General features: G+C 35.6%; 4 protein-coding genes across 4 annotated transcripts; 3 read left to right on the forward strand and 1 right to left on the reverse strand.

Moving 5' to 3' along the window:
* Positions 1 to 12,174: 12,174 nt before the first annotated feature.
* LOC148280849 (uncharacterized) lies at positions 12,175 to 13,868 on the reverse strand. Its single transcript, XM_088227689.1, has 2 exons — positions 13,595 to 13,868; positions 12,175 to 12,952 (listed from the first exon to the last, which is right to left on the reverse strand). Exons 1-2 carry the CDS (start codon positions 13,615 to 13,617, stop codon positions 12,247 to 12,249), a joined length of 729 nt encoding a protein of 242 aa, XP_088083815.1. The 5' UTR covers positions 13,618 to 13,868; the 3' UTR covers positions 12,175 to 12,246.
* Positions 13,869 to 22,471: 8,603 nt separating this feature from the next.
* LOC148280850 (zinc finger protein ubi-d4 B-like) lies at positions 22,472 to 31,253 on the forward strand. The gene is made up of 7 exons (XM_088227690.1): positions 22,472 to 22,592; positions 22,700 to 22,809; positions 22,914 to 23,170; positions 23,260 to 23,797; positions 27,357 to 27,581; positions 28,843 to 28,955; positions 29,040 to 31,253. The coding sequence occupies exons 1-7, from the start codon at positions 22,537 to 22,539 to the stop codon at positions 29,169 to 29,171; spliced, it is 1,431 nt and encodes a 476-aa protein (XP_088083816.1). The 5' UTR covers positions 22,472 to 22,536; the 3' UTR covers positions 29,172 to 31,253.
* An 18,515-nt stretch (positions 31,254 to 49,768) lies between these two features.
* Positions 49,769 to 63,317, forward strand: LOC148280851 (vesicular inhibitory amino acid transporter-like). The gene is made up of 4 exons (XM_088227688.1): positions 49,769 to 49,959; positions 51,034 to 51,175; positions 51,258 to 51,387; positions 61,602 to 63,317. The coding sequence occupies exons 1-4, from the start codon at positions 49,833 to 49,835 to the stop codon at positions 62,784 to 62,786; spliced, it is 1,584 nt and encodes a 527-aa protein (XP_088083814.1). The 5' UTR covers positions 49,769 to 49,832; the 3' UTR covers positions 62,787 to 63,317.
* Positions 63,318 to 68,633: 5,316 nt separating this feature from the next.
* On the forward strand, positions 68,634 to 70,905 carry LOC148280852 (uncharacterized; the record flags this gene model as incomplete). Its single annotated transcript, XM_088227691.1, has 5 exons — positions 68,634 to 68,692; positions 68,942 to 69,037; positions 69,129 to 69,182; positions 69,272 to 69,661; positions 69,750 to 70,905. Coding segments are annotated over exons 3-5 (1,570 nt in total), but the record flags the coding sequence as incomplete, so codon positions are not given.
* Positions 70,906 to 72,089: the final 1,184 nt, after the last annotated feature.

The following is a 72,089-nucleotide window of genomic DNA, read 5'->3' on the forward strand; positions in this document are numbered from 1 at the left end:
CGTGAAATGAAATTTCGCCTTTAACATAGATGCTGTAAAAAGTTGTAAATTTTATTTTTTTTTTAGATATTTTATCGAGAAATCTTGACAAAATAAGTATGAAATTACAAAATGATCGGTATGTACAAAATTAATAATAACGTTTCTACCTCTTTAATAGTGTGAAAACTCGTGTTTAGAGGGTATATAATTCTGTACGAGTGATGTCACTGAACTCTTCCTAAACGGCTTAACCGATTTAGGTGCAGTTTTCAGCGAAATGTAGATATTAAAATTTTCAATCTAATCCATTAAAAAAAAGTTGGGAGCACAAATATTTTTTTCATGAACTACCAGGGTTGCATTTGACGAGAATGCATGCACAAAAAAATTAAAGGTGTTGTTTTTTTGTGTTTAAAAAAGTTTGTTTTTGAATGTTTACAAACAACATTCGCTTTTTATGGATCCTAATCAGATTCTTTCTTTACATTTCTTATAATTTCTTCCCATTTATTTCTTTTTACTGAATTTTTAGAAATACTTAAAAAATATTAAATGACATTCGATACATTAAAAAAAATTGCATGTATAAATAAAGTGCACCCCTGTTAGTGAGATGAGCTGAGTTTGACATTTGCAAAAAGAATTCTATATTTGAAAATCAATTATTTGATGTTTTGGCATTCAACCATAAACAAGTACCTAGGTGCCCTCTTAAATTCAATATTTCAATATTAATAATTTTTAGTTTTGGAATTTAATCATAAACAAGTACCTAGGTTTAAGTTTGTAAGTGAAAATTCTTGATGGAAGTTCATTGTAATTTATTATATAAATAAAACACGAGTGATACTTTAATCCACAAATTTGGAATATCCAGTCTCGAAGATGTCGCGAAAGCGATGAAACCGGTCACTGGATATTCCAAATTTGTGGATTAAAGTATCACTCGTGTTTTATTTACATAATAAAGTACCTAGGTACCTACTTATCAATGAAAAGTATTTTTCCAAGATAATAGCAGGCAAGCCAACGTTCGGGCAGGACAACGTCTGTCGGGTCCGCTAGTATATTATATAGTATGTATACATATATGTATTTTATTTTATTTACATGTAATTTTTTACTAACAGATTCGCTAAAATTAGTTATTATATTCTAAAAGATATACAATGTTCCACTTCATGGAGTTCAGGATAGGGTGGGTTTTGTGTGTTTTTTAAATTTAGAATTAAATGTTTTAATATTTGTTATTGATTTTAGGATTTCTGGAAGATTATTAATGTTTTTTTTCCCAACATGTGACTAGTGATTTAAAGCTGCAGTTGTATTGCGTTTGTGTAAAGTTAAATTATTGTTAAATCTAGAGTTTTGAGAATTTTCTAAATTAGTGGGTTTTTTTTTTCTTTGATGGTTTGTACAATAGATGCTTTTTTTAAGATGTCATCAATTGAGTGTATATCTAGTAAGGTAAGTTTTAGGTTTTTTGGGCAATCAAAAGTGGACGTAAATTTTTCTTTTTAATTTTTTAATTATTTTTTTTATTATTTATTCGGATAACGAACAGCTATTTTTATCTTATATACAAAGCAAAATAAATTACAAATAAGCCAATTACAGGTTTTCACAAATAGCATCACAGTAAGTTGAAAAAGATTCTCGAACATAAAATCGTCTTGTAAGCCTAGCCTATGATTTAAACATTCCAATAAAACCTCTTATTAGCTATTTGGTCTGAACCCATCTTCATTATCCACTTCTCGATGGTAGTTTTACATATCGACAGTGGAAATGTGGCAGTTTTACAGCCGATATTATGATTTATCATTTTATTAATAAAAAAATCTCATTTATACCTTTTATTTCGGCGTAATTCCTACATAATTTAAAAAGAAATTTAAAACATGAGATTTTATTCTTATTATTATATTAATTTTCAGCGATGCGCTTAAATCTATTTTAACAAAAGTTAGTTGTTGGCGCACTTTAACTTTTCCCAACCAAATCTAGTCCATTTTTGAACCCATCGAGACTGCACATTGAGATCAGCTCTTGTGGCAGCTTATTATTTCAACACGTCAACACATCGCTTGGGAACGTTTTCCTTTCCACCCTTTTTTCTATCTGGCATATTGCTTTTCTGCGTTCTTCTTTCTTCACAAAAGTAACAAACCAGTTGACCAAAATACAATACACAACCGGGCTCGGCAATTCCCAGTCTGAACGCATACTGCCATATCACAGTAATCATTCAGTACCTTAGAACTTTCTATCGAGTTCCCTTTAATTAATTTTGGTAATTTTTCCGGTGATACAAGTCCCGGTGCTTTTAGTGCCTAGTCTGCCGCAGCGGGACATCCTTTGGACCGATTGGGGGATTTTGGATATTTCCCAGTGTCCCGATATCCTCGGCGAAGGGGGACTGCTGGTTTGGTATCCGCACTCTGATGGAGGACTCGCATAGGTCTCGCACTCTCCTCGGTCCCAATTTAAAACTCACCCTGTATTCCTACACTGCCATTTGTGGAAACTAGAATAAGGCGAATGCACCGACCGTGCGTAATTGATTACAGCAGCGAGAGGTACAATGAAACCTTTTATAGTTTCTTTATTTTGTTGTTTTCACAGTTTGATTGTAGAGAAACTTTCTCTAATTTAGTTTAGTTTTAGCAATAAATTGATAGTGAATATGCAAAACTGAAGTGAATAAATTTGAATAATTCATTTTATCATATTAACCGGTTTGCCAAAATTTATGTCATTATAGTTTTACTGTCACCCGTTACATGAAAGATTGAATGGAGGATTTAATAACAAAAGACGTCGTAGCGCCAAAATAACTCTTAAAAATTACAAATTACTAGGTGATCCTTATAGTCTGTCTGTGGTTCAATTCATTAAAATAATTGTTTGTTTAAAACAAAATGTGATTCCATTTAGTTTACAAGACGGTTGATTAATCTTCATTTCTATCGAGCATTCTACCAAAGGCGACACGGCAGTATAAACAGATATCACGAGATAGGAGAGCAGCTGGTGTTTTCCATTCCAAACTATTTTTAGGTCTCATTTTTTAAAAATATTTTTTTTCTATAAAACAAACAATGATTTATAATAAAAATAATGTGACCTCACGCTTAACAATATAATTTATTTTAACTCGACAGTTGGTATGACATATTTTAGGTTTATTATAGAAATTTTTAAACCGTTTGAAAACCCCGAGGCTCTTTTTATAGCAACCTCGAGTTTACATCATTAGTTTTGTGCTTGCAGTATATAACATACATAGATAGAATTAAAAATATTCACGCAAATTTTTGAAACTCCTCGATAGTGAAACTTCGACACGGGCAAGTTAGTCTTTTCAAATAAGGAAATAGACAAACAGGTTTTACATCGTTCCTTAAATAACAACACTGTGTAAGTCATTCTTGCAATTTTTGCAGGACCGCGATCAAAACTGCTTTCTTTATTCAACTGGAGTTATACTTACTCAATAGGCGACAGTTTACGCATAAACGTTTAATTTATATGTGTTACAAGTTATAAGGCGTAATCTAGTTGAGCTTTTCCGACAAAGTGAGATATACATACACAATAACATCACCGCTGTCACTGAAGAGATGATACGACTGAGCGATATTCTTGTAAATTATTTCGCCTACTGTAAAAAAACAGGCAGCGGCTGGTGTTCGGCGGCGCCCCCCTGGAGGGCAGCAGCCCCGCGGCCCGCCGCTTGCTGAGTGCGCTCGGCCCCCGCCTGGAGCTGCTGCTGGACGGGCCCTCCCATGCCCTGCTTGCCACCCTGCGCCCTCTACTCCCGGGTAAACACCGTTCACAGATGCGTACTAATATTTTTGCACTGTCCTTTCCTTTCGAACGGAAGTAGTATTGCCTGTAAACTTTGTACATACTGTGATATAATTGTCAATTGTTGTATTACTAACAATCCTTTCACCGTGAACAGATTTAATGAAAGTGACTACTTTGAAATGAGCGTTAATTGAGTGGTTACAGAATTAATCTTTCGGTGACTTGCACGAAGGACGTCGCGACGGTAGGATTAGGCGATCTTTCCAAATAATGACAAGTTGATGTTGTTTAATTTATATTAAATGCCACATTAAAAAGGTCGATAGTCGAGGAACTTTTGATAAATTTGTAAAGAAACCGCCTGAAAGTGCTTAAACGGGCCTCAGTAATTTAGTTTTGTTTTGTTTTATTTTTTTCGAATACAGACAGATGTACAATGTGCGGGTTAAATGAATATAAATAAAAACTATTAAAAATGTATACATAGTAGGGCCTGCCATCCAATAATACGTATTCACTAAATTATCCTACAACAAAGCGACGACGGTTTAAACTATATAAAGAATAATATGAACAAAACAAGGAGATAGTGGGAAGGAATAGAAGGAAATGGATAAGAAGTGGTGAAGGATGATTGGAGGAAAGTAGGAGTGTACCTATTAAATGGAGTGTTTAATATGTCAAGACCATTAAAGTTCTTGTTGAATGCTTCACACATACTAAGGATGGTAGAATGTTTCCTATGGTTAGTTTTAATATTACCAATATAGAAAATATCAGACAGTCTAGTTTCTAGTTGGTATGGAGGGGTAGCGGTAAGCAAATAGATGAATCGGTTCTGGGGAATCAAATTTATTATTTACAATTTTGTAAATCAGGATCTGATCGAAAAATCTCTTCTGTGTGTTAATAAAATCAAGGTTATGAAATTTTAAAGAAGCTATATAATTTGGAAAATGCAAAAGAAATTTGTATTTGACTTGTTTCAGGATTTTTTTTTGAACACTCTCGATTCTATTAATATTCAATTTATAAACAGGGGACCAGATATGTATATGGATGTATTAATGTATTATTCGTAAATATTTTTTTTCAACATCCCTCCACTTTTGAACATTTGAATTTTGTACAAATTTTCAGGAATCATCAGTTAAGTGCGAAAGTCAAGGGCCTACTGTATACGCATCCTAAAGGTCATGTTAGAAAGTTTGATTACAGGATGACTATTGACATCAATTTAGTTATATCCTGTCAAGTTATTATATGCGATTTTTAAAATGTCCAAAACGCCGTTTCCCTTTTTAAATTTGTCTTTGAATATTTGACCCATTTGACAATTTGTATTTAATAAAGTCTTCCTTAGGTAAAATGTTTGTTTTAATTCAGAAAGTTTGGAGTTCTCCCCCGAGGATGCGGGGGAAGGGGAAAGGCTCCTCAGTGTGGCGGCCTTGCTGCGAGATGCGGGCGGCGAGGATGTCATCTTGCCCACGCCCCCCTCCGCGCCGCGCCGTAAGGTGTCGGTGGCCGCGCTGTTCCTGGGCGGGCCCCCGCGCCTCCCGCGCACCTCCGCCGCCCCCCCGCTGCTTCTGGAACGCTCGGGTCCGGATCTTCCGCGCCAATTCGTCAAGCAATCTGTTACAACTGAGATTTTTATTGACAATTCTGCGAGTGTAAATGGTTTGCGTAGTGCCATTTCCTGGAAATTAAATAACTCGAGACTCACGGAAGGAGATGGAAAACTTAATGATATTCCGCCTCTCATCGATAATCCGATTTCTAGTGTAATAAAATTTCCAAATAATAAAACTAAAAATGGTAATATCCAACATTCCAGCCGGGGGGATCCTAAATATCAACCGTCTCCGAAAAGATCTGCCCTCGGTTGTTCTGCTAATAAGAATAATAACCTCGGCAAAAAGAAACCGAAACTCACGGTTGTCCAGGAATTCGCGAGTCATACGAGGTGTACTAAGAACTCTATTTTGGAAAAATCCAATTGTGAAAATATCCGTGCGGGGAGGAAAAATATTACCATCCGTAAAGGAATAAAAACAATTACAATTGCAAAAGCTATACGCTCTCGAGAGATTGAGAAAACGAATGATCCCGAACCTTGTTATATTGCCGAAACAGTTGATTTTAATACGAAGATCCAATCTCACGAGAAAGATAAAGATAAGGAACCTGTCGCTAACTGTGACTCGGCACAGGCGTCTTGTGACCTTGTGACTTCCCCTTCTGTAATTCGTGAAAAGACTGAAGATGAGTTTTTCAAAGAAAACTGTATCGCTGGTTGTCAACAGGAGATAGATCCTGATGTGATTAGAAGATTAAATCGTTCCACTTCCGAATCTGATTTATCCGTAATGGGAGACATTATTCTCTCCTCTCTGAGAGCCGATATTGTTGGCTCTAGCCCCGTTAGGAATATCTCCATCGGAGACAGAAACCGAACTCCCTCACCGTTAGTTACAGTAACGGCGAATAGTCCGAAGGTTGTAAAACCCTCAAAAAAATTCACTCATAATAAAAAACTAGCTAAATACGAAAAACAGAAAATATATCAGAAAAAGATAAAAAACTTTTCGTATGAAAACTCGGTTAAAGAGTTTAATACGAAAAAATATATATTCGGAGAAAAAGACACTATCAAATCACTAAAAAAATGTAATAAGGTGACAAATAGTACGGGGTCATTGGAAGGTGCCGGCTCTCGGCGCAGAAAGTTATTCCCTACGAAGGAGAGCAACCCCGACTTGTCCGTCTACCTGGAGCCCCCCTCGGGAGATGAGACTCCCCTCCCTCGTCCTCCGGTGTCCTACTCCTACCGCCCTCGCATGCTTCGGGCGTCGCAAGACTCGGAGCTGTTGTTCGAGCCCAAACCCGAGAACATCGAGTCTAAAAAGGTCAGAAGATCTGCTCCCTCAGAAAAGCTAGACCCGACGGTCGTGCGAGCTCTCTCGGACGAGAGAATGAGAGGCGCGCCGCAGCCGGTGGACGATCGCACCGTCTCCCGTCCCGTGCCGGATGTCGGAGGGTGTTCAGATAATGAATACAACATGCCGCTTAGTTTATTGGTTAAAACTAATATGGTACCTCCACGTTCCTCCGTTTGCACTGAATCCAAATTGAAGACTAAAATATCGAATGCCCAAAATAGTATTTCTCTATTTAGTATGGTTAAAACGAATACGGAAAAAAGCAAAATGTCTAGAGTATTCAAAACTAAAAATAAACCTCTAATGGTAAAAAAGAACAATAAAAGTAAAGATTATGTTATGGAGAAGTTTTTAAAGAAAGATTCAGCCCCAGAGTTGGAACATTGTTTGACTGTGGAAAAGGAACGTAGCCGACCTCGTCTCGAGGAGTCGTTCTCCAGCGTAGTATGGAAACTTGCGCAGAACTGTCCTTCCCTAGATACTAGCAACACCTCCCCGGGGAAAGAAGCTCCTCTCTCCGGTCAGATCCCCGCCGTTTCTTTCCCGGAGGAAGACACTCGTCTCCGGCTAGATCTGGAAAGTGTACTTTCCCAGAGAGATATTTTTGTTACAAAAAAAACCCTTTCAGAGGCAATTCCTAGCCCTTCGAGGTTAAATAGCCCAGAAGAAGGAGTTATACATCTGTGTGATGGTGTTAAGACAGATAGATCTCCCAATGTTGACACGTTATTGCGCACAGTTCCCTTGATGGATTGCCAGGTGGTGTTGGAGAAATGCGACATAAATGTGTCGGCTGAGACTGCCAGATATGACAGTTCATCCGATTTAACCTCTTCATCAGCTTCTTCCGTTAATATGGCGGTCCGAGAAAAAAAACGTTCCATTCCGTATGACGCAGTATCCAACGACAATTTTTCCTTACTCTTTGATTACAAAAAATACATGAGGAGTATTTCCCCGCTGATAATAGACAACGTAGAGCCCGCCGGGCCTGTGGAGGGAGAGGTCTCTTCCGCAGCGGAAGATCGTCGATCGACAGTGTCCACCGAGAGCAGCGGCGAGGGAGACGGCAGTAGGGAGCCGCCGCGCAGGAGGAGCGAGGCGCGCGGCGGAAGGCGCAAGAGGAGCTCCGAGTGCGGTACGGTATCGTCGGACCGCGTCGGTAGTGCGGATCGCTCCGTCGCGTCCTGTCTGGTAAGTAGTCGCATCGTGTGTGCAGATTTGGAGGCGGAGCTGGACGACGCGGTGACGTATTCCCGGAAAGTCACCGAGTTTCTTCTGTCCATGCAACTGAGGCAGTGGAACCGACATCGGTTCTCCGATTAGGAATTAAAATATTTCTCTATATATTCACCACTTCCTTTGTATGCTTGTATTGTTCTCATTGCGAATTTATTATAAACCCTATGAATAGAATAACAGACTCTATGTAATACAAATCTTTTGGCAATTTTCTAAATCGGTGTCTTTTATTTCTTCTTTTCTTTAAAAAAAATAATTAATTTGACTTATTTACCTTTACCATTTTTCAAACATATATATTATGCAATTACATTTAATTAAACTATAAACTTATCTTATATAACTTATGGGTTGTAAATTATAGAGGATGTAGAGGATGTATCGTCATTTAACTAACAAGAATGGGTAAGTCATTTTGGTTATTTTTACAACACGGTGAAACGGTTTTTGGTTTATTTTACCAATTGCCTGCACTATATTGACCGTGTGCGATACGATACTACCTCTCGTGCGAGCTCTTTATTACCTATCACCGCCACCGATGGGATGTCGCAAAGATCTTCACCCTGGCTTCTGCAGAGCATTATTGAGCGCCCTGAAAGCTGACCGTCCGCATAAAGGGAGTGATAGGAATGACATCTATAGGAGAATATGTACGGCACGGAGTTTTAAATTTATTCTGTCGCTAATTAAATCTGACGTTGTACCACAACAATTCATTATTTGCATTTGTCGAATATACGAGTAACTCAACTAGAAAGACAATATTATAATGTTTGGATAAGTCTACCTAATGAGACTCTCCTGCGGCCGTGGTGCACTAAACTACAATATCAAAAACTTCCGGATAATATAATCTCGTTGGGAAACAATTGCCATCGACAGATTGGCCTAACTAAAATATTACCGAGATTAATCATCGAGTAGTAAAAGAAGTAGTCATTAGTTACTAGAATTTACAGTAAATTTGAAATTATTTACAGATTTATGCATTTCAACCTCAGTAGCCCTGAAAAGGGCTTTCCAATGGGTCATGTTGGTGAAAAGAGGCGAGCGCAGTCAGGGCAGGAGTGGGGGTAAGGGCGACCACTCGCCCGGCCTCCCTCACGGCCGGCCACGTAAATAGCGTTGTCCGCCCGCGCGTGGATTTAATCGACAGTATGGCGCGCTACATCTAAAAAATGCATAGAAATAAATACAAAATTAAATATCCAATATTTTACATTATACAAATAAATTCTTTTTTTAAGCTATATTTTGCCCTCGGTATTATTCAAGGCCGAATCCGAAAGTGAAACAACTCGTCTTTATTGGGGATTCGGCACTTGACTTTCTTACATATACTGAGGCATGCATTTTGCTAACAGCGCTGAAAAGGCTGATTGTTCTATAACTTTCGCACTCCACCCTCGAACCTTTTCCCTTGTATCCCGGAGCCTATTCTTCCTCTAAACATCGGTTTTCGTTTCGTTTCTTGCGTTTTTCTATTCTTATCTCTTTCGTACCATCATCTGCATTGAACTATTATTATTATTACTATTATTCGTCTGTAATTTATCACAATAAAATTATTTTTTGCACTCATTTTCAAGAAACTTCTCCGTACAATTGCACCTAATGAAATGCTATGATTTTAACCGCTGATAAGAAAACATTATTTGTATCCGATTTCCCCAGGCACCGAACCTCTTCATCAGTAGGTACCGTGAAGCCGATGTGTTTACATTAATTTGATGCATTTAGTTTTAGGAATAAAATTATTCTCTTTATGGAATTGATTATTATGTCTCGTATTATCAGCGCTATGGTTCTATTTCTGAAACTGCTCTGCGTTTGAGGTCTCGAGTTCTCTTCCGCTCCTTTTCAGTCAGTCATGGTTGGCCTTATTATCGGTTGAAACTACTGATGTTCAAAGAAGTTTGTTTTTACTAAAATATTTTTTATTATTTTTATCATACATTTTCAAGAAACTACGCCTACATTTAAGGCTCTAATTTTTACTGCATGCGAGAAAACATTTTTTATATCCAATTTCCCTTAGGTCCTAACTTCCTCGTTTTACACATTAATGAAATGATAACTAACTGGGTACTTATTTAGCTTAAATGTAATTTATAATTATCTTTCAAGTTTGTCAGTGAAAATTCCTACTTAGTGGAAGTTTGTTGTAATTAATTATAGAAATAAAATGCTTTTATGTGTTGTTTTAGAAATTCTGCCCATATGGCCTGCGTGACATGTGTTTTTACAGTCAGTACAATGAGGAAGTTCAGTGCTATGGTAAAATAAGGTTATCTTGTAGGATAACCTTATTTTATGTATGTATGCATGCATTTAACGCATGTATGCGGTAAAAATTAGAGCATTTAATTGTATGATGAAGTCTCTCAAAAATGGATGAAAAAATTACTTTGAACTAGGTCACGAGTTCTTTAGAACCAACCGATCAATCGCAGTTTCGCTATCTGTTGCAAATGATTTTCGGTAGCCATTTTTTTCAGCGTTTACATAAACAAATAAAAAACCCACCGAATTTCCACATTAAGAGGAAAATTAGAAGAAAGATGATAAAAGATGAATCACAGAATAATTTGGATATAATCTCATTAAAATAACATTAAATTTATAAACTCCTAAAACACACTTTGTAAAACCTGACAAAAATAATTATACCAACTAAACTTAAAATTCGTAAATAGGGTTTAGAATATTCTAACCGTCTGTGCGCATGCGCTCTGTAGCTGCAGGATGGGTTGTAATCCATCTCTTGTTAAAAAATAATTAGAAAAACTATGTATCGTCCGTACAAGACATGCTGTAATCTAGCTCCTATCTGTTATCAAACTAAATTATAGTTGGAAACGCGGAACTAGAATCCCCATCGTCTATACTCTATACGCTATGTAGCTGAAAGACGTGTTAGGATATTCACTGTACAGTGCCCATGAGGTGATTTTCACAAAAATGGTGCCATATTCCACAATAATAATAATAGTATTATGTCATTTTGAATTCGTTATTCTTACTGATTTTGTATAAATGGATTAAGTTGCTAGTTTGGAAGATGTTGCAAAAGCGATGAAGTAGGTCATTGGTTATTCCAGAATTGCGGATTTAAGTTTCACTCGTCTTTTATTTCTATACTCAATTATGAAAAGTACTTATTAAAGTTTAAATATTAGAAATTAACACAAATACTTCTCTATATAATATCTACTCGTTGGAATTTTAAAAACATTCATATTTTCTATCCTATAATGGCGTTTTGGGCTATGCCCGTGTTAAGCCATAATAATTAACTTTTCTTTTTTTTTTCCTTTCCATTTGTTTATTTTATAATATATTGTATAATTGCACATGTTATAAATAAAAAAACCTACTTTAAAAAAAAGTTAACCCGCTAAGGGGATTTGAAATATTTATTATTTAAAAAAATAATTGTAAAAGTAAATAAAAAATAAATAAACCTTGCATGAAATATATTTCTGTGTTAATTTTTTCCATTAAAATGCCTTATAGTATTAACGTTATTTTGTACAATGAAATAAATTATCTGTTTTCTACAGGTTTGTGATATCATAATATCTAAAAAACAATATTAAAAAATCTATAAAGAAAATCATGCTGACAAACCAGCCAAAGGTTTAGAACTACTAATTGTTTCATTCACTGCTCGTACGAATTTGTCTCAAGCAAACAAAAGAACAAGATGAACTAGAGACGTGAAAGACATAAAAGACATGAAGACACAAATGATACGGAGACGCAAAAGATGCGGAGATGTGATGACCTAAATGAACCGAATATGTAAAAGATAAATTCGTTCGATTGAACTACATAAAAGATTCGGTCACTTTGGTGATGCAGATTAAATGATACGTATCCTCTTGGTGACAAGGTCTTACCCACGTCTAATATCAATGAGTAAATTGTCCTAATCTATTCTATATCAAATCTAAATCGATTCTGTAAATGTCTGAAAATATTGGATAGTAAATTTATTTACTTGGTGTTTTATAATAATTTTCTTAGGGAATTTTGATGAAATCACATATTAAAAAATGTGGAACTCTACTTATTATTTATCACCTGATGGTCGTTAATTAATGTGCTTAGATACCTGAGGTGTTTTGTCGGTTAACTTTCATTTATTGTAACGATGTTCGTAGAGTAAGAACACTATCGAAATAAAACGATCTTTTAAATAAATTAACGAGTTTTTATTGCAAAATGTTTAGTTATGTACAGTACGGGTGTAGGTGGTGGAACACTACTCCGGGTCCTGCGTCAAGTACAGCTGGTGCGGCTGCGGCACCTGGATGAGCTGCTGAGGCGGAGCAGTCTGCAGAATGATGGGCTGCGCGCCCCCGCCCGCCACCTGCAGGCGCAGCAGCCCCAGCTGCGCGGCTCCCGCCGGCTCGGTGCCCTGCAGCGCCGCCTGGTGCTGCTGCGCCAGCTGGAAGTAGTAGTGGACCTGCTCCTGCTGCTGCGCGCCCGGCGAGCGCCCGGCGTCGGCCGGCGGCGCGGCGGCCGCACCCCTGCCGGCCGCGCCGCCGCCCGCGCCGCCGCCCCCGCTCGCCTTCACCTCCTGGCGCGGCACGATGTCGATCAGGAAGTCGAACTGGTCCGACTTGATGATGGCCATGGCGATGTCGTTACGCTGCAGCGTGCGGCGCTTATTGTCCTCCGTGTGCGCCCACGCGCGCAGAGTCAGCTCGTGGATGAAGATCTCAGCGGCCTTGGCGAACAGAAGCGGCGCCTCGGCCGAGATCATCTTCACCTCCTCGTCCAGCTTCATGATCTTCTTGACGCGCGCCAACGGCAAGGCCTGGTTCTTGTATTCGTCGTGGCCGGCCTTGCGCACGTCCTCCATGACCTTATCCCAAAAGTGAGCCAGGACGGCGTGCGAGTCTGTCCCTTCGGCTCCCGCCTCCTCTCCGCCCACTTCACCTTCCTCGCCTAGGTTGTTGCCCTCCCTGCAAACATTGTGTCTAAATGAGATATTTAAAAAAAAAATGAATACTGACAGATGTCAGTACCGACTGTGTGATTATGAAAACTCTGTACTTGGGACCGACGGATATTCCCTACGATTGCTTCTAGACTGTTGCATTGTGAGAAGCTCTCGCGTTTCCGATACTCCCTCAACATCTTCTCTCTGGCAGAGTTCTTTTGGATTAGGACAAATTGCTCTAGTTGTCAATTCCACTAAAGCTAAAAGTTTGTATGGCCACAGGATGGTCTGCAGTGACAAGTACTGTACGGATACTGAATGGTCTGCATGAGTACTGTACTTCGCTAAGACACCGTGATGAATGTTTTTATATTACATCTTGTTCATTTGTTTTTTTGCTTTCTCATATATGTCACAACTATGTACCATTTTTGCTGATAAAAGCATTTCAATAAGTCTTACTTATTCTAACTACAGACACACTACTACATTACAGACGAAATTGACAATTGGCTCATAATAATATAAATAGGTACATAGAAATCCATAAATCCGGTATTTTTTATTTTAAAGTTTGAGACATTGGCTAATTATCAATTACATTTATATTTATTTGACACTGTTCAGAAATTACTGCATTAAAAATACTGTCATCGATACTTACGCTGATACAAAGCACACAGACATTTTGTTTACTGCTTATTATGACGTTTGTGTCAGTCAAAATATATTTAGCGGCGATATGTTATTGTTGCAATATATATAAAAGAGCTTTTAGTTTTTATTAGGTTTTGACTTATTTCAAATTGATGCCGAAGATGAATGTTAACAAAGAGCCAATCAGCGAAATTATATGGAATCGCCAATCACCAATTATAAGAAACGTGATTCGTCCGACCACGGCCACTCACGAAAAGTTGATACCAAAATGTTGCAAGACTTTAAAATAAAATTTTATTTTATATTTTACGTATTTAAAAAAAAACATAAACTATATAGTTACAGTTAGTTTACTTATTGTAAAGCCTTGTTTACACGAGGACAATACTATGGAGATGATAATATGATAAAATAAAAAATAAAATAAGGATACTATTTGCAAACCTGGTAAAATCCGTCTTTCTTTATACTAAGCAAATCCCAATAAACTGATACTTAACTTCAATTTTTTTTTAAACTTCAACTTTTTATAATAATCAGTAAATACCGTAACCAGTGATAACATAAGCATGATTTTTTTTTGTTTTTTACCACAAACATTAGTGATAAAACAGAGTATTAAAAAAATAAAGCGTAACAACCTGATACCGTCATTTTGGAAATTTGATAAACCATCAGTACTGCAAAAAAAAAAATTTGGTTGACAGCTATTGGAAGTAAGGAATCTGAGAATTTATTGAGGGATAGTAATCTAAATATTATGCTATCCCATTGAATCATATATAAATTTATTGTATTTTCGCATGTGCATATATATTGTGTATGTATGTGTGTATATATATGTATATATATAGTATATGTATGTATATGTGTGTATGTAGTATGTATGCTATATATTTATATATTTAATTGTATTTTTACATTTAATGTAAACTGTATTTTTTTTCTTTTCTTCTCTTTTGGGCTGTTTTTTTTTTAATTCTTCAATATTATTTTTATTTATGGGAAACATATTCGAAAACCATATTTGCCACAACAAATCGGTTTCTTAGAACAGGCATTTGCCCATATAGGAAACGATTGCAACATTAGGCATACTAATATTTCTGGCTTGCCGACCCTTCATATACTGAGCTTACTCCTAGTAGAAGCCGAATTTGCCAGAGTGTTTTTTGTGCCATTTTTGTAGCAATGTATGTATAAACTAATAAATAAATAATATAAATTACAAAGCAATGAAATACATATTAATTGTAAACAAAAAAGTCCCACAAAGGCATGGCCTGTTCGTGGGTATACAAGAAAATGTTAATGAATTTTTGCTCCTATAATAAATAATAAACAGTTTTAATATTTTTGTGTAACATAAGAAAGAAAAAAAAATCTGTAAAAGATAATATATATTTTTTCATAGTAATTCATAAAAGAAATAAAAAATATTTAAAAAAAAAACACAAAAATATTCCTTATTATTAAAGGGCAAAAAAATATATCATAGAAAAAAGAGTTCATATTTTTAGTTTGAATCCAGGATAGTGCATGTTTTTTAAAAGAAGGAAAATTTTGAATGCTTGGAATTAATGAAATATTATCAGAAAAAAAGGATTAAAAATTTTTGGGCCCATAAAATATACATGTTTGTGTGCGAATATTATGTATCTTTTTTGGCTGATACCGTGTATGTTGGATTTGATCCGACGTTTCGGTTACCATTGCAGGAGCCATCTTCAGGGAAAACTGTGACGCAGTTTTCCCTGAAGATGATACCCAAAAAAGATACATAATATTGAAAACAGTGACCGTGAAAACCTTCGCACCTATTTCTCTGTGCGAACTTCGTTTTACAATGTGGTATTTCTAACACACGATTCCTTTTTTGACTTGATCTATTTGAATTACTTGTAAATAAATTTTGGTTCTTAAATATATATTTTGAGCATTGTAAACAATATATTTGTGTTAGGTCTAAAAGTTTAGCTTATTGAAACAATTGGAAAGAGGGAAAAGTGCGATTTTTGTGAAGCATTATTTTTAATATACATTTTTGAACAGTTTCTAATGGTTTAATATGATTGTTGTAAGTTCCCCCCCATCCAATTATTCCATAGGAAAGCGATGACTGTACAAGTGCATAATATACCATTTAATCGTATTTAGTTGGGCGTAAATACTTAGTATTTTGAACACATAGGTTAAATATCTTAGTTTATTAACAATTATTCCATTTAAGTTGACAGTCAATGATTACTCCTAGGTATTTTATGCACCTTTCAGACTTCATGTTTTCGCAATTATTACATATGTCAAGATTACAATATTAATTATGAAACAAAACATTAAGGGAAGAAGAAGGGGAAGAAGATTTTGAGTTATAAAATGGAATCAACAATGTTTTATTACAATTTAGCGTGAGAAGATTTTGATCTAACCACTCCTCGATAATAGTTATACATATATTGGCTTTTTTGAAAGTATTATCCCAGGTACCACTTTTTACAATTATTGCAGTATCATCTGCATAAGAAACTAATATACCAGGGACAGCTATATTACAAAGATCATTAATATATATATAAGAAACAACAAAGGGCCAAGAACCGTTCCTCGTGGGACTCCGTGTATAACAGTCTTAGTATTACTAACATTTGGTACATTGCAGTCTATTTGCTAAGTAACTTTCAAAAAACAACAAGCACTCATTTTTAATGCCAATTTGACGTAATTTACTTATTAAAATTCTATGATTTACTGTATCAAATGCTTTTTTAAGATCTAAAAAAAATTGTTAAAGTTTTCATATTCGCATCTAGACCAGAATACATTTCATGTGTAAGTTTAAATATTGAATAATTTGTACTCCAATTAGGTCTTAATCCAAACTGTTTATTTGACAAAAGATTATTAGTTTCCATAAAATTCATAAATCTTTTTTTAACACATTTTTCTAGGATTTTGCTAATTGTGAAATCAATGTTATTGGTCTATAACTATCAGTTTTACATGTAGAGCCTGATTTGTGAATTGGTACTATAGTCGAAATTTTAAATTTATCAGGAAATACACCCTTTGAGATTCAATTATTAAAAATATATACTAATGATGATAATATAAATATTTTTATTGACTTAATGGTCAAACTACATATATCATAGAGGGTGTGTTGTGTAGGTAGTGCTGGTTATTGATTGTATAGCAATAAATTATTATTGTTGTAATATTCTTGTATTTATTTAATAACGTAATTTAACAAAGACACATTCTAGAAAACAAACAATTTGAAGGTATTATAGTAGGGCCAATTTAATAGGTCACATTTGACATTTGTCGGTTTTAGCTTCATAGTGAGGTAACCTGCTTAAAAACATCGATTAAAGTGAATGAATCGATTCGGACTTCAAACATAATATATGTCAATTGAATTCAGTTGCTATGAAAAAGTACTTATAGGTACTGTAATTTTATTTTCAAAATCATAAGTCGAATCCCTGTCCCATTATTATTTTCTATCTTAAATTTAAGGAACAAAATAAGATATGCACATAATTTAACAAAACTATCAACATTCGATTTTTCTGGGTAACATCCCTAGTGTTTAAAAAGAAAAAGGGTTCACTGATGCAACATTGTAACGACGTTTAGAACAGAAAAAGTTTATTATGTTCATAATGGTTTATTAGTGAAAGTAAATCATAAAATTACCTTCTTTTGTCATTATTACAATAAATATGTAATCGTAATTGAAAAAAGTTAAGCTATTGTGCAGTTCTAAATTCGAAAAAATAAATAATATTTTACTACCGCCCTTACAAGGTTATGTTGTTGAATGTTGATGAAGTGTCAAATGTGACCTATTAAATTTTTTTATTAAAGAAAGTAAAACATGAACAGAAAATATAAAAGGAAAAATAATGAAACACACTAAGACGCGAAACTGGCTTGTCAGCAGGTTTCTTATTTTTCCTTTACAAAGAGAAACGTTAGAGAAATTTTATAAATTTAAATGTAATATAAACATTATTAAGAACTAAAAGCATACATATTTTCACACAAAATTTATTTACAAAAATTAAAATAGATGACATAAAATAATAATCAATATAAAGCCTTGTTACATATTAGCCATTTAATTATTTTTTCTTAAAAGCTTTGTCAACATTTAAAAAAAAAATCATCTTAGGAATCTTATTAAAATTTTTAGTAATTGTACAATGAAGTGTTCTTTGGCCATACTTGTTTAGAAACCTCGGTACTGACAAGCTTTCTCGTTGTGCTGGCCTTGTATTATGTGAATGTAAATACCTTTTCCTGTAGTTACTATCAAATCGGTATCTTATCGTATTTGAGCCATAGAATAGCATTTACGGACAGGCACCCTTGCTTTTTAAAAAGATCGGGTACCTCTTCCTTATCAATTCTAGGTGATCTGTTAATTAATTTAAGAGCCAAGGTTTGTTAAGATTGAATTTTTCAAATGTTGGTTTTACAAGAAAGGCCCCAACTGGTAATACTCTACCTAATAATTGATTTTGATAATGAATGATATATAAGTCTTAATGTTTTAATTGGTACAAAATATTTTATTCTAAACATGCTGCCTATAACTTTAATCTTTAACACAATTTGGCAATATGTTTATCCCATTTAAAAAAAATATATCAATAGTAATGCCCAAATACACATTTTTTCACATTTACAAAATATGACAATACTATCACGAAGACAGTTAAAACTATGAGAGACTATATTAATTTGATTCAGTGCTGGTACATGAGGGGATCTGACATGCATAATTTTAGTCTTTTTGCATTTATTATAAGACCCATATCATGCGACCATTTAAGCAAGGAATTGTAGTCTTCTTGTAATTGACTTTAACAGGACACTTTGACAGGACTTATAACAGGGCCACGGATAGTAGCAAGAAGCTGCATTCAGTTATCATAAAGAGGGGGAAAGGGACAAGACCACAGGATGTGTTCAGAAAAGATTGATTAGGATATCCGCAGCAGCACGAAGGGGAATCAACAATATTAACAACAAATCATTTGTCATTAAATTTACCATTACCTGATAAAAATACTGCACAGTCCAGTATTCTGTGATAACCCAAGAAGATTTTAAGCGCTGATGGATTGAAGGACAAAAGAAAGGTAACCCTCCCTAAAGAGGAAGGTTCCCATCGTGATTGCCAAGCATCAAGCGTTTAACGATTAAAACATTCCTTCTGTTGGAAGTAGACGGACGCCACCAATAACAGAGGAACGCTTTATTTTTAAGTGTAAATTCACGGATCGTCGCTGTACCTCCAGATCCAAAAGGGACAAGCCCATCAGAACCGGGAGTGCATCCGTCGAGTTGCATCCGTCCCAAGATCAAAGAATTTCAAATGAGATATTAAAAAATAATGAGGAACTTCAACCCTACGTGAAATTGGAAACAAAAAATGTTTTCTTGCGCGCGGTAAAAATTAGAGAATTAAATTGTAATATTATTTTAATAAAATTTGTATAAAACCACTCACCGACTTATCTGTCTACCAGTTTCGAGACGTAACCCGTCACTTCGTCAGGACAACAACACTACACCAACATGCAAATACCACTACACACCTTCACCATGGTAGATTTGCAAAAATATAAAATCGACATGCAGGTTAGACACATGCTTCACTACGCCACCACCGAGGGTTAATGACTTATGAAGCTAATATTTCAAAAGAATTAACAATCGGAAAAGGAGGAAAAAGGGAGGGGGAGGGTAGGGTGACCATTACAATGAAATATCGAATAATGGACTATATTGGAAAGTTACTTGATTATTAATTAATGGGACATTATTTTTCAAAGCCTTCTTTATGTAAAAAATCTCCATATTATTTACTTTCAGTCCTTTATTATTTATGTGTAAAACTTTAACACCGGTATTTTTATTAAATTCATGATTTGAGTCTATAATGTGGTTGGCGAATTCTGAGAAGTTATTATTACTAAGACATCTCATGTGTTCTTTAACACGAGTATCGAAATTTCTTGACGTTCTTCCAATGTAGACTAAAGAACAAGAATTGCAATTTAATTGGTAGACACCCGAATTATTAAATACATTATTTTTATCTTTATTATTTAGTAAAAATCTGTCAATATTATTATTAGTATAGAAGGCAGGTTTGATATTACTAGGTAAAAATTTTGATACATTAGCGGATACAGTATTTATATATAGAATTCGCCTCCATTTATTTTCATTATTTATATTGTTATCATTATTGTTAATGGGATATAAAAATTATTTAATAGACTTTTTCTTAAGTTTTCTATTTAAAATAGTATTTACTAAATCTGTAGTGTATCCATTGTTTAAAGCAATTTGTTTTATTATATTAAATTCATTATCAAAATTAAGTTTAGAAAGGGGAACATTTACTAAACGATGTAACATTGAATGGAATGCGGAATGTTTTTGAGATAAAGGATGGTTGGACGAATTATCAATGACGATATCTGTGTAAGTTGGTTTTCGAAAGATGTTAAATTCAATACGATTGTTAACATTTGTCAATGTTAAATCTAGGAAATTTAATTGATTATCTTTTTGGATTTCTAAGGTGAATTTAATTTTGTAATCAAATGTATTTATAAAATTGAGGAATGAAGTTAACTGTCGTTCTGTTCCTGTCCATATACAAAAAAACATCATCGACATATCTTTTCCATAAGAAATTTTTTTTCGCTAACATGTTATTTGAGCTGAATATTTTATTCTCAACGTTATCCAAGAACAAATCAGCGACTAAAGGACTTGTCGGACTTTCCACTGTGAGTCCTGAAGTTTGGTCATAGAATTTATCATTAAATTGGAAATAATTTTGGTTTAAGCAAATATTAAATAAACGACTTAAATCATTAGTCATATTTTTTGGTAAATCCGATGAATTTAGAATATCTTTAATAATTGTTTTTGATGACTCGACATTAACATTAGTAAAAAGATTTATCACATCAAATGATATTAGTTTGGCATTGTTGGGAATTACCAGGTCCTTAAGGGTATCAATCAGCTCTAATGAGTTTTTAATGGTATATTTTGGTTTAAAAATATTTAAATTGTTTGCAGTATTGGTTATCCTTCCCCTCCCTTTTTCCTCCTTTTCCGATTGTTAATCCTTTTGAAATATTAGCTTCATAAGTCATTAACCCTCGGTGGTGGCGTAGTGAAGCATGTGTCTAACCTGCATGTCGATTTTATATTTTTGCAAATCTACTATGGTGAAGGTGTGTAGTAGTATTTGCATGTTGGTGTAGTGTTGTTGTCCTGACGAAGAGAGGGTTACGTCTCGAAACCGGTAGACAGATAAGTCGGTGAGTGGTTTTATACAAATTTTATTAACATAATATTAAAATGTTGGACCACAAAGTTAATGCTTTGAATATTAATAATTAAATTGTAGATTAAAATTTCTTAAAAATGTAGGAAAAAAAATTGTATTAAAAAAAACGCACTACTTTGAATGACGTCGCTGGTTCATATGGACCATCCAATGATATGAGAGCATTGAAGGATATCCGGTTTGGTCACCGTAAATGAGCCAATCGGAAGAACTATCATAGAACAACCTCTGACGTCACACGCTGAGTTATTTCAGAAATACAAAACTTTGAAAAATCATAGCGCTGATAATACTATATACAGGTGTTCTTTAAACCCTGTCACATCTGAAACCACGATGATCAGTATGGGCAAGAAGACATATGAAATTACTAATAGATCAATGAAATCGTTAGGTTATATATTAAGAACAGTCAAAGATTTCAAATCAATTTTATCTTTCAAAATTTTGTATGTATCACTTGTCAGGAGCATACTTGAATACAATTCAAGTATCTGGAGCCCATTTTACGGAGTTCATTCATTAAAACTTGAAAGAGTGCAGATAATTTTTTCACGTTTTATTGACTACAAGCTATCTATTCCTATTGAATCTTTAAACTATGACTTTTTAATGAACACACTTGATTTGGAAAGTTTATCCAGAAGACGGAAACTGAGTGATTTAATGTTTCTCTTTAAGACAATAAATGGCATGTTGGACTCTCCTGACTTGCTAAACATGATTCAATTCCGAATACCTGTTAGGACTACTAGACATAATGTCCCATTTCATATTGATATTTCTGCTACTAATTATGCTATGAATTCACCTATTTCAAGATTGCACAGTCTAGGGAACCAGATCAGTTGTATTCACATTTTTCACATTAGCCAAATGAAGTTTAAACTTGCTATTAAAAAAATAGTTTAGAATTTTGAGTGATGTTTAAGTATTTATGTTCATTTATAAAAAAAAAATGTCAAAAATATTTATAAATGTACGACTAGTTATTTGTTTTTTAATTTTAAAATTAAAATTTTTAAATATTAAAAAAAATATATATATATTTATTTTTTTAAAAGGTTTATTATTTTGTTTCTTTTTATATTTTATTTATAAAAAAACGGTTGAGAACCCCTGAGCTCTTATCAGGAGACAGTTAGTATTATTCCTAGGGCATTCAATATACATTGCAACAATACCAACAAATCAATGATTTATGATTTTTGCTATTTCGAATATACTTACCGCGTTATCTATTTTTATTATTTTTCTACCTAAGTATGTTAAGTATTAAAATTCCAAAGTTATTATATAGAACATTTATAAAGCAACTGTGTAATATGTATAGTTATATTGTTATTATATTATTTCATAATTTTGTAAAAGAACACTGTATGTTAATAGTATTTGTCAAATTTATTTTTGCCTCTTCCCCTCCCCTCTTCACCCCCCCCCCCCCCACGAATCTACCGATTTATTTTTCTGAATCTACCTATTTTCGCTTGATCCAGTCTGGCAACCCTGTCGTGAAGTGAATGTAGTGGTGTAGTGTATAAGTGTATGACGCAGCCAAGATGGCGGCCGCCGAGATCCAGGTCGTAAATCCTGCAAATTTACAGAAAATTGAAAGGTTTTTGTCTTTTTTTTATTCATTTAGTAATCAAATAAAGTTTATAATTTAGTATTACACAGTAAATTGAAAGTACCTGGAAAATTATAATGTATTTATAATTGCAGCTTCTTTAACGATTCCGCATATCGAGAGGCTATCGAGAATTCAGCAAATTTCAACTCTCGGCTATGCATCGAACGGCGGCTGCGTATGCCATTCTTGGATCCCCAAACCGGTAAGTCGCTGAGCATGAGCAATCGCTGACGGTACTCGGGCACTCGCGACTCGCGGTATACGGACATGCAAGTATGTAGTTAAATCTCGCCGCTCGGTCCGCAGGGGTCGCCCAGACACACTGCAACCTCTTCATGTCGCGGCGCCAGCGGATGGCGGGCGCGCGCGAAGGACAGCTGTACACCTACCCGGCGGCGCGCTGGCGCAAGGCGAAGCGCCAGTACCTGTCGCTGCACCGCGGCGGGTGGGGCGCGCCCGAGCAGGCCGCCGCGGCGCCGGCCGACGACGGGCCGGACGACGCGGCGGCGCCCGCCACGCCGGACGCCGACAGCAAGGACAGCCAGCACAGGGATGACGCCAAGGTGGGTGGTTGCCCGCTCCTCTCCCTCCCCCCCTCAACCCTCCGTTCGTCCCGCGTGTATCACTAACGCCGCTTGTGTTGTCCCGCCAGGAGTGGTTCTACGACGAGATGGCGCTGGATGAGCTGGAGCAGCTGGAGGAGGCGGAGCCCGACTCGGACGAGGACTACTGCGACGAGTCGTACGGGCCGCGCGGCCGGCGGCGCGGTGCGGCGAGCGGCGCCCCGCCGGCCGCGCCGCCGGCCAAGGGGCGCCGCAAGCCGCCGGCCGAGCCCGCGGACGCGGCCGCGACGCCGCGCGGGCGCGGGCGCGGCGGCGGGCGCGGCCGCAAAAAGGCCGCGCAGCAGGCGCTGCCCTATGAGGTGGCCGGGGACGCGGACAAGCCCTACGGCTGCGAGCTGTGCGGCGCGCGCTACAAGACGCGCCCGGGCCTGACCTACCACTACACGCACTCGCACAAGGAGGGCGCGGCCGGGGCGGGCGGCGGCGCGGGCGGAGGCGCCAGCGACGGGGACTCCCGCGACAGCCCGGCGCGCCAGGCGGCGCCCGCGCCGCCCGCGCCCCTCGTGCCCCCGGACCAGCCGTCCACCGAGTACCAGGACAGCTACGTCACCTTCATCACGGGCAACAGTGAGCAACCCCTTAATAATAATGTTTGGATAATTTATATAGCGCCATTTTTGTGAAAATCACCTCAAGGGCGCTGTACAATAAATAAATATCCCAACACGTCTTGCAGCTACAGAGCGCATGGACGGTTGTGATTCTAGTTCCTCGTCTCCAATTATGATATATTACAATTATGATAAATACGAGCTAGATAACAGAACGTCTTGCAGCTACAGAGCGCATAGACAATAATAAATATTCTTTTCCCTTCTATATTCCCCTTCGAAGAGTTCCTCCGTATCTCTTGAAGTTTTTTCCGAGCGTGATAATGACACAATTTTGATATTATCGCACCTTTTTTTAATTCAAAATTAGTATACATAGTAATTATATTTTTTTTATTTAAGAAGGTAAACATGGACAGAAAATATCAAAGGAAAAATAAATAATGAATCTCGCAAAGCCGGCTTTATAGCGGGTTTCTTATTTTTCCTTTACAAAGAAAAAAATTAAAGAAAGTAAATAAATGAAAATTTTATAAACATTATTAAGAACTAAAAGCAAATGTATTTTTCACACAAAATATATTTACAGTTTTTTTTAGATGCCTAGATTTCTATATTACCTTCTCTTCAATGTTCTTCATCTCTGTTGTAATATGTTAATATTCTTCCAATAATAAGCTTCTCGGAGAGTTGAATCCAGTCCTTGTCTACAAAAATTTGGACAAACTCAAAATATTGTTGATAAATCCACCTGGTCCATGAAGAATTTTCAGGCGTTGCCTAGTATGTAGGTGAAATAATTCAATTAATGAATCTCACCCGCATAAATAAAGGTTTCAGCTCTTCAACTTTACAAACATCAACCGATGAAAGAATTGAAGGAATATAGATGTTCAAATATAGGCAGAATGGTGAATGTTACACAGTGTGTAAAGTGGCCACTTAAACCAGCCATTGACAGGTCATAAGCCCCGTAGATGCCTAGACTTCTATATTACCTTCTCTTCAATGTTCTTCATCTCTGTTGTAATATGTTACTATGGTTTACTCATTTATTTTTTCTTTTAAGTATGTTTTTTTTTTAATAATACATATGTTTGTGTTTCAGGGGATTTCGCATGTTTTTTTAGTTATGAAATAAATTTATAAGGCATGTATATGAATGTGATAAGTATGCATGTAATAATATATATGTAAATTGAACATGTTTATAAAGTGAATAAATTAATGAATATACATCAACCCCGATGATGGACGCTGAATGCAATCCTAAATGTCAGAGAAGAGCGCGAGACATTGAATATTTATCGATCGGAAGCAACAGTTGGAACTCTCGCACATTGTCTGCTGTTATACACAATTGCACCTCCACTTACACTACTTATTTTAACGGTGACATTGAGCGTTCTCTTCGAGTCAGAAGTCATTATCTATTCTTTTCTTTTTTTATTATTTTTTTTTTATTCACAAATTTCATAAAAAAGTACATAAGTAGTTTTTTGTAAAATTCTAAACATAACTACTTTTACACATCTAGTAAATGTTATCACTGTAACTCTCCAAAAAAAGAGACTAACTCTTGTGCTTGGAGAGGGACTTACACTGTTTTAGTTGTTTATTTATAAGTTTATATAATTTTAATACGAGTACATGAAAAGAAAAATAAAAACACAGGATATGTAGTAATGTATAAGGTATGAATGATGTGTATAAACTTACACTTAATATATATATGTATATGTATGTATAAAATATAATATAAATATGTATGTGCGAATATATATGTATATATGTGTGTGAATGTATGGTTATGAACGCATTGCAAGTGCCCCGACTCAACACGGATTTTCTAGCGAGGCGGAGCAAGTTCGCAGACATGGGTCGTTCCTGATTGTGTCGCTATAAACTGTGTCTGTGTCCTTAACAAATATATGTGTAATGTAATTAATAATTAAATAAATAATAAATAAATAAATAATAAATAAATAATAAATATATAAAAAATAAACATAAAACAATAATGCATTCATACTAATTAAAATTTAATGTTGTTTTTACACGAGTTCAAAAAATTTCTTTAGATTAACTTTAAATTTATTTATTGATATATTATTTTTAATAGTTTTTAGTTCATTAGGAAGATTATTATAATTTTTTACACCTTTGAAGACAAACCTATTTTGACCATGACTTGTATGGAATTTTGGAATTTTGATATTATGTTGGTATCTGAGTGACTAATTCATTTCGAATTCTTTTATTTTTTCTTTTTTATATATTTGTATAGTAGAATTTATTTTATAAAGAGTGTCTACTGTATGAACTTTAAATATTTTAAATAGACTTTCGGTATTGAATGTTGAGGGTTTCTTTAAAATTACTTTGGTAATTAATCTTTTTTCCGATTTATAAACTTGATCTCATCTTTACTTTTTACATCTTCAGGCATAGTTTTACCTGTCTTTATTTTGTGCTCACACTTAATGTTTTTTATTGTCATACTTACGCATCGCCTGTATTGGAACTTTACTACAGTCCTACGTATTTGCATGTTTTAGTTGTAATATTTTTATTGTTACATTGTTATCTTCTGACGATATTTACTTAATTGTCTCAATTTATAACATGAATTTTCGTTCTCTCACGGAATTTAACCACACATAATATTCTAATTATATCCGAGTCGAATACTTCCCATTTGGATTTTAATATTACAATACCAATACCTCTAATTTTTGTATATTTACATAAGAGATTGTTTATTTTACCATATCTTATCATTACTGATGCCCGAGTTACTTACGGTCTACTATCAAAACGCGAGTGGACTCCGATCTAAGATTGGCGTTAAATCTCGCACTTTTTGTATTTTGTAGGGCTTCAATCGTAGTTCATTTTTAAATATGCGCCCCATGCTACGAGCGGACACATTATGATTTTTCGCCAATTGAACTGCGCTTTGTCGTGGATTACATTGAATTCTGGCCTTCACCTTTCGAACCATTTCTGTCGATGTTGCTGTTTTTGGATGTCCACCTCCATGGCGTTATTTGCTACCGGTAGCATTGTAACGTGAAATGGTGCGATGCGCAAACACTTTGTTCACATGTAAATGTCATAGCCTACTAATAATGGCTGGTTGCGATTTTCCAGCCAAATACAGAGCAATAACACTGTTGAGTTTGAATTCCATTTCCATATCTTTTTAACAGACCGTCTAAACATGAGCGAACTGCCATTAGCCATTTGGTTGCTACAGCAGTGTGAAGTTGGTAACACTTTGAGCGCCGACCCCTGTATAATACAATTTCTGAACGGGACAATAAAATGTGACTCCACTTGTGTCGGCATCTCCGTCGTTGTGAAATACTCGTATATAGTGTGGAGTGTGGCTCATGAATTAAATGTGTGTAAAATGTGGTGTCCGTTTTATATGTATAGGAGGTTTAGTATTTGCATGCCTCTTCCTGTTACATTATGTATTGTTTAGTTTACGATGATTTACAAAGCCTTAAATAATTTCTATTCTAGTACGTTACTCTAACTAGAGATTTCAATTCAAATATTCCTCGCAGGTGGCGCGGGGCGCTCCTCCCCACCGGTGGCGGCGGCGCCCGCCGCAGCGGCGCCCGCGCCTCCCCCCGCGGGGGGAGCGTCGCCCCCCGCCGGAGGCGGCTCGCCTAGTGCGGCGCCCGCCTCGCACTCGCCCTACTGCGACTTCTGCCTCGGGGACCAGACCTGCAACAAGAAGAGCGGCGCCCCCGAGGAGCTGGTGTCCTGCTCGGACTGCGGCCGCTCAGGTAACGCCCCCTCCACCAGCTACTCGGCCGAGGACTTCGACCGCTTCGTGCGGCGCGCGCACCTGCTGCAGGCCTGGGAGGACGCGCCGCCCGGGCCGCCGTCTCCCGCGCCCGCGGCCCCGGAGCCCCCCGCGCCCCCGGCGCCCGCTCCGCGCGCGCGCCGCGCACGCCGCCCGCGCGATTAGCCCCGGCCGGCGGTGCGCGAGAGCGAGCGTCGCGAAGGCCGGCTCCCGCAGTACAATCGTTGCCAAAGATTATAGTCGCGCGAGAAGCGACGCCTCGTGTCAACACTAGACTGGTCTCCCCGGAGACGTTACCCGGACCATCTTACGGACCATTTATTATTTGAATACCTAAAATATTTATCTATTGTTAATCGTTAGATATTCCTCTACGTTTTCTTGTTAGAAAATGTTGACTAATTCGGGCCGTCCGCTCGCGGCTGCCACGAGTAGGTAAACTAATTTTGTCGATTGAACCAAAAACCTAGTAATCTAGTCTTTTTAAGGAGTTTCCGTATGGAGGGTGCCTTCTCTCGTGTGTTCATGTTGATCAAAGTTTAATATTAGTAGTTAAGGCGAGCCGAGCGCGCGCGCGCCGCCACTAGTCTACATCATTCCATTATATCCTAGCGTAAGTCTGACCTCGCGAGCTCATATCTCGAATGTTGCCTTCTCTAGTCGGGTACTGGCGATGCTGGAATGGAAGTGCAATCGGCTGAGAGTTACTTCGGCTAGATTTTATTTTATCAGATAGCGAATATATATTTACAATAATAATTATATACATTTTATGCGTTGGACATGTTGCTTTTTTCGTTTGACATTTATGAAATAAATTTTATCGAGTTTATAATAATTGTACTGTCTAGATTTTATACGAATTATTACGGAGAAGTATAAATAAAGTATTTTATACAGCCCAGAGATTGTTGTCATTTGTCCTCTGACCCACACGTGCTGAAGAATAGTGAATGCACTTCCAATCGTCGCATCTCCCGCCAGAGAAGCTTCTCTCACCCACAGGATGTATCTCTCTCTCTCTCTCTCTCTCTATCACTTGCGTAGCATACTTAGTCGGCTTGCGTTATTCACTATTGTTCGGCACAAATATTGTTCCGTCCCGTCCCGTCCCGTCCGTCCCCTCCGTCCTCCCCTCCCCGCCGCCCGCGGTGCCGGCACGGAGCCGGCGAGCGATATTTGTGCCCTACAGTCGGTGAACGCGCGGCCGCCCACGCTCTAACCGCTCGCTTCCCTTGCAGGCCACCCCACCTGCCTGCAGTTCACCGACAACATGATCGTGTCCGTGCGCAAGTACCGCTGGCAGTGCATCGAGTGCAAGTGCTGCTCCGTGTGCGGCACGAGCGACAACGACGTGAGTATGCCACCCCCCACCCGCGCCCCCATCCGCCCCCGTCCGCCCCCGGCCCGCGCTCACCGGCCCGCCCCCCTCTTGCAGGACCAGCTGCTGTTCTGCGACGACTGCGACCGCGGCTACCACATGTACTGCCTGGCGCCGCCGCTGCACACACCCCCGGAGGGCTCCTGGTCCTGCCAGCTCTGCCTGCGGGAGTTCCACGCTCCGCGCTGATCCCCGCCCCCCGAATCCGAGGGCCGACGACTCTATCTATTACTACTTAAGCTTTTTGTATTAATATCTTATTTATGAATTACGGTAAGTAGAGGACGAGTGCGGAAACTGAAGGTTGTGAGACGTTATCGGAGGGAGGGTGAAGGAAGGGGGGAGTGTTCCGCTCGATAATCCGCATCGGCGAGTTAATAAATTCTATTCAACGGTTGGGAAACTTTTATTACGAACCTCGGACCGCTTCTTCCCACTGCGGGAGTGTTACCGGACCCCGCTGGCCACTACTTGTACAATTTCATTTACATTATCCGAGTGTGCAGTGAACGAAATCGGACTCGTACTATAGCTTCTCTGTAGGGCAAATGTACCTCACGCGTGCTGATAACTACCGCGATGCCGTGCTTCTCGCTAGCGACAAATCTCGGTAACGAAGGTCTGCGATGTGTACGAGAGGAGCGATTTGCCGAGGAATGTTGATAGATGGAATGCTATGGTTTTTAAAGTATGACTTGAAGTGCGATCGCTGTGAATGGGGATATTTTTTTATTATTAATTTAGTCCATTCAAAAAATGGCAAACAAATCTTGATAATACTCACGGGCCCAATTGAAGTAAAATACAAGTAAAGAAAATTAGTTAATTATCCCGAAACGGTGAGAGGAGTTTGCGTGTCTGGGCCCTGGTTACGTGGTGTCAGTGGGACGTTCGCGCAGTTATCTTCCACTGTCTATAAAGTCAAATAAAGGAAATGAGTATATTTGTATGAAAATTTCATGTGTTCTCGTCGGTAACCTGTAAATGAACATGTTAAGAGATAAAATGTACGCGTATTCTATTTTTCATACAGAAAATGTAATTTTTCTCTATAGATGAAATTAAAGATGACTGTTAATTTCCCATCGTGATACGCCATTCTGGGAAGTATGTTTAATAGAGATAGAAAGACAGAGAGATATTGAAAGGAACGTGAGTGCCAAGAACAGGGTGAGCGGTGCACTAAAATTGAGGTGAAATTAGCCTTTCACCGGTGCCGATTCTCAAGTATGGAAGCGAAGTATGGAATTGAAAAAATCAGGGATGAAAATAGGCCGAATGATGTCAAAATGCAATTTCTGAGACGAATGTGGTAGAACTGCGTACGATAGGTGTACAAATAATGCCGACATCCGCGCTTTATGTAAGGCTGAGACAAGTATAATTGACAAAATCGAGGAATTCTACCCGGGTCGGACACGTGGAGCGAATGGACGACAACAGAATGGCTAAAAATATTTACGATGCGAATGGTAATGGACGCAGAAAACGAGGAATACTGCGAAAGACATAGCGTGACCGAATTTAATAAATAATCTACGATGGACACGTCGAGGGGGAATAATCGGCGCGTGTGCGTATGCGTGTGCGTGTGAAGATGTATGCGCATCGAAAGCCGCCAAGAAATGGTACCATTTACAGCTTTAGAATTGATGTAAACACCACGTTGTCCAATGAAATTATGATGCAAAACCGAAGGGAATTCAGGGGCATTTCTCTGGTGGAATTTCGAAGTTGTCGCTGTACAATCCCAGTTTAATATCAACACTCGACCGGACAGGGCCCCTTCGTGTGCGCCTCGAAGGTAGACCCCGTCTCGAGAAAATGTATCTTGGGGAACGCACAAATCCGCTCGGGGAAATGGAGGGAGACACGTTGACGTTATGTGCCGGCGACAACATTCTTCCGGTTATCGGATATTGCACTTTTGAAGTTAAAAGCTCATCCCGATTCAACAATTTAAATAAAACTGCAAGCTGATTATTACAAATTATTATTTTTTGCATTTATAAAATATGACAAATTTTTACATACTTTTTAAATAAAGATCACTCGATGCAATTTTTGATGACATCTCATTTTTCAAAAATTAGTAGCCAGAAATCGGACGATATGCGGTATCCGAGTGATTTAAGTGACCTTTTATTAACTCCGATTCTGATACAACAATAAAGCATTCATCCCATTACTTTATACATACAGAAAAATGTAAGTACTGCGCATTTGGATTCGACGGACTAAGTAAAATAAATTACTTATGCAGGAATAAAAGTCAACATTATTTCACCTTTTTCCCCCTCACAATCCTTCATTATGCATATGTATTTACCTTAGAGTAATAATGCGCCACTGGCTAATACAGTCGCCCATACTTCTATGATTGTCAACCACAAAATTAGCTACATATTACGGCAATACACAGTCAACTAAAAACCGAACGCTTTTGCTCTATACGACAGAGCTCGAGGGCTTCTCTTCACCCGAAGAGGGAGCGGATGATCACTCCGAGGTGTTTAGATATTTGCTTTATATATATAATACCCACTTCAAACTAAGGTACGCCGAATGCATCTATTCCACCCATTATTCATTTACAGAGAACAAAATATAAAGACTGGTGATAGGTAGGTACCTAAATTTGGTTTTAATAACTTCTACCATTTTATTTATTTTGAATACAAACAGATGTACAGGTTAAATGACTATAAATATAAACTATAAAAAATGTATACATAGAATTAGTAGGGCCTGCCATCCGATAACATGTATTCACTGAATTATTCTACAATATAGGGACGACATTTTGAACTGTATAAAAAATGAATGTACTATAAATTAAAATAAAAGAAATATCTACAAAACAAGGAGCTAGTGGGAAGGAAAAGAAGGAAATTGACGAGGCACTCCTCCACTGAGGCGGAAGAATGAAGGAAAGCAGGAGTGGCTGAAGACAAGCAGGGTCAGCAAATTAAAGCTAACGCTGGAAGAAATAATACAAAAACACGCATCTTTTGAATACGACGTGTCACCATTGTGGACTGTGACAGGGCCTGCACTGATAAGTGGTTTACAGTGGTCTCATGCGTGTTTTGACACAATATTGGGGTCATCTATGAAAAACAGATTGACTTCTCGTGCTCACATCGAGAGAACACGTGAATTTACACCGAAGATGTTGGGTTTTATTCTCCTAACTAGCGGGGGTTTTGAGAATCCCAGTGAACTCAGGATTCTGTATGACTCGTCAGTCCGGAGCACGCTTGAGAGTGTCTCGACGATGTGGAGACTCGTGTCGGAGAGGGTATCTCTACGTGAAGAAGTATACTAGTTATCCATGGCTCTATTCCACTGCGTTCCTCTCGAGGGAGCTAGGGACTGACAGTTTGCAACTTAGAAGGGGTGGGTTCACACTGACCCATTTTTTAAGATTAATAAGTGGTTATTTCGACAACTTTGCTATTATAGAAAGTGTTGATTTTTATGTTCCTGATGGATATCTCTGACAGCGTCAGCACGGACTGTTTTACCTCCCGGCTTCCAGAACCAACCTGCCTCTGGTTATACCGATTGGAAGAGCAGTCAGGCAGCTGAATACGATCACTTCGGAGATTGCCACCTTTACAAGTCCTCTCACTATTTGAAAGTATTATACCTTAATAATATCGAAGGGTTCCTAGTCAACACTTCAAATATTTATTTTGTTATAATAAATTAATTCGGTAGTCAGATGGCAGAAGGGACCATCTGTATATTTTCTGTTTTTTAGTTTTCAAAAGTTTTAATCAATATTTCAGCAAATACACAGAATAAAAAAAAAAAAACATTATTAAGAATGGTAATTCATTACTGAAAAGCAACACTAAAACCTTTTAGTTTGAGGATTGAAGTCTTGAAATTGAGTTGTATTTCAGCTCACCTGAACATTTTTGAAAATTACAGATGGTCCCTTCTGCCATCTGACTACCGGATTTGAATATATGTGTCCGCCTCTTGGTCAAATGGTCGGCGAATTTGCCTACAATGCGACAGGTCTCGGGTTCGATTTCCGACATGAAATATTTTTTTATAAATGCGTCTACACTAGAATATTTCGTAGTCCCAGGACTGGCACCTGAATCGTAAGACTGATCATCTTACCTTCATATAACAAAAAAATATTAAGATACGCCTCAGTCGGTGTACCGGTGGAGTACCCTATGCACCATTAAGTGCGGAAGGAGAATAATAAAATAAATAAATATTTAAAAATACCTCAAATTCATAATACAGATATAAAAATACGTACCCATAGAATTAAGAACAGTCTAGAAGGAGCGTAGAATCACATTTGAATACTTTGGACTGTGTCCAAAAAACCCCCCACTTTCGCCGCACGCATCAATGTCATTTTGTTTTCTTTGACAATCTGACAGATAAAAAAATAATTAAATTTTTAAGTAATGCATTTGCTACTTACACGTGAAATTTGATTCCGTCCTGTTTCTTTTTGATCCCAGCAGTATTTCTACACTTTGAAACGACACAACACGGCATAGTTTAATTCAAATTGGGAGTTGCGTACTGAGTGACGTCTACAAAGTAACTAATGGGTCAAGATGGAGTTTTTTTTTTTTATAAAGGAAATATTTGCGTTCTTATGATTTACCCAAATAATTAATTTTGAGGGCCATTTTCAACGAGTTGTAAATAACTCACTATTAGAAAATGGGAATCAAGTTGGGGTAGAGTAGGATTCGAACTACGGACTTCTGGTCCGTGAGTCCGAGACACTAGCCACAGGACCACAACCCGTTTATTTGTTTGTCCGTCACATCTCTGAAATGGCGAGTCGTAGCGGCCTGAAATTTGGACACGTCATTTTAGATGCGATTTCAAGGTTAACATTGCTATTTTCGAGTAAAATTTTAATCGAACTCCACTTGATAAAAACTCAAACTTTATATGGATGCCTAGTGCGGCCCTGACATATTGGTCATAATCAAATGTCATTATCAACAGTAAACATATTTTAATTCACAAATTTATCCCCTAAATTGAGAAAAAATAGTATCTGAAGTAAATATGTTTATATAAAGAAAGTTTTTAAGAAACATAATACACGTGTCGGAACAATAAATGCCAGAAATCAATTTAAATCATGGGAAAACATTCGGAATCAATTACCTGTGAAAACTGTCTCCTTTAACACCTTTGACGCTCCTACTGCCGCAACCAAACATACTGCAATTCACCATGGTCGATTTTTATTTATTATAACGTAAATATCCAAGTTATTTACAAACAGAGCCAAGCACAGCTACAAAAGCACCCGATCGAACCATTATGTTTATGTTATCAAATAAAACAAAATGGCCACCAATTGGTTGCTAACCAACAAACCAACATCGCTTACGTTCTATGAAACATAGTGACAGAGCTTCTCTCTAGGTTACGCATTATTACTCTGAAGGTTAACTAGTTTTGATAAGTTATTGGGGATTTTCAAAGATTTTATCAGAGGAGAATGCAACACTATTAGAATGGTCAGAATCATTGTTATTACCGTCAGGGGAGATTAATATCGATTTAAGTAAATCTTTATCTTTACTTAAATTGAGATTTTCAAGACTTTTTGGAGTACCGTCAAACGTGACAATTTTGCCCAGTTTTAACAAACTTTTACGATGTCATATTTTTTTTTGTATAGGACTACTCCTATCCATTTTGTTGAATAGTAATACTAATTATTCTGAGCATTTTTACAAGTACAAAACTTTTGCTATTCTTTTATTTATGCAATTTTAGAAAACAAAACATGCTGGGCAAAATTATCTCCACTTGTTGACAATTTTGCCCACGGTTTTATCATCCTTATCATACGGTTTATTACTACTTTTTGGGCGAAAAAAACTGTTTATGTTTAAACAATAGCATCATTGAGGCATCAACATTATAAAATCAATGAAAAAAACCGGTGGGCAAAATTGTCGACTATTTCCTCAATTTTTCTATACAATGTGGATTTGTGGGCCAGGGTTGGCACATAATTGGATTTTTAACAAAACCAAAGGAGTTCATCTCGAATCCTTTTAATTTGTTCGTATTTGACTATGCATAAGCCAATTTTTTTTTTTTACAAACCATTTTAGTTCTGACGCGATTTTCGTAACTAAGGGAGCTTGCCCCCAAAACGATTTATTATTTAAATGTGTATGTAGAAAAAAAACGATCTTATTTTTTTTTGTACAGCAGTGCAATTAATTGCCAGATTACCTATACTTTGAAATTGTATTTTTTGTACAGAGTTCATAATATTTTGTATGTTTTATTTTCTTCTTTAGACTGTTAAAAATATTTATACAAAAAACATTTAAAATAAAAAACAAGTCTCCATAATTTTACAAAAAGCTGGCAAATTTAATAAATAAAACTTTCTAAAATGTGGTCGGATATTCTTACATTTTTTAAAATGGTTTAAATTATTTTTGAATGGTAAAAATCAAAATCGGTTTTCGATTTACTCACAGAAAATGACTCAATCTTGCAGTTTTTAAGATGTACATTGAATTTATGAAAACCTTGACGCAAGATTACAGGTTCAAGTAAAGATTTCATTATGTTCCAATTAAATACATCAGCAATATCCTCAACTTGAGATCACACAAAGCTCCATTACGTTTGCGTCTTACAAATGACATAACAATATTAAAATTGTGGTAGTTGATGCGCTGATAACTTAACCGACATAATATTTGTCATTTTGCGTATCAACAGAGTTAAATTTTACTAAAACGAAAGCGTCTTCTTCACCGCTATTAATTTCAAGCGGATCAGACACTGTTTTATCGTTTTCCTCGGCCGAAGATTCGGAAGCACGTTGTTCATATTCGTCGTAATGACTTATGATAAATGTCTCGAAATCTGTTTATTCATCAACTGAGTAGGCATCAAAGTCTGTTGTTTCCGTGTCGCTGTGACATTTTTTTCAATGTTCTCCTCTATAAGGTGTAGGTATCTTTTCATCCTGATGGCAGAGAAAAATCGGATGGATTGTTTACCAATTGCTGTGTGGTATAAAAAGTTTAAATGAACAGAATAACAGGCTTGTCATTTTCACCGTGTATTTGAGTTGAAACCCCCATCAGGTTTTTTAATCTTATTTGTTAAATCTTTGTCAAAAAATCTGATTTATATTTGAACAAAACATCCCGTTACCTCGTTTAAAATCATGTTTTTGCCATTTTCTTTTATATTTTCTACTTTCTTGGATAATGTTTTTTCAATGTAGTATGTAGCGACAACCCTAGACGTGGGCAAAATTGTCAAAACACTAGCTAAGAAATTTAAGACAATTTTGCCCACTTAAATATCTATTGTGTTTGTTCAAATAGATATACAGAAATACGTTCTATAGCGTCTTTATTATGTATGCAATGAAATATATAAAACTTACTTGCCTCCTTTCAACACAAACTCCGCAACAACAAAAGTTTTGACAATATTTGTAGATATACACAAACCGACCCTCAAGTTTAACTTCAAATTTCAAGTGATCAACTGAAGCTGGCGGTAAACTAAATATTTAGTTTTGCCATGGAACTATCAAAATATACTTACCAAATGTAATATTTATGATACCAGTAACTTTTTAACTTTAAAACTTGATTTTGTTAAGGATTTCGGCAGTGGGCAAAATTGTCATGGCTGGGCAAAATTGTCATGTTTGACGGTGCGGTAGGTGAAAATGTTTTTTTTTACAGGAAGTGGAAGGCGAAGTATTACTAGCGAAAATTACATTAGCCGGGCGAGAGAAAGAAGGGGAAGGAAGGGAGGAAGCTTTTTCGGCAAAGGAAGGTTTGGCAGGGGGAACAATCTTGGCTGCTTCAAAATACGAAATATTATCCGCAGCAGTATGGTGTTTCGGTGTTTGATACTCTTTTGTCGAGAATATTCTGGACGTTGAGTATTAATAGCAGTGTGAGAACCTTGACAGTTAAGACACTTAGGAGGCTTGTCAGATAGACAAAATTCACCCAAATGATTCTCGGAATATTTAAAACATCGGGGAAGTGATCTACATACCGTTTTTCTGTGACCAAAGCGGCAGCACTGGAAACATAGAATCGTGGGGAAGATGTATTTTCCCACAGGAATGGCGTTGTAGTGGATGCAAACATGGGGGTAAGGACTGACCTTCAAAATATACAATAACTGACCGAGACGGTTTCCAAATTACAGATCTAAATTTCGTATCTTTATGATTGAGAAAGGCTTGGAAAAGACGAAAACATGGCTAGACTATAATTTACTTACACTTAACGCGCACAAAACAAAATATCTGACTTTTAGTATAGACAAACGGAATCAGCCAATAGAAAGAATTCTTAAAATTCATGAATGTGCAAATGTAAGAAACAGCGACTGTGACTGCGTACTATAGAAAAAACTATAGAAAAGGTCGATAATACAAAATGTTTAGGTATGCACATTGATAGTTACTTAAGATGGAACATACACGTAGATAAGACAGCAACCAAACTAAGAAAAATGATATATTTACTTAAAAACATTTGAAATATTCTAAGCAAAACTAATTTAATTAATGTTTACTATGCTCTGGCACAATCAATTATCCATTACGGAATAATATGATGGAGAGGAACAAGTAAAACCACATTAGAGCCATTAATGAAAGCACAAAAAGCCTTACCAATACTCTACAGACAGACTTTTTACAGAATTTCCAGTGCTAGACATAAGGCAAATATACATACATATGAACAATTTTAAGACACTTTCATCAAAAATCTGATAGACATAATGACGGACAGCAAATTTACGACACCAGGCAAATACAAAAAACAATACTTCTGCTCCCAAAGAAAAAACCAATTACGGACAAAGGCACTATAATTTTCTGGCCCCTAAAGAATACAACTTTTTAAGTATAGACATATCGGTAAGCAAAATTAAAAACAATGTTTTCAAAACTCTAGTCCATAAATGGATTGCTAAAAAGACTAGTCAGGAAGCTGAGGAATATGTTTAATATATCAGAATATAATTTTAATTTCTTGAAAATCCTTTCTCATTTTATGAATGTAGGTATGTTTTAGAATTTTTTTTCATATTTCTTTTGAATTTTTACACAACACTCGATGTGAAAGTATGTACTATTATGTATAAAATAAATAATACACTGACACTCCGGAACGTGCCTGTGGGCCAGTGGAGTGGCTACATCCATAAATAAAAAGGTAATTATATTGAATGTACCTATTGTATACACATTTTCTTTTGTAAACTATGTATTTGTATTAATATTGGATTAAATAAATTAATAAAAAAAAATAGTCAAAAGTTTTCCGTATCTTTCGAGAACCCGACATTCAGAGATAATATCATCATCCGACATTTCGGTCGGAACTCCTTTACTTTAATCAGACCCAAACGAGTGTTTTGGTAGGAGGGAATTAACGCCTTAAAGTTGTTGTTCGTAATAGCCACAGAATTTAAAAAATCGTTGGGAGATTTGAAATCTTTAAATTCAACGGACTTACGAAATTTGCCAAGAGATTTTATCCCTCCGGGTAAAATATTTTTGAAGTTGTGACGGAACAGAAAGTTATCAAGAAGAGGATGCATCGGTGAAGATTTTTCATCGGTAAAAGCTTTTTGTACATGTACAATAAATGGACCACAGTCAGAAGGTTTGTAGCTAGCCTCTGGGACTGCAATTTTAGTTTTTTTTAAGTGGGACGTTGTTGTTTACATCACGCCTCTTTCTCGCGCCAGCATAATCATGATCGTCTACTGTGTCGCAGCCATCTCCGCGGGACCCTCCATTATGGGCCATCGGGCCCCAAGCGGGAGGAAAAAACAATTACCGTGAAACCGTCCGATTTCGCGATTGATGGATATTTTGCCTAAAGAGTCTAATCTATACCCAACCTTTAAAAAAATACATTTCCATTTGATTTCGGTAAATTTGGTACATTAAGGAGGAAAGTAGATTTATGTCACTAACTTCCCTCAGTGGCTTGTCAGAAAGTCCGCGTGTAATTTGTTGCCAATTAAGACTCTGTTTTTTAATAAACTGCTCGATGGCAAAGACAAAGTAAGTTTTTCTTGTTGCATTATATAGACAAAGGTTTTCAGATCATTTCCTGTTTATGTGCTGTCAGTAGCTTAAATCAAGAATTATGACGATGGGCAAATAAACCCGCATAAGTTGAGCTTCTGGGTTGTCAATTTTGCCCAAACGAAAACATGTGTTAGTGTTGTCACTTTTTTATTTAAATTATTAGCTTAAATTAAATAAAAACTACTCGTATTATGAAAGTTTTGCACACATTGGGTATTTTAGATTCTCAAAAGTATTATCATTATTGCGAATAATATAATTTAACTCTTATTTGCCTTTCTTAATTCATTTGATAATGTGTTTTTATATTCCTTATATTGCTATTTAATAGTTTCTGAATCATTTCTCATTTTTTGCATAGCATACAATTTGTTTCTATATAAAATCATTTTCATTATATCTAGATTTAACCAGCCTCCATTATTATCCACCTTCAAACGATATTTTTTCATTTTCGTAGCTATGGACTTAGATTCCGAAATAATTTATATTAATTTTTAAAATTGATGTCGTCTGGTTCCTTCTTAGTTGTTCATTAACTATATTCCTGAAACAGTTATTATTTCTCACAACATGGGTATAAGTATTTGCTATTTCTAAAAATGTGGTTACCTACCTAATATTAATAATTGTCATTTTGGTAATTAAGACTAGGATTATTGGTATGTGTACTAATAAAATATTTCTTTATATAAACAAGATTTATTAATTTTTCTGAAGTTATCAACCAGATTTTGACAACCCTAAGACTTATAAATTGCTTGTATGAAAACAAATAGAATTTGGCTTGTAATTTTGCCCAACTGTTTTTAGACGAATAGTTTATTAATTAGCCATTGAAAATATGTTCAAACGACAATTTCGCCCTTGAAATAATAATTCAATAAAGTAGTTCTTGGACGAGAACGCCATATGAGCTAAAGTTCAACGAATAATGGTTGCGGGCAAACATGGACGAACATGGAGGTAATTTTTCCCACCATCAAAATTTTGAATTGCTTGGAATCGCATTTAAATACGACTGAATGTACAATTGTAATCCAATTCAATGATTACCAAGGTCATTCTAGTAATTAAAAAGTAAATCATAATTGTAATTTTTTTGAGAAAATCTACATAATTGTAGAAAAGCGGGCAAAATTCGACGGTTTCGCGGTATCTAACAATCAAAAGAAAACACACCTGGCAAATGGATTGAAAAATGAAAAGGGCAGGAAATTAAGAAGGAAAATTAAGAAAAGGTAAGTATCAGAATAAATGACAAATGATATAAAATAATTTTAAAAATACAGAAAGCAGAAGAGAATCAGAAAAAAACAGACCTTGTTTTGACGGTTGCCAAGCAGCGAAAAACTACTGCAACGACATGTTGCATTAACCCTTACGCTGCTACGCAGTTTTTCAAGAATCTAATCAGAAATCTTATTATTAATACATTTTAAAAATATTTTATCGAATACGTTGTTTTCCAAACACACTACTGTTTTAAAAATTAATAGCGATTCCAAGAAAAATCTTCCGTTTCATAAATATCTAATTCAAGCCCAGTAGAATGAGCAAGATAGACAACTCGTGCCGCCCGCAACACATTCTCGTACAGCGGTTGTAAACCCTTTCTTAATCGAAAATAAAAACAAACAAAAATGATCTCGCACAGCAATCTCAAGGCGCATTGTTTTAATAATTATTATTGAAACGACAGTATTATGATTGTTTTTTTGTTGATTGCCGGGCAAAGTGCCCTTATTATCAAACTTACCACTTCCATCAACGCATGCTAAACAAAATTTGAGTAAAATATATCTTGGAATTTGTTGCAACAGAGAGGGAACACATTTTTGCCAAGGGAATATGGAAGTCTAGGCATTTACAGGACTTATGATCTGTCATTGGCTGTTTTAAATGGCCACTTTACACACTGCGAAATATTCACCATTCATGATTATTTTTACATTACCTCAACTCTTGCATCTGTTGACTTTTGCAAACTAAAAGAGCTGAAACCTTTATTGAATTCGGCGAGTTTCATCTGGATAAATTATTTCACCTCCTAGGTAATGCCTAAAAATACTTTAAATTTTTTATGCAAGTTATTTCAATCAACAATATTTTGAGTATGTCCAAATGTTTGTATAGAGTTATTTAGATTGAAACTTCATAATAACGGGTAAATGTACTAAGAAGTGATATTATAATTTTAATTTAAAAAATAATGTTTTCGTACAACTGTCTCACAAATTGATATCCCTTCCAAGAAAAATATTCCGTTTCAGTAATAGCTAGTTCACGCATAATGGATTGAGCGAGATAGACAACAGTTGCTGAAATTACAAACAGCTGTGGTAAATTACATATTGTGTACATTTATATATGTTTTTAATCTTACTTTGTTACTCTAACTGACAAGTTAACTCTGCAAAGGGTCCTTTTTATTGTGAATACATATACAAAGTATATCATTCAAAATGATAACGGATATTAAAAGTGATGTAGAAATAATAATACCTCACCTAGAAACTTGGAAGCTTAGCAGCTCAACCTATTCCGAAAGTGAATTCGACAATAACGATCAACTTCTAAGTGATAGTGATGATAGTTTATATGACTCTTATGAAGAGCTCAAAATCGAAGAAGCATTTCTGAAATATTTTTGGATCAAGATCGAGCTGATATACTTTATTTACCACAATTATGTTTTGTTTGTAGAATAGTTTCTAGAATAGAGTTTGTGTAGTAATAATTACGTTTTGTTTGTAGAGTAATAATTAGTACCTAATGAACAGCTAAAACATTTTAATTTCACATTACTGTAGGTACCCATTATAATAAATCAACAAATGATTTTTTAATATTTAAACGTCCTAATTGACAATCATTTAGGTTCCATGGTGAATTATTTTTATATTTCAAGGCTCTTTACTTATTTGTTTATATTCTTGATTACGGGGTTTTCCGGTGATATAGGGACTTTACTAGATAAGAGTTATTATATTAAAGGTAAAGTATTTAATTAGTTATTCATTACGGAAATACATCAATATTTTTGTAATCACTGGATCGGGTATAATAGCAAGGAAGACACAAAATATAATTATTTTTCTCAAACATCATATAAGTGATTAAAAATTCTAAATATTAAAATGATTTATTTTTTATTTCACTGTTTTTGCAATGTAAAAAATTCCCTGTTTCCGGTCCCGGCTAGCTAGAAGTTTCCTGTGTTTAGTCGTTTCTCTTTTTTTAAAAGCACTGCAAATTTAAACATCATAAGTAAATGTATAACAAGGAAATTTAGTTGTTTAAAAAAATATATATTTGTTAATAAACTACTAAACAAAGCTTTTTTTCAATTTTTATGTATAGTATTATCGGCGCTACGATTTTTTAAAGTTTTGTATTTCCGAAATTAATCCACGTGTGACGTCGCAAGTTCTCTTCCGCTTCTTCTTGATTTGTTCTGTTGATTGCTCCATTGACGATTAGCAAACCGGAAATCTTCCACAACCCTCTTATCATTGGTTGATTCATATGAACAAGTGACGTCGTTCAAAGTAGTTCGTTTTTATTAAAATATTTTATATTATTTTTTATTAATTTTCAAGAAACTTTGCTGTACAATTTAATGCTCGAATTTTCACCGCTCGTAAGAAAACGTTTTTTGTATTAAATTTTCCGAAGGGCTGAAATAGGTACGAAACTGAATAATAACCCGTCGAAAAAGCAATTTTTATGTTTTGAAAATGTTTTATACCACTGACGGTTAAGTGCAACAAGCAGTTCCCGAATTCATTTACCCTTTTGGGGATTATGACGTCAGCATCAGTCTAGTTAGAACTTTATGATAGGGATTAACAACAACGATATATCGTTGTTTAGCAGTCTAAGGGTTAAGCAAAAGACGGAATAATCGGAATTTCTAATTTGAAAAAAAACATACTGTTTAATAATTCCTTTCCCATAATTCACAAAAATAATAATTTTATTGAGGACTTTATTTTAGTAAAATAAATTAAAAATCATAATTACGCCGGTCATTGCCAATGCTCCCGCGCACTGCCAATATCCAACTGATTTGACTACTGATGTTTTCCTTGTCTTATGCATGGTACATGTATCTAGCGTGCTATCTGGAGGCTGTTGTCTCTTTCACACAAACACCGGCCGCAGAACAGCGTCTCTGTCTTCCTTGTTAGGAGTACTATATTCATGCTCCTTTTTAAACAGTAAAACAGATTTACTGACGTATTGGCATCGCTTTCATTCATGTAATTATACTTGGCATAGCGAGTATAAATATTTTTTGTATTTTATTTTATTTTACTTTCCAAATCCGTCGTGAAAATGTGAATTTGAAGATAATACAAAAAATACTACTTTGTATTAAAAAAAAAGAGATAATTTAAGTATTGTATCTTATGCAGACTCCTGTTACACCATAGCCGCACAAGAGTTAATATATAGTTTACCGATAGTTAGATTAAAATTAATATTAGGACATTCGTAATTGTGTTTGTTTTTAATTTTCTCACTTTTTTAAGATTTATGTATATATATATATATTTGTGCACACAGCTCTATGTAAGTAAGTATATTACAATGAAATTATTAGAAAAAAACATGAACTTAACACAGCACCAATTACGTACTCAACACAATATACCAAATATAAAATACAATTTTCTGAACAGGACAAGATGTAGGTAACGCGAGAGTGAAAATGATTTGTGTTGGTGTTTTTACTGTTGGAAATATTGAGTGTGGAGTGTGGAGGGTGGAATATCCCCAAATAGCATTTTAAACTTGCCTCAAGCTTGTATCAAGTTTGAAGTATCAAGAGTTCAAGCTTGACCCAAGTTTGAGATTGCAACTCTGTAAACTTGAGGCAAGTTTAAAGCAAACTTCCTAGTTACCATCCAACAAACTTGCATTATGTTTGTTTTTACAAACATCATGCAAGTTTGGATTTATTTAGCAAAAAAAAAACAAACAAAAAAAAACAAACAAAAAACAAAAATACAAAAAAGAAAAAAAAAAAAGAGATAAAAAACAAGAAAAAACAAAAAAAAAAACAAAACAAAAAATAACACGAAGCTTCTTTTTTTAAATTTTTTTTTATTTCAAAATACAAAAATGTACAAAAACACAATTGTATTCCCATGAGTTAGCAAACTCACTCTGGGATTGATACAATTAAAGATTATCAGATAAAAATAAAAATACATTTAGTTGAACATAATTAAAACAAAAATGGACATTTCTCGGAGACCTTTTTAAAAACAAATTATAACATATTTCTTAATATTAAATTACATGGGTCAAGGGTTATCGAGAAATAATATGAGGAAATGATTTTTTAGTGTTATTTGATTTCCATTCGTAGACTGGTAAGAAATTGATGTAAGGTGAATAGGCAGGAGGTTATATTGAGTAGAGGCAATGTATAGGAGTGACCTCAATCCGAATTTAGAGGAGTGTACAGGGGGTAAATGTAGACAGTTATGAGATCGTGTGCGATGGTTATGTATATCACTGTTAAAAGTAAGCGCTAAATTTGAGTTTAATTTATGTTGCAATATTTGTACAAAAGTGTTAGTTATTTCATATGAAGGTAAAATACTAAAAGGAATTATATTTGTCTCGGAATATATCTCCTTTATGTTTTTATCTCTTGGAAAACAAAATACGTTTCTGAATGCTCTATTTTGTAGAATCTGTATTTCCGCAATCCTCTTTTTCGTCGCAAATCCCCAGACACAGGTAAGATAGGATAGATGAGAGTGAAACATGTCAAAATATACGGCCCGAAGAAGTGTTGTTGGAAGCATGTTCTGAAGTCTATACAGGATTCTAGCAATTGACGCAATTTTAGATTTGACATGATCAAACTGATCATTCCAGGTTAGTTTTGAATCTATGGTTAGGCCTAAATATTTAATAACATATTTTTTTTCAAGTCGATCTGAACCGATTGCAATATTCAAATTTTTATAAAGTTTATTTCCAAATATTAAATAGTGAGATTTTTTTGCATTTAATGTTAATTTATTGATTTTTAACCATGTCGTAAGCTGGGAAACGTCATGTTCCATTTGATTTTGTAAATTCACAAGGTTTGGACTGTTAAAGTAAATAATCGTGTCATCAGCATAGAGTTGTATTGTTCCCATGAATTTCAAGTTTGGTAGGTCATTTATATAAATCAGGAAGAGAAGTGGGCCAAGAATAGAACCTTGTGGGACACCACATGTAATATCTCCCATTTCACTATGTTCACCTTCCACTTCAGCAAAACAATTTCGATTTTCTAAATACGAGGTTAGTAAATCAAAAGAAGTACCACAAACTCCAATATGTTCAAATTTTTCCAATAAAATTTTATGGTTGACTGTATCAAAGGCTTTTTTGAGATTTATAAAAATTGCCGCAGTGTAAAGGCCTTTATCAAGATAACTCTGAATGGATGAAACAAAATCTAATGTTGCAACTTTTGTATTAGAGTGTTTTATAAAGCCGTATCGACTTTTCGAAAGGATATCATTTGCGTTTAGATATTTTGTGAGTCTCTCTTTAATAACATATTCAAACAATTTAGAACAAACTGAGAGAATAGATATCGGTCTATAATTTTGGACATTTTTACTGCAGTCATCTTTGTAAATTGGTATTATTTTTGCGATCTTTAATTTATCTGCAAAAATACCCTGTGACAATGATTGATTAATAATAACAACAAGATGGTCAATAAGTTTATCTTTACATATTTTAAATAAAGATGCTGTAAGAGTATCTGATCCAGGAGCTGCTTTAGATTTAAGGAGAGAAATTAGTTTTGCGATCTCATTTTTTTTGCAAGTGGCATGTAGAGTGATTGATTAGCTTTCTGTTGTGTGTAAATGGTATTTCGGTCAAGCGATGTAGTAATAATAACTGCCGATAATTTTTCACCTATTGATAGAAAAAAGTCGTTAAACATTATTGCCATTTGTTTAGAATCAGTATATTGTTTTCCATTTACATCTAGACACTCACATACAGATTTAGATTGGGATCTATTATTGGAGAAAATAGAATTGATTGTTTTCCAAGTTTTCCGTGGATTGTACATATTTTCCTGAAACTGTTGCTTATAGTAATTAACTTTGGCGATCCTTCGGTAGTTAGTGACATCATTTCTAGCTCTGTTTTTAAGATGCATAAGATTAATATTACAAGGATCAAGTTTCCATTGTCGGTGTAGAATATTCCTTTGTTTTAATAACAGTTGAGTTTTTGCTGTGGACAATAGCTTTTCTTACATGTTCATCGAAATTATTATAGTTTTCATTGATATTATTTATATGATTAAAACTATGGCTTTGAAAATAGGTTTTAAGCTTTTGGTAGTCTATCTTTGTATTTTCATGAAGTTTGTATATTCTGTTATTTAAGCATATTTTAATGTTGTTTTTATAATCATATATGAGCAAGTTATGGTCGCTGAGAGGATCATCAATATTTGAAATAACGCCGGATATGTTTTTTGTGTTTAAAATAAAGTAATCAATCAAAGAGGAACAGTTTTGCGTGATTCTTGTGGGAAATGTCATGTTGCAAATACGAAAATCGTACAATTGTAATGTGTTAATATAGCGACTAGTATGTTCGTTGTTTTTAATAATTAAAGCTTCTTAAAATATTCATATTAAATAAAATATCTTGTTATTATTACTCAGTTTATTTATTTTAAATAAATAATAAAAATTACGGGCTATTTTTGCCAAGAAAGTCAGATGATGTGATGTTAAATAATTAATGTCAATTGACTGGAGATCAGAATCCGGTGCATTCTTTTGTCTCTCAGCTCTGAAACAAATAAATAAAACTGATTTATGACTTACTAGCTTTTTGACTAGTGGGATTTCATCATGGTTAAAAGTATCCGATATTCAAATCCAAATTTGTTGCAACAGAGGAAAAACATTTTGAGAAGGGAATATGGAAGTCTAGTTTACTGGGCTTATGTACTGTCGTTGGCTGGTTTAAGTGGCCACTTTACAAACTGTGTAACATTCAGCGTTCTGCTTATGTTTTAACATCTTCATTTCCTCAACTCTTCCATCTGTTAACTTTTGGGAAGTATAAGAGCTGATGGTTGAGTCGGGTGAATCTCATTCACATGATTAAGATTTCAGCTCTTATACTTCAACGTTAACAGATGGTTCCTCACTTCATCGTCAGAGTCTAAATTGGAAATTTCTCCAGCTTTTTAAAAATGTTTCCCCATACTTTCAAAGGTCGTGCTTTCCCGTACGTTTCTGAAAATAAAATAAACAGTTTTACTTTGCATACATGTAACCAACATAAACATGACATAAAAAGTTATAACATGACAGATCAGTTTCAGTTATAGAAAAATAAAATACATCCTATAAAACATCATTCAATCAATTATGTTTTGATGCAATGACTTACCTAATAGTATAATGTTTGTGATATTTAATAATTATACAGTTGAAACTATTGTAAGCATTATGCAGTGGATAAGATATTAATGATGGTAAAATATATTCAAACTTACCTCAAAAGAACTTTGGACAGGGCGGTTTTGTCGGATGACAGTTCTACAAAAACTCATTTTGGTTGTTTTTTCCTCGGTGGCATATCAATAGTTTATCCTTTAAACTGAGTATAAATATTTAAACAATAGTAAAAGTATTAAAAATCACCCAAATATAAATGCCTGATTAATACTAATTTATCGGCAGCACTACGCACTAGATCTACATAGAATCAATAATCCACAGAGTAAAAATGTGATTTTTCTATGACTGGAGAAGTGTTGCCAATCTGAATGTTATTTAGAATTAACCACTGTTTTAAAATAACTAATTTAATTCGGCGGCCTCTGTGGTGTAGTGGTTCAGACATTTGACTCACACACGGAAGGTTCTCGGTTCGATTCCCGGTGAGAACACAAAAATTAAATATGGTTTTTCTTATGACTAGGTGTACCGTACTGTAATTCATCACTGTAATTGGGCCTCACGGCCTGTTGTGGTGCAAAAAAATTTATCGATCTTGTAGAAAAGTCCTGGGATTAAATATAACTGTTTAAATAAAAAATAAATCAAAAAAATAATTCTCTCCATATTTTAATGTATATGGCAATGTGTTGATCATCAACCTATGACTTTCGGATTCTGAAATACCGTTATTGACATAACAAGTTTGTAGCAAGTTTTGGCAAAAACTTGTTTCTTCAAACTTGGCGTAACAAGATTCCAGCAACTTTTGATAAAAACTAGTTGCGTCAAATTTTCCTTTTCAACCTTCCATCAATCTTAAATCAAGTGTGTACCAAGTTTCACTGCTATCTGGGTGGTTTATTGAGTAAAGTGTATGAAATGTAATGTTCATGTTATGTGTATCTAGTATTTATTTTAAAGATGCTAAATATTGTAAACTTAATGTAAACTTGATTTTTTTCTTTTCTTCTCTTTTGGGCTATAACTGTTTTTTTTTATTTCTTCAATATTGTTTTTTATTTATAGGAAACATATTCGTAAACCATATTTGCCGCAACAAATCGGTTTCTTAGAACAGGCATTTGCCCATATAGGAACCGATTGCAACATTAGGCGTATTAATATTTCTGGCTTGCCGACCCTTCATATACTGAGCCTACTCCTAGTACTAGCAGAATTTGCCAGAGTGTTTTTTGTGCCATTTTGTAACATTGTATGTATAAACTAATAAATGAAAAAAAAATGACGAATAAAATTGTTAATGTCAATGAGACTCGGTTTCCGTTTGTAGCGGAGAGCTGAGTCGTTAAATAAATCTAAATCGAAAATCTTCTCTAATTTTGAAAAATTACCAATTGCTCTTCCTAATAGAGAATTCCGAGTTGCTCTGGGGTGATATTCCCGCTGGTGTCGCATTTGTCGTTGCTCATTAACGTATTATGTCTAGTCGTCTTGTCGTCTAGTCGTCTTGTCGTCTTGTCGTCTAGGGCGATGAAGGGGAATGTTGAAATTTAAGATCCAATAAATAATTAAAGAGGATCAAAATAAGCCTGCCAAACCGCAGCATTAGAAACTGTCAATTTTATTTGGTTCCAATTTAGAAAACATTAATTTTGTAATAATCACCTGGACCGCGCCGAGTGAACGCAACGATGCTGATCGTTTAACAATAATGTTTATTCCGATGCTGATCGTTAAACACTAATGTTTATTCCGATGCTGATCGTTAAACACTAATGTTTATTCCGATGCTGATCGTTAAACACTAATGTTTATTCCGATGCTGATCGTTTAACACTAATGTTTATTCCGATGCTGATCGTTTAACACTAATGTTTATTCCGCCGCGCGCCGTCGAGTCTTATGTTTTATTTTCATATTATAAACCCGCCTACTTTTCTTCATCTGAATCGTTATAATTTATGTTATAATTTTTTTTCGTAGTATTTTTTTAACCGTTTCGGCGTCCTTTACCTTTAAAAATAAAATAAAAAAGTACGAAAACTCATCTGAAATCCAAATGTTCTCCATTGCATCGCATGCGGGTAGGTACCGTCGCGCCTCGTCGCGGGCGCGGCAGGGTGGCAACTCTCGCGTCCCGGTGGCGGGGATCGATAGGGCGGGGGCGGCGCGCGCACTCCCCGCCATTGGCAGAGGCGCCGCCGCCGCCACCACCACCGCCGCTTCCTGTCCGCGTGCCCCCCAGTACGAGAGCCGCGCAGCATGAAGGGGCTGCGCCTCCCGGGGGCGGGCCCGCTGCTGCAGGTGGCGCTGCAGACCGTGCGCCAACACTTGCCGGGGGACCCTCCGCCGCCCGCGCCCCGCCAGGCCGTGCGCTTCGCCCGCCAGAGTGAGTATCTGGCGCCCCCGACTGGCGCTCCTCCCTCACTTCTGGTCGCGTGTCTGCGCCCGCGTTTGGACATAAAATACTGGCCAATTATATTATAGGCTCTGATGTACTGGTAAAAACAAAGAGTGAAGTAAAATATAGTACATAGTAGAATGATTGAAATAATAAATATATATTTTAATTTGTCACGGGCCACCTGAATTCGACCTTTTCAGAGGGTAGAAAATATGACGTGCATGTAGAGTAGATAGTATATTATATTGTGTAACTTTACTGTGTGTGTACCTATCGTCGGCGTCGATAGTGCGCGTATGTACCGACATTCGCATGACACGCTGTGGCCGAGATCCGCCAACGGACAAATCGCGCCATCGAAAGGGATGAGTTATAACCAGGTGATAATCTATCTCGTATCGGAGCTGGGACACAACATGCATGGAAGTGCGAATGGGAGACTCGTATTACTATCGAGTATACGTTAGTGTTGAGTTTTGAGAATAGGTGTCGAATCAATCGCAGTGTCGGTTTGAATTGGTAAGAAACGTAGAAATAAGACATCAATCGTGGCTAGGCTTCATACGCACACTTTACTTACTCGATATCTACAGGTGGCTGACAGGATGCGGGAGGACACACAGGAGTTGACACGCTCTTTAGCCAGCGCGTACTTCGATGGCATTATTATTATTTAATTATATTGTTTTAACATATTGTTATAACATTGTTATAAAATCTATAGAAAATAATATAAAGATATTTTTTTTACATTCTACTTATATACTAAAATACGGTTCTGTGTGTATAGAATCGGAACCCCGGACGAGTCCACCTTGAATCGCTGTGGTCGGCGCGTTCGTCTACCACGCTCGAGGTCCTAGGTCATACATGGTAGACGTGAAATAGTAAAATGCGGTTCGATCCTGCATTATTTTACTCCTGGACTGGCACGCGAAGCGTAAGTATGACCTTCGTAAGATCACCTCACCTTCCACGATCAAGATACAAGATGTCCTCGCACACGCGACTAAATATTACAGGTAGAGTTCACAAGGAGTGTTGTTCGATCTGTTGCAGACTCCGGAGAGAGCTGCGAGATGGCCGCCATGTGCCGCGAGGGGGCGCCGGACGCGCCCTCGTACCAGTCCACCAACCCCTTCCTGCCCGCGCAGGCCGAGCACAGCTTCTCCTACCAGCAGCAGGAGGGCGGCCCGGCCAGGTGAGTGTGCGCCCCGCGCGGCGCTGACCGCCCCCCCCGCTGACCGCCACCCCCGCTAACCGCTCGCCCGTTACATTCGCAGGCAGCCGAGCATGCAGAGCGTGGACTTCTACGCCTCGTCCGAGGAGGGCGGCGAGGCAGAGGGAGGCGGGCGCCACGGAGCCAAGATCAACGAGTGGCAAGCCGCCTGGAACGTCACCAACGCCATTCAGGTCCGTAGTCCGCATCGAGTCCGCATCGTTCGCCGGCCGTAACCGTAACCGTATTATTATTATACTGTTTAGTATTAAGGCGCGATACGAAATTTGGAACATAACACTGAAAACTTGACATGGCGAAATCATCCTCGGAATCGTCGATGTCGCTGTCGAAAATAGTCACATAAATATATTTAAAAAAAATAAATCACGTATTTAAACGAATGATTGAAGGGAGAAATAACAGTCAACTTGTAACCGAACTAAAAAAGATTTAAAAAATAAATCAGAAAATCAAAAATCAACAATGCAAAAATTATATAAAATCAGTAGAACGCAGCAGCAATAAACTTTGGAAAATAATAAAAAAATATTAAGTCTGGAACAAAATTACAGTCAGTTAATATAAATGAAATAAAAATGAAAGATGGGATTTTAACAAGTGATGTAAAAGAAATATAAAATATTATTAATCAATATCTCCAATGTAGGACAAAACATCGCAAGTAAATTAAATAAACCATGTCTAAACATTTCAGAAAAACGAAAGACGAAAAATAAATATTACCTTTTTTTCTTAGACCAACAACGACAAAAGAAGTACCTATGTAAAATAATTGACGATCTTAAAAAAATGCATCACCAGGATATGATAAAGTCAAACCTACACTAATAAAAAATCTTAAAGATATATTAAGCACGGCCATATCAAAATTAATTAACATGCATGTAAAATTAGGAATCTACCCGGAAGAATTAAAAACTGCAAGAATAACTCCCATATAATATAAAGGTGGAGATCGAACGGAACCTAGTAACTATAGACCCGTAGAAAATTTAACTGTATTTAATAAAATTTTCGAAAAATGTATACATAAACGATTATAGGGTCATATAAAAAATCTTTACATAATAGGTTTAAACCAACATGGTTTTCAAGAAAAAAAAGGAACCGGAACCGCCCTAGTAAATCAAATAAATTACATTCAAACAAACAAACATAAAAGCTGGAATTCCAATCACAGGAGTAATATTAGATTTTTAAAAAGCCTTTGATACGGTACATGTTGAGACCACGATGAAAAAATTAAATGATATTGGAGTTAAATCTTAAGAATGTAAACTGCTAAAATAAAAAATCATTCTTAACAAATCGGAAGCAGTATACCTTTGTAAATTAAATAAAAGTAAAATAAAAACAATAAATTTTGGAGTACCACAAGGATCTATTTTGGGTCCAATATTATATGTTTTATTTATTTATCTTATTAACATAAACGGCAAATCTGCCCTTTGCAAAAATTTATAATACTAACATATTTGGCTTGGTATTTTTTTTTTTTTAAATCATAAATTTCTTTTTACCCAAGATTTATGATTAAATTTAAGCTAAAAATTACACAAGATTTATAAAAAATATTAACCTAAAAATTATACAATAAATTCAGTAGAAAGTTTAAACAATTTAAGAATAAATTAAAAAACATATTAAATAATAAAATATTTTAAAGTAATACAACAAGAAAATCGTAAGTACTTTTTCATTCAGCAGGGCAAAGTGAACAAAAATTGGATATATTATGAAATGTATAAATCAATATAATTACCATTCACCATCTTTAAAAAGTTCAAAAAGTTTGTTCTATAGGAACAATGCCCCACACTAAATATATCCGATACGTGAGAATAACTATTGCCGAGTTCATGAAGTCTGTTCAATTCGGCATTACACTGTCCGTGAATTGTAGCTACAAAACGGTGGCACCTGTCTAGTTATTCTTCCAGGCACCCTGAAGTTGATGAGAGATAACTGTTCAGGGCAATCTCATATTTAATTGACAATTTTGAGTAAATTTAAAAGGTCTGTATTTTTTCTTCTATCATTAAGTTGTAACAAATTTAATGTTTTTAGTAAAAAATCGTAATCGTACATCAATGACTTATCACTGTAAAATTTTAAAGGAAAAAATATTATGAATGCCGACAACATTGGACTATTCTATAAAAATCAAACAGACGTATTAACAAACAATGACATAAACGAAGACCTCACTGTGTTGACTAAATGGACAAACACAAACTTACTTACACTTAATGAAAAAAAAGCAATATTATCCACTTTGAATCTAGAAAAAAATGAACGACTAACTGAAATTGAACATGTTAAATACTAAGGACTAAAACAATAGACATACATTGACATCGAAAATTCATATCAACAATTTAATTAGCAAAGTGGCGACATTATCGAGTTTTTTTAATTTTTTTAAAATCAAAAACTTTGTTCCAAAAACGGAAAAAATTCTGGTGTATGAAGCCTATGTAAAAATTAAAATGTATTATATGCAACTACTATGGGGAACAGTAAATCAAAATGAAATTAACAGACTACTAAGACAGTAAAATAAATTATTAAAGTTAGTATATGACCTCCCCTATCTAACAGCAACTGAAGAACTTTTTAAACAAACTAAGCAATTAAATGTAACTGAACTCTTTAAACTAGAATCCTTAAAATTTATTCATAAAATAACCACTGATGTAGACGAACAACTAAAACTTGAAAAAAGTTGTAGTAAACATGGACACAATATTTATTTACTTAAAATTGCCTCTGGTTCAATTGACTGTCCTGAACTTCTATGCAAACTTTCTATCAATGTTCCTTCCAAAGTTTTAAGAAATAACCCTCTTCTTCACATACCTCTTGTTTCATCTAATTATAGGTAAAATTCATATTTATGGCGAACTTTTAATAATTTTAATGTAATAAATAATTCATTTAACATAGATTTATTTGCAAATAATCTTAATGACGTACGGCGTTTGCTTTCGAAATAATTCGTAGTATTTTTCCCTTTCTTTTAAATTTACATTTAATTAATATTCATTTTATGTTTGAGAATCTTTTTTAACTTACTGTGATGCTACTTGTGAAAACCTGTAATTGGCTTATTTGTTTTGTTATATATATAAGATAATTATAGCTTTTGGTTTTCCAAATAAATAAAAATAAAATAAAAATAAAAATACGAGAATGTCAGAAAAATATCATAAACAACTTTTAAAACGAGACAAGGACAGTCGAGACTTATAAACCATGGACTGAAATTATACAATAAACTTCCAGACAAAACTTAAGACTCAGATAACCTTTACTAAAGATGTTAAAAATATTATCATTAACAGTAAAATATGAATTTTAAAAGTAAAAATATTTTTTCAAATGAATGTAACCCGTAAGGGTTTATCAATGAAAATTAAAATAAAATAAAACATTGAATAATGAATAGTGAAATCAAGTGAACTTTCATAATCCAATATTGAAAAACATCGCGTCGTGCGTCGTGCGTCGTGCATCATCACATTAATGTGTTAAAGAAGTGTCCCTTCCCGTGCTTCTTTAGTCTCAAATGTTTCTAACCTTGTTCAAAACCGAATGATTTTCGTTTTTTTCTCTGCAGTCCGCTTATCGTTAATATAAACATTAAATCATTAGAAACGAATGCGTAAATGTAAACGTACACACATAAATAAATAGTAAAATCAAGATTAATAATGACAAAAAACCACAATCCTTTCCACTATCTCCTTGTTTTGTCCATATTTCTTTTATTTGATTACTAGCGGACCCGACGGACGTTGGCTTGCCGCTATTAGCTGGTTGAACAAACGTTTTTTCGTAAATAAGGACACACGATATTTATTTTTGCCTTTTTTGAGCTATTTATTTATTCGTAATAAGGGTTAGTTTTTCATTTTATCTCTTCATGTGATTGGCTAAGAGGTCTCGTCGTGCTCAAAACAAAATCGTGCAAAAAACCTACTGAAAAGAAAAATGCCCGACTGTGTCGTAAAAGTGTGCAAAAACTGTCCGGATAAAAGGAAAATGACTTTTCATTGATAAGTAGGTACCTAGATACGAGTACTTGTGTATGATTGAATTTCAAAACTAAAAATTATTAATATTCAAATATTGAATTTAAGTAGGTACCTGGTACTTGTTTATGGTTGAATTTCAAAACATGAAATAATTGATTTTCAATAATAGATTTTTTTTTGCAAATGTCAAACTCTGCTCTACTTACCGACAGTGGTGCATTTTGTGTAAGAATAAGTTTTTGAAAAATGTATCGGATATCAGTTAAAATTATTTAAATATTACTAAAAATCCATTAAAAATAAGTTAAAATGTAGAAATTAGGCAATCGTTAGCAAATTAATCAATTAAGTATCCATTAAAAGTAATTGTTGTTTGTAAACGTCAAAATACAAACTTTTTAATACACAAAAAAACAACATCCTTCGAATTTTTCGATATATGCATTTTAGACGAATGCAACCCTCGAAAATCGATGAAAACACATAGTATAATATGCTTCTAACCTTTTTCCACTCAACATATTAAAAATGTTATTATTTGTAAATCTTGAGGACGTGAATTAGAAAATTTTGCAAAAAGCCGCACATAATTCTGTCGAGCCGTTATCGAGTTTTTGCGAGATAGATAACGGCGATTCATTTTTATCTCTTATATAAATATGTATAATTCCTCTGTACGTGTGATGTCACCGTACTCCTCCTAAATGGCTTAACTGACTTACACGCGGTTTTCAGAGAAATATACATCTTTGCGCTGTGCGTGTTCGTAGATATTAAAATATTCAATCGAATATGTAAAAAAAGAAGTTAGGAGCATGACTGTTTTATTCATCGATCTACCAGGGTTGCATTCAGGAGAATGCATTTGCGAAAAAATGGAAAGATGTTGTTTTTTTGAGTATAAAAAAGTTTGTTTTTGAATGTTTACAAACAGCATTTGTTTTTTGTGATCTCAAGCAGATTCTTTCCTTAAATTCCTTAAAATTTCTACTCATTTATTTATTTTTATTGGATTTTTGGTAACACTAAAATACTATTAAATTCAATACATTTTTGAAAATCTTATTCCTAAGTACACCCCTTTGTTGGTGAGACGACCGGAGATTGACGTTTGCAAAAACAATGCCATATTTGAAAAATATTTATTTTATGTTTTGGAATTCAACCATAAACAAGTACCTACTTAAATTCAATATTTTTTTAATGTTGATTTTTAAACATTTTTAGTTTTGGAATTTAATCACAAACAAGTACTTCTAAAACGAAAGTGGAGTTTTACTATGGTTTAATTTATAAACGAATTCGGTTTAACTATCGTTCTACTATCAATGCGTTGTTTCACCCGCGTTTTTACTTGAGTGAAATATAACCACGGTTTTTTTAATTCCAAATCTCAAAAATAGAATATTATGTTTTATTCATTTTTTACACATTGTTACACTGTGGAATGTGACTTTGCAAACGTCAAAAAGGCGAACAAATTAAACTACGTGACAACATGGTATATTTAAACGCAATCAAATAATAACATCGGTCAACAGAGTCTTAAAATAATAATTAAGTTTGACGATTTCATATAATAATAACTGAAAACAATAACAATATTTTAATATCTTATTTGAAAACAAGAATGATAAGAAATATTAAAAGACAACAAAAATACTGTAAACCAACAAGCTCTGAAATATTATAATGTAGGCATAATATAATCATAGAATTAAGAATAGTCCAGATGGAGCGTATATTTTAATACATCGGACTGTGTCCAGAAAACCCCCCACTTTGCCCCACTTTCACCGCACGCATGCGCGAAGTCGCCGCGTAATGTCAGATCGCGAAATATATAATCAAAAAACATTTGTGTTAAAAAAGAACTATTTTTAATTTCTCTAAAATTTTTTTGTACTCGCGGAAACATTTATTGTCACAGCAGAGTAGATAAGTAAACGGTGATATAATAAGAGTTATTTGATCAATGAAATTTGAACTTAAAAAATAAAACAAACAAAAATAAATTTGACTGCCACGAAATTGTACGGCCAAGGTTTGGTGGAAAAATACTTTAATTAATTAAATAAAAAAAAGTCATCGTCGAACAAACTCTCCGATTTAGATTGCTTAAGCATTGATAAGCATAGTCCATTCCGTATTCGGAAATAAAACAATACTGAGAGACGCGAGTACATAAAGATAACCGGTAAACTAAAAAATGACACCATCTTCATTATTCTACTACTAACGTTTTACTTGCCAACATTGGCGGATTGAATTTTTAACTAACGTTTAAAGAGTTTTACTATCCACCTTTAGTTACTTTAAATGAAACAACGCATTTTTTCTATTTTGGACTATTACTACAGGTTTTTTACTATTACTAACGATCATACAACCGTCCTTAGACATCGGGGCAGGATAACGAGGCATTGCACATTTTTTTTAACAGCAACAGCAAATCATACAATGACCGAAAAATTGAAAACCGAAAAAACGTTTGCTGAACCAGCTAATGGCAGGCAAGCCAGTGTTCGGGCAGGACAACGTCTGTCGGGTCCGCTTATTTATAATAAAGATAGATAAAGTATACTCATTATTTGTATAGTTTAAACCGTCGTCGCTTTATTTGAGTATATAATTAAGTGAAAACATGTTATTGGATAGCAGGCCCTACTATTTTTATATGTCCATTTTTTATAGTTTCTATTTATAATCATTTAACCTGTACATATGCTTGTTTTCTAAAAAAAAAAATTTAAAAAATAATAGAAGTAATATAATACACATATATACTGTTCAGATACTGAGCCGAGAAGCGTGTCGCCGCACAGTGGTCCGGATTATATAAACAGTGGACTTAGGAACCAAAGTCATTATTTCGATTGTTAAAAATTGCTCGATGTAAAAAATCTAATTTGTAACAATATTCGTCACGTTCAACTTTAAGTTATTTTGAGTCTAACATGTCATAATTTAAAAAAAATATAAACGAAAAAAATGTATGCAGTAAAATTGTTTTTTTTTTTCTCGATACGTTTTAAATTGTTAGCAACGAAACCTTTTGTATAGAAACGTAATTAGTACTTTATGTTCATATTTTTTCCTCTCCTATATACTTGCAACCTTGGCGTTAAATTGCAGTTGAACTTACAAAAAAAATATTTTTACTACACAACACAACAAATCTTTCTGCCAAAAGATTTAGTTTAATGGTTATGGATGCACAATCATTTCTTGATTACAAATGTGAAAACCAAAATTGCCTATTATCTCCAGTTTTTTAAATATTCTCAAAAAACTGCATTTTAAAGTATAAAAACCCATGCATACAAATGTAATATTATGATAATGGAGTGCTATATAATACTTTCTTTTATGAATGAGTTGTTACTGCGGTTTTTAAGAATAATACAAAACAAAAAAATATTATTAGCACCTTCTTTGTGCTAATAATTCACAGTTACGACTTGTTTAATGTATCATTGAAGCAATTTCCTGCAGTTTCTGAGAACTATATGGAACAAAGAATACACAAAAAATACTATTTTTAATACCCGTTTCATAGCAATGGTAACCTAATGGCTTATTTGATGAATCATTGTGGCAATTTCCCGCAGTTGCTAAGGATCACATGCAACAAATATAAAAATAGACTAATGAATACCCGTTTAATTGTAATGGTACCCTAACGACTCATTTTATGTATCACCATAGCAATTTACCTACTTCTTATCGTATATAAAACACGCAGCAACGCATTTTTGTGTTACTCGCTACTGAATTTTTGAAGAAGCACATCCCTTGAACTTGATCGCGACTAGAAAAAGGCCTAAAAATCATGGCTCGGTTTGGCATTTGGCACTTATATGGACTTTTATATATTTCTACGAGGAGACCTCAAGGACTACAAGCGACTCCACCGAGCAATTTTGAACTCCATTTTGCTTAAAATCTCACCAGAAGATTCTGAAGTGATATTGAAATTTGCGAGATCTCTCACTGTCAACTTGAAGAGCAAATGGGCCGCGGTACACAGAATTCAAAACAAAAATATAAATACGAATTTGAACTGGTTGAAAGCAAGAATCCAGTGGCCTTCCTGCAATTCCGTAAATCTTGCCGGGATTTTTAAAGAAACCAAAAATTTTGAAGAAACGGAGAATTTAAAGCAAGAGGTTTAATATTTAGCGAAATCTAATGAAATCATTTCACATCGATGGCCACTTAAGATATGGGCACTTCTACAGAAGTTTAAACAAGAAAACCATTTGCAGACCTGGGGAACAAGCAGAAGAAAAGGCGGTCGGGTACATTGAGTGACTATTCGGAAGAAGAGTTATCTTTTGCTTTGGTCACTAATCTAAAATCGAATGGAAAAGAGATCCTTTCTCGAATTATTGATCGCCTCTTGAAGAATCCTGACAAAGCCTCAGATGTCAAATCACATTTGATCGATAAAGAAAAAAAAGAAAACAAATCAGGAAGATCAAGATTTGGCTCTTACTACTTCATTAGATCTGTCAAAGTGGAAATATCTGACGTTAAGGGCTGCAATGTCAGATTGGAAGACTTCTCTGCAGCTTCCTTCCTACCACAAATTATTAGAAGCTAAGAAGAGGTGCTATCCGGATGCCAAAGACGTTGAAATATCTAAACACGGAGCCAAATTGAACTTGCAAGCACTTTTGGATTTGACTACTCGGAAGATCCTGCAAATTTTGGGAGACAAAAGTATTTCGAGTGGGAATTTGAAGCTAACTAGCAAATGGGGATTCGATGGATCTTCATCACAAAGCAATTATAAGCAGAAAAGTGAACGGACAGAATTTGATGAGTCTTCGGTGTTCATGACCAGTCTTGTTTTTTTGAAGCTGGAGTCGAGCGATGTGGTAATTTGGGAAAATCCGAAGCCATCTTCGACGTTTTACTGTAGGACTGTCAAATTACAGTTTGCAAAAGAAACCATTGACTTCGTCAACCAAAAAAATGCGGCAATTAAGGAAAACAGTGGTGATTTGGTTGTATCTAAATTGAGAAATTAAAAAAAATCGAAATAATGACTTTGGTTCCTAAGTCCACTGTTTTTCAAATCCGGACCACTGTGCGTCGTCACGGGCTAGTTGGCTCCTCTACACCGGCCAGCTGCCGGTCCTCCGACATCCGCACAAATACCTGTATACATATACAACAATATTTTATGATAATCAAAACACTGTATGGATATGAACATAAATTATACAATTTATACCAGGGCTGTAATTCGACGATCATGCGTATGCTACCAAAAATCGGAGGATACTGATATTTGATATGATATATAAGAAGTTTGTGTTTTAACGTTAACAATCAATATTCATTTTTGGTGGATCCCAATCAGATTCTTTCCTTGAATTCCTTCTAATTTCGACCCATTTATTTCTTTTTACTGTATTTTGGGGAATGCAACAATAATATTAACTTGCATTTATTATATTTCAAAAACGTATTAGACTAGAAGTAAAAAAATCCTTATAGGCGTCGATGTTAAGTCAAATGCTTGTAAATATGCATGTTAATTATTATGTTTTATACGTTCTACAATATTTTTATTTAATAAGTTTTTATTTTTATTTTTATTTATTACCTAATTTTAGTATTTTTATACTTTTTTTACAAATGCCATTTTTATTTGCATTTTTTTGATGTCAAACATTTTTAGATTTTTAAATTAATTTCGTTTTATAACTGGGTTATCACAATATAATTCAATTATAACTTGTATGACCGTGGAAAATGCACATCGACTGTTTTTACAATTTTAGTTTCTATAAATCTTATTTTCTATTCGCGTTGTAGGTAAAAACTGTTGTTTTTTTCACGATAAAAAAAAAAAACAAAACTTTTTTCTTAAAATAAATAAAGAAATAACAGCACCAACAAAAATAATATCTGTCAAGTTGACCTATTCTCGTTACATCTTGTTCGGGTTAGATATTTGTATTTTATGTATATATTTTTAAATTTAAATTTTTCATTGATAAACCCTTACGGGTTACATACATTTAACAAAATAATTTTACTTTTAAAATTCACATTCCACTGTTAATAGTAATATTTTTAACATCTTTTGTAAAGGTTGTCTGAGTCTTTTGTTTAGTTTTGTCTGGTAGTTTATTGTATAATTTCAGTCCATGGTTTATTAGTCTCGATTGTCCTTTTCTCGCTTTAGAAGGTTGTATGTATGTATATTGTGTTGTGTCAGGTTGATGTTTTATATGTAATACTGCGTGCTCAACAACAACTATAAATACACGACGTGCACAATATGCACCAACAGCCGTAGCTGCGCAGTAACATCTGTCCCTCGCTTGCAGGGGATGTTCATCGTGTCGCTGCCGTTCGCCGTACTGCGGGGAGGGTACTGGGCCATCGCCGCCATGGTGGGCATCGCACACATCTGCTGCTACACCGGCAAGATCCTCGTGGAGTGTCTGTACGAAGATGACCCCGTCAGCGGCCAGCGCGTGCGCGTGCGCGACTCCTACGTCAGCATCGCCAAGGAGTGCTTCGGGCCCAAGTTCGGCGCCCGCGCCGTCAGCATCGCGCAGATCATCGAGCTGCTCATGACCTGCATCCTATACGTGGTGGTCTGCGGAGACCTCATGATAGGCACATTTCCGGACGGAGCCATCGACACTCGCTCGTGGATGATGCTCGTCGGCATTTTCCTCATCCCTCTCGCTTTTCTCAAGTCGCTGCAGTCGGTGAGCATGTTGTCTTTCTGGTGCACCATGAGTCATCTCTTCATCAACGCCGTCATAGTCGGTTACTGCCTTCTGGAAATAAGCGAATGGGGCTGGGCAAAAGTCAAGTGGACCATCGACATGGAGAACTTCCCCATCAGCCTCGGCGTGATTGTGTTCTCGTACACGTCGCAGATCTTTCTGCCCACCCTGGAGGGCAACATGGAGGACCGTTCCAAGTTCAACTGGATGCTAGATTGGTCGCACATCGCGGCCGCGGCCTTCAAGTCGCTGTTCGGCTACATTTGCTTCCTGACGTTCCAGAACGACACCCAGCAGGTGATCACCAACAACCTGCACTCGGCGGGCTTCAAGGGCATGGTGAACTTCTGCCTCGTGGTGAAGGCCGTGCTGAGTTACCCGCTGCCGTACTACGCGGCGTGCGAGCTGCTGGAGCGCGCGCTGTTCCGTGGCCGGCCGCGCACCGTGTTCCCCTCCGTGTGGGCGCTGGACGGGGAGCTCAAGGTGTGGGGTCTAGCCTGGAAAGTGGGCGTCATCCTGTTCACCATCTTCATGGCAATCTTCATCCCGCACTTCTCCATCCTCATGGGTTTCATCGGCAGCTTCACGGGCACGATGCTGAGCTTCATATGGCCCTGCTACTTCCACCTGAAGCTCAAAGGGCAGGGTCTCACGAGGCAGGCTGCGGCCTACGACTATTTCATCATATCCCTCGGGGTCCTGTTTGGGGTGATAGGCGTGTACGACTCCGGTTCGGCGCTCATCAAGGCCTTTGCCATCGGCTTGCCCTTCTAATAACGACAATGACGATAAAAACTTATCTTTTTATACAAATACCGTTTATTTTACATTTGTAGATTGTATGCATGACGCGTTGTACACATATGTACATTATGCAAAAGTACGCACACTCCATCGTGACGCGCGCACGCCGCACGCCGAACGCCGCCCGCCGGCCCGCGGGCCTGCGACTGCCGCTGCCTCGGGCCCCGCGCGCGTCGCCGGCCACCAACCGCGCAGTGTGGGTGGGTGGGTTGGTACACAGCGGGGACTTCCCCCAGCCCCGGTGCGTGTCGGCAGTGCCGGCAGTGTCGCCGGCACTCGGCACTCGGCACCCGCCTCGCCGTTCATAGGGCTAAAGCTAGAATAAGCTATCACGTAGATCGACATCTACCACCGTACGATGTGTAGGTAGTTTGTTCCCATGATGTCTTCCAAGTATATATCGACAATAATCTTATATTTATTGAACTAGTTGTAAGAAATTCGTCTTCCGAAAAATAAGTATTATAATATGTATAAGTAACATGTCTTCCGAAAAGAAAATATTATCGTTAATACGTGTCTTCCAAATATCTCACGTTTCTTATAGGAAACCTACTTTAATTTGATTGTGATAATATATCTTCCTCACCATTATCGAACCAATGGCCGAGTTGTCCGACTTTGTCCCGAATTGATGGGTAATCGTTTGGACGATGTAGATGACAATAATGTATTATTCGCGGCTCGGACTGATGTGACATTGCGATGGTAAAGATAGCACACCCGAAGATAAACGACACACTCGCTTATATGATATTATATGGGTATACAATATTATAGCTGCGGGGACGGGACAACTCGGTGACCATTGAACGAGCAGTGGATAGAATGATTCGATAATGTCCGTTTATTGTTTGGGATCCTGAAAATGTTGAATTTGAACTGTAGAATTCGCCATAAAATATTTGGCCATAAACACCGAACACTGAACTAACTGAAGTGCCGCGGGCAAAAATGTTCAGATTTGTTAGGTACGAAAAAACAGTACGACTTTTCTAGGAAAAATAATTCTTTTTATGAATTTGAATGTATTTAAAAATGTTAATGTTTGCTTTTTTGTCTCGTATGAACATTTGAGCTATCGTTTGTGTACTCGTAGTTTTAATGAGATAGTAAAAACACACTTTGTGTACTCGGAGGTCGCGTCATATCATATTGTGTCTCATGTCTCATGTCTCATGTCTCATGTCTCATGTCTCATGTCTCATGTCTCATGTCTCATGTCTCATGTCTCATGTCTCATGTCTCATGTCTCATGTCTCATGTCTCATGTCTCATGTCTCATGTCTCATGTCTCATGTCTCATGTCTCATGTCTCATGTCTCATGTCACTGTCACTGTCACAGCTGTCGACCGTCACAGAACTGTCGCGTGTAAACCGAGTGGGTAGAGGTAATATTGAGCCCCGACGCATTATATGTACCCACAAGTACGTGCTAGGTATACAGATGGTTATTTATTTTCAGAAAAAGAAATTAATTTGTTCGATTTCAAAATAATGAATCTACCCAATGTGTCCTATTTCCTTGCATTAAAAAATGAAAGGTTTGGTGAAAACCGAACTTTATAATATACGTATATTTACTACCAACTGAACCGAGATGAGATTTTCGGCTAAACAATGAAATATGTAGGAACAATAATAATCATTTGCCTTTTCCTCGAAAGTATTATCTACGCAGATCCGATGTTATTATGTATTAGCTTTATGGGTACATTATGCAATATATAATAAAATAATAATCTTTAAATGAAAAATTGTACTGTAACCGGAAATCATAAAATCAAAAATGCTATTAATTGTTGTTGTTAACACTGAATGTGTCTGTTTATAAATAATACAAAATGTTAAAAGTTTACGCAATATAGATGTGAAAATACTGTTTATAATAAATTGTAAGTTAAATAAACAATTATTATTTAAGTAAATATCGAGTTATTCTTTCTCTACCCGTGTTACCCGTGTAACAATATAACGTACACATTACGCACCTGCCGACCTGCCGATCTGCCGACCTGCCCCATGCAGCCGGCACACCCTCGGTAGCTCGCAGCTCGCAGCTCGCCCCGCCATGCGCCACCGGGCGCGGCGGTTGGAACTCGGAACTCGGAACTCGGAACTCGGAACACCGAATCTGGCTAGAAATCACTTGGACTTGCAACAAATGTGACTTTTCGTAATATTCCAGGTTTTTTTTGTTCGGATGTTAGTTTCGTTACTTTTTACGACATCAACAGACGGTTTTTCATTAAAATGAATAGAATTTCCAATGGATTGTATGTAAACTAAAAATCATCATCATCATTCCATTTCCGCACTTAGATCTGGTGCATAGGGCACTGGATCGAAACGCCGATTACAGCGCATGGGCTTGGACCACTTTGTTCGAACACGGTTGTTGCTCAACAAACAAAGTGGTCCGAGTATTATAAAGGAAGAGTTAGAAAAAGACATTTCACAAGCAAAACATGACAAAGCAACAGGTCTGGACCTAATGAAGGAATCATTTTAAAACATTTAGATTCAAGCGGCGTCTATCTTCTGCTTAAAATTTTCAACAATATATGTTACAAAAGATAGATAGGTACCAACAGAATGGTTAACATTAGAATTCATCACGCTGCCTAAAAAGCCGAGGAACATACGTCGACTAATCAACATATGCAGGTAAAGTTTGGGCTCATCGTGCACCCTCGGGCGGCATCTACAGGACCCCCCTGAGTGGCCAGAGGGTGCCTTTAATTGCACTCACGGGTACTTACAGAACTGTGTTCAAAGCCGTCCTTCGGGACAGGTCCTGGCCGGGGAACTTCCGGCAGACTTAGAGGTAATAGAATCTGCTGCGGTGAAATCACTAAAAAAAGGTGAGTTGATTCCATATTTTGACACCATTGACAAAAGTAATCAAAGAAAAAACTATCGCAGATTGGCAAATTAGGTGGGACGCATCGGGGCGGTGGCGATCCAACGAGCGATTTCGTGTCCAGCTGGTCAAGCGACAAGCCTAAGGAGCCTATCCAGTGACAAGTAATTCAATACAGGTTGTGTAGACCATAAAAAATTATTCCTTATTGCAATTCGACAGTCAGCTACTGCAATGGCAGAAGTTGAATAAACGGGATGGCTTGCTTAAAATAACACAAATAGAGAATAAATGGTGAATTCTTTACTTTGTATGAGAAACGGAGATTGAACCCTGCATTTTTTTTTGTATAATATATAGTATCAGTTTAGCATATATTTGAATTTGCCGCACGACAACTAACCGTTTGTAACCACTTTTTTGTTCTCGCGGGGGATTTGTTTGTGTAACATAGTATATATGTAGATGTAGATATCTTTATTTATACCTTATATTTATTTATTTATTTATATACGGCATTTCTGCCATTTACATATTTATGGTATAAAAAAGAGTGCTTAAAAATAAAAATATAAAAAAATCGAGTGTGAAATATTAATATTCTCGTACTATACCTACATATTATAAATTACTTGAAATACATACATATTTTAAAGTAATTATACAATAACAAAATACAATATTCAATCAAATTATAACTATTCCAACCCAATCTCCTGAAGTTGATTTGCTATTTTTGATCAAAATATGTTAGTCACTTTATTTTTTCAGTTAGGCAGAGAAAAACTAAATATATCAAAATATGATGCATATTCATTCCCGGTATTCTGTAATCTAAAAATAGGTGAGTTATATTAAGCTACCGTTCGAGAATTTTGACAATAAAATATTGCGGATGTTTTGCTAAACCTAGATGGTACATACTACGTATTACCCCAGATAGCAATTTAAACTTGCCTCAAGCCTGTATCAAGTTTGAAGTATCAAGAGTTCAAGCTTGACCCTAGTTTGAGATTGCAACTCTGTAAACTTGGGGCAAGTTTAAAGCAAACTTCCTAGTTACCATCCAACAGATGTTTGAATTTATTTAGCAAAAAAACAAAAACAGAAACGAAAAATGCAAAAAAAAAAACAAAAAAATTGAGAAAAAAAAAAAAAAACAAGAAAAAACAAAAAAAAGGAAAAAAAAAATGAAACAAAAAAAAACATAAACCACAAAAACAAAAAACACGAAGCTTCTTAAAAATATTAATATTAAATAAAATATCTTGTTATTATTACTCAGTATATTTATTTTGAATAAATAATAAAACCTACTGGCTGTTTTTGCCAAGAAAGTCAGATGATGTGATGTCAGATGAGGTGATGTCAAATAATTCATGTCAATCGACTGGAGATCAGAGGCCGGTGCATTCTTTTGTCTCTCAACTCCGAAGCAAATAAATAAAACTATTTTATGACTTACTAGCTTTTCGACTAGCGAGATTTCTCATGGTAAAAAGTATCCGATATTCAAATCAAAATTTGTTGCAACAGAGGGAAAACATTTTGGGAAGGAAATATGGAAGTCTAGGTATTTACTAGCTTATGTACTGTCATTGGCTGGTTGAAGTGGCCACTTTACAAACTGTGTAACATTGAGCGTTCTGCCTATGTTTAAACATCTTCATTTCCTCAACTCTTCCATCTGTTGACTTTTATGAAGTATAAGAGCTTCTGGAGTTAAAGTATTGGTATATTATCAACAGCCTTTTCGTTCTGTAAATTAAACATAATTTAATCAATTCAATTCAAAAATATTATAATGTTTGTGATTAATCAGTTTAAACTATTGTAAGCATTATGCAGTGGATAAAATATTATAATCATAAACTTATAATTAGAAACCAAACACTGATTTGAGTCTACTGAACACTTTATTTTATTTTTACAAATATAAACACATAAAAATAAAAACTTCGTGACAATTGTTTCGCGTTATTAGGCCATTTTCATCATTAATTATCTCACAATACATACTCGTATGTCAATAAATACTTATTTTATTATATTTTCCCCGAAATTCAAATATAAATACCTAAATTCCCCATTACCTATTAAACACTTAGCCTCACCCTTAACCATTGGTTTTTCCCTCAATTATGATTAATGTACATGCTATAGTTCATAAGATTATTTTTATTTTTATTTTTTACTTTAGTACCTTGAATTATATAACTATATAAGGACATTCAATCCAAATAATCTTCACATTCGTTTGAAAATGCCCTAATAAGGCGAAACAATTCGCTCCTTTAAAAATAAACCGAATTAACTCAAAAAATAGGTAAAACGAGATTTTACAATAAAACGAATTAAACGCGTGAAAAGAATAAGTACAGTTCAACAGGCTCCTTATTTAAAGCTATACAAGCGAAATAGAAGATCGTCCATCTCTTTTTGATTTACTCGGCCGCTTCCTTCGGGATTCACATCACGCGACGAATCAGTGTTACTCCGACAGTGTTCAAAGTGAATCCTTGTTCCCGTGGACGAATATCTATTATTTCATTTTATGATTAAAAGGTAAGGAAATAATTCATAATTATTTTAATTATAAATCGTGTTTTTGAGACTTGTTCCTCTTTATTTTTTTAAATCGTATAAATAATATTGAACTACTTAGACTTAACTCATTTTTTTATTAAAAACTACGATAGATTTGAAACACTAATCAGACTTGTTGCATTTTATTTCTAAAAGAAGTACAATTAGTTTGAGTCATTATAGTTTACATCGGTTTATTGTTAAAAATAATAATAAAAAATAGTTTGATTATCATTTCATGCAGTTTATTTTAAAAAGTGATGTGAATGTTCTTTAGCATAATTTAATTTGTTTCTGTTTTAGATAAAAATGTCATTGCGAATCCGAAAAATTGTGGGCTTAGTCCAATCATCCGAAATTTCTGAAAGGGAAAAAGTCTCTAATTCAACGCCTGGAGAAACCTTATCGAATATTGATAACGACGCAGTAAGTAATTAAATACCTACGTTTTTTTTTCATTTAAAGCGTGCTACTCACACACCTGCCGCAGGGACAATCTGGCCCGTTACACGTAGCCCTACCAGTAAGTTATTGTCCCCACCGGTAGGACTAAGTAAAATTTAATGTATTTAATGTAAGTTTAGTCCTACCGGTAGGGACAACAGTCCCTGCGGCAGGTGTGTGAGTAGCTCGCTTAACATGGGCACAATGTATAAAAATTTATTATTTTTTCAGCTGCCTAAAAGTAAAAATGTGAACCTGTGCGACAGTGGATCTTCGTTGATTATAAATAATTTAACAATAAATGAAAGTCATTCAAACGATACAGAAGTAAGGTTTTACTTATTGCAAAATCTGATATTTTTGTGTTCACTTATTGTATTATATTATTACCAATACTAAATACCTAACTATTTTCCAGAAACCAACAGAAAAAGACGAGCTACACCCTATGCGGGATTCCCCCCAGAACGATGTAAGTTAAATGTTGCCACTTTTTCTGCTCGTATTATGATAATTAATTCCATAAATTACCATCGATAACTTACTTAAACAAAATTACAGGATCCTCAACTATGTACCTCGGTTGAAACTGAAGTGTTGATAAATAAATCGCGGCCTAACATTGAAATCAAAATAAATCTTGTACCGGAGTACGACAGTGACAGCTTTTCGTATGAAGACGAGAAAGAAAATACCAAGGTAGTTGAAGAAATGAAGCTACCGTCGAGACGGATTTCTTCTTCTTCAAGTTCACCATGCTCGTCCTCGTCGTCGTCCTCATCATCGTCGTCGTCTTCGTCTTCGAATTCATCTCAAGAAATTTCAACCGAGCCAACTGGAGAGAGCGGCAAGTCACAGGGTCACTTAGCTTCAGCCATTATACGCACGGCTACTGAATTAGAAGAAGATAATAGTATGGAGAATACAGAGCGAAGCGATTACAGATCTGATGTATGTGATATAATATGAAATAATTAATTAATTTTCTCTTTTAATTTATTTCTTATTTAATTAATTAATAAAAATATTCCTCTTTTAGACTTCGAATGCCACTGGTTCACGAATACGAAGATCTTGTGCGATGAACTCTTCAATAACCATTTATTCTCCTATGTACACTGATGAAAGCGACTTAGATGACGACGTGGATGATCCTAATTTCGATTTTGAGGACAGATTCGGAAAGATTTCTCAGCACAGAAAAAAGAATTTCCTAATTCCATCATGCTCGGATTCTTCAAGCTCTGATATTGACACTGCAACACAGAGTTTAAAAAAAAGAGGTCTTAAGAGGGTAAAAAATCCTGCTAAATGGAGACAAAACAGAGTAAAAAAGATGCGTAACGAAGGAAGAGCTTATGTGTCAATGTCTAAAACTCGCAAAAATAAGCCCTCACGTTGTCTCAAGACTCCCTGTAATGAGAAGTGTAAATTAAAATGCATAGACAAAATAGACACTCAGGGAAGATATGAAATTTTTGATAAATTTTGGCAACTTGGTGATTTAAATAAGCAAAGAGCATTCATAAAAACTTGTATGGTTGATATAGAACCTAAATATAAATATACTAACGCCCAAACTCCCCGTCGCCCCAATAAGGCATTCTACTTGACACTGGACAATAATAGAATTAGAGTGTGCAAAACTTTTTTTAGAAGTACTTTAGATATCAGTGATAGAATGATTTACACCATCATAACGAACACAAATGAGATGGGCTTCATAGAGGAGAAACGTGGCAAACATGGCAATAACGAAAAATTGGATCCTGAATTATTAGCTGAAATCAGAAAACACATTGAATCTATTCCTCGAATAGAAGGACACTATGTTAGAGCTCACAGTACAAGAGAGTATATTGAAGGAGGTAAGACAATTAAAGATTTGTACAGAGACTTTACAGGATTGCAAACTAAAAATAATAAAGAGGTTGGTAACTACATTGCTTACTATAAAATTTTTACAACAGAGTTTAATTTAAGTTTTCACAAACCAAAAAAAGACCAATGCGACCAATGTGTTGCCTATGCAAACTTAAATGGTAATGAAAAAGAAAAAGAAGAAGAAAAGTATCAAATACATCTTAAAGAGAAAGAACTAAGTAGGAAGGAGAAATTGAATGACAGGAGAAATGTAAACAATGAAAATAAAGTCGTAATTTACGATTTAGAAGCCGTATTGCAATGTCCCAGAGGTGACACTTCGGCTTTTTATTATAAAAGCAAGTTGAACAGTTACAACCTGACATTGACCGAACTCAATAATAAAGAAGGCAAACATGCATATGACAATGTTTACTGTTATTTCTGGACTGAGTCAGATGCAAAAAGAGGAGCGATTGAGATTGGGTCGTGTGTCTGGGAATATTTGAAAGGCATTAGTTCTGATGGAGAAGCTGCGAAAAACATAATATTCTACTCCGACAATTGCTGTGGACAGAACAAGAATAAGTTCATTGCGGTTGCAAAGGTTTATAAGGTTTTATATATGTATGCTGTGTATTATTTAAACATAAACAGTATAACTCATAAATTTTTAATTAGGGGCCACACCCAAAATGAGGCCGATAGTGTACACAGTCTTATAGAAAAAGAGGTCAAGAAAAATCTCAAGTCTGGCCCTATTTACACTCCAGACCAGTATATTGCCTTAATCAAAAACGCAAAAAAGAGTAGTCCAGCTATAAGTGTTCATGAAATGAGTTTCAACTCATTCTCAAATTTAAAAGAGTTACAAGAGGAGTGGGGGTATAATTTCAGTACCAACACAAATGGTCAAAATGTTATGTGGAATGAAATCAAACATTTAAAAATTACTAAAAGCGATCCATTTACATTTTGTTACAAAACGTCTTATTATGACAGTGAGTATAAAGAAGTGAACGTTAGAAATAAACGAAAGAAAATGATACCTCTCGAAGAAATAACGATTAAACAAGTATATTCTAAAAAACAGGAACTAAGCGCAAATAAAAAGAAGGACTTAAAAGAGTTAATAACTAAAGGATTAATCCCCTCATATTACGCAAATTTTTATAATTCCATTTTTTAATAAGATATCGTTACATACTGGTTTGTGATTGACATCCTAAATAAAATGTAATCACAATCATATAAAAAAAACGACATCTTATTAAAATTCGGATTTTTTTTTACTAAATGTTTATTGATTATTTTTTAAATCTATTCTTAAGAATTATTTTTGATCTCGTTTCTGCCAATGAATATTATAATATTACTAATACGTAATACCCGACCCCGCGGCAATTTTCAAATATCCCTACTTAACGGATACCTACGTCATCATAACTGCTATCTGTATGCCAAATTTGAGCCCGATAGATCAGTCAGTCAGTCATGTTTTCCTTTTAAATAAAAT

Source organism: Micrasema longulum, unplaced genomic scaffold (genome assembly GCF_059751315.1).
Source record: "Micrasema longulum isolate JH-2025_06_02 unplaced genomic scaffold, ASM5975131v1 h1tg000525l, whole genome shotgun sequence".
NCBI lineage: Eukaryota > Metazoa > Arthropoda > Insecta > Trichoptera > Brachycentridae > Micrasema > Micrasema longulum.

Bases quoted from the DNA above. Each gene is read 5' to 3' on its own strand.
- LOC148280849 (XM_088227689.1), bottom strand. From the start codon at position 13,617: ATGTCTGTGTGCTTTGTATCAGC. The intron at 12,953-13,594 runs GTAAGTATCGAT...CAATGTTTGCAG, and splicing joins TCTGTGTGCTTTGTATCAGC to GGAGGGCAACAACCTAGGCG.
- LOC148280850 (XM_088227690.1), top strand. From the start codon at position 22,537: ATGGCGGCCGCCGAGATCCAGGTCGTAAATCCTGCAAATTTACAGAAA. The intron at 22,810-22,913 runs GTAAGTCGCTGA...CTCGGTCCGCAG, and splicing joins ATTCTTGGATCCCCAAACCG to GGGTCGCCCAGACACACTGC. The intron at 23,798-27,356 runs GTGAGCAACCCC...TATTCCTCGCAG, and splicing joins CACCTTCATCACGGGCAACA to GTGGCGCGGGGCGCTCCTCC.
- LOC148280851 (XM_088227688.1), top strand. From the start codon at position 49,833: ATGAAGGGGCTGCGCCTCCCGGGGGCGGGCCCGCTGCTGCAGGTGGCG. The intron at 51,176-51,257 runs GTGAGTGTGCGC...TTACATTCGCAG, and splicing joins CAGGAGGGCGGCCCGGCCAG to GCAGCCGAGCATGCAGAGCG. The intron at 51,388-61,601 runs GTCCGTAGTCCG...CCTCGCTTGCAG, and splicing joins ACGTCACCAACGCCATTCAG to GGGATGTTCATCGTGTCGCT.